Source organism: Lepeophtheirus salmonis, chromosome 6 (assembly GCF_016086655.4).
Source record: "Lepeophtheirus salmonis chromosome 6, UVic_Lsal_1.4, whole genome shotgun sequence".
NCBI lineage: Eukaryota > Metazoa > Arthropoda > Copepoda > Siphonostomatoida > Caligidae > Lepeophtheirus > Lepeophtheirus salmonis.
The window spans coordinates 23,097,769-23,154,744 of NC_052136.2; the positions used below are offsets into that span (position 1 = coordinate 23,097,769).

The 56,976-nt window shown below is 28.9% G+C and overlaps 1 long non-coding RNA gene across 1 annotated transcript; it reads left to right on the forward strand.

Moving 5' to 3' along the window:
- Positions 1-34,564: 34,564 nt before the first annotated feature.
- Positions 34,565-36,959, forward strand: LOC121121010 (uncharacterized). The gene is made up of 3 exons (XR_005865306.2): positions 34,565-34,765; positions 34,820-34,935; positions 35,730-36,959. It is a non-coding gene; the product is annotated as an uncharacterized lncRNA (long non-coding RNA).
- Positions 36,960-56,976: the final 20,017 nt, after the last annotated feature.

Here is a 56,976-nt window from a genome sequence, read left to right on the forward strand (position 1 = left end):
GAAAAAACAATTAAATATTAAAGTTTTTCGAAAAAAATTTCAAAAATCCACAACTATTTATAAAAATTATCAAAAATCCTTAGCTATTCCTAAAAAATTAAAAATTTCGAAAAAAAGTTCAAAATCCACTGCAGTCCATAAAAAGCTTAATTTTTAGAAAAAACTTCAAATATTCAATTTCTTAAAAAAGTTCTAGTAAAAACCAATAAATCCTTAATTGGGGGAGGGGGGATTGCAACTCCTCCAGCTTACCTCTTGCGGACACCTCTGGATATGCAGGACTGAACTGTACCGTACTGAGACTTAACTGAACAAGACTGAGACAGAGCTGGACTGGAGTGAGACTGATCAGGACTGGACTCCAATCTTCAGGTCTAAATAAGGAATGACACACCACTAAGTGTGCCCATGAATGACAAAAAGTAGCACTCAGGATTTGTCGGGGGGTTATAAGTCTAATATTTGTTGGACTTAAAGTAAAATTGTATCACTGATACTTTTCAGTATGCTCCTGAAACATTAATTTTGATCATATTCAATTTTTTATTTATCCTGATAATTTCTTGTTGAGGATTTATTCGTTTATTTAATCATTTTTAATCGAGATTTATTAAATTTAATAACAGTTTTGCCTAAAAGTATTTCCTTTTGATTTCTTGGAGTCTTCCCTTTTTTATATATAAGGACTGAAGCCATAAATATATTCAGTCTCTATGGAGTTCAGCTTTTTCTATTATTTAGTATAATACATCCACACTCACCAAAGCTTATGGGTACTAATTTGATTCCCAAAATTGCATAAAGTATTTGATTTGTAAAAAATAAAATAAAATAATATTTTTGCTTATGCCATATTTGCTATGTTCAGATTATTTTAAAAAAGTATTTATTTTTTCCCAATGTCTGATATTCATACAAGTATTTTTCGCATTTTAATTGATAGTTATGACAACGAAATGGATGGATTAATTTAAGAAAATGATACAAAATTAAAGTAATCGTTTAACTGTTTATCATTTAATTAAATATGTTTTATTTTTGGTGATTCTGTTTTACCAAGTTCACTAACTGTGTTAGTAAAAAGATGTTCACTAATGGATGCTTAAGGGATCGTTATGACAGCTAAACTCCTCTCCTCCTAGACATTCTACGAATAGTCAAGTTTACTACTAGAAATGGGTTGATAAGTGTGATCCATATCAGAAATAGAATATATCGGGCCAAATATCCAATATCTGAACGTATCAGTATCACAGAAAGTTCTTAGAAATTTCGATATTTCCTCCGATACAATCAGAAAAAAGAGGAAATGAAAACAAATTGTAGTTCTAATTTTTTGGGAGCCAGGGAATGCTTAATGCACAAAGTACACACACTTAGATGAATTAATGAATGTATTTGTTATGAATAGTGATGAAAATCCTGTGTACAATGGGTATGTTAAAAAAAGAGAAACCGAAAATTGACATGGCAACCATGAGAATTTGAAGAATATTATGGAGGAGAGAAATAATAATGCTCATAATAGATACGCTACAATCAGTTCTGACAAAGAAGGAAGGAGAAAATAAAATGAACAAGGACATTAGCTAGAATTACTCCGATTTTGATCACCAATACTCCTTTGAGTTCAACAAGGACTTAAAATAATAATTCTGGAACAAATCCTCAGGAGAGTATTTTATTAGCCCACATGAATGTTCAATCAGGTTTTGAATTTAATTGAATGTAGTCGAAAAGGATGTTCACTACTCAGGAATTAATATTAATTATTAATCCTTGGGAGGCCCTGCAAATTGCACTTAAAGTAGTCAAATTGGATTGTCACAATTAAATAATGATAAATAGATAGATTTCATTTAAAAAAGGGATGATGATATAAGTATCTTTTTAAGGTTTCAAACTATAGCTAAAGTTATTAGGTACTTTAAATCATCCCCCAAATTTGAAATTAAATCCTATAATTGACACAAATTGGTCTATAAAATTATAAGCTGTATGTATAAATAATTTAAAAGTAAAAAAATAAGTAAATGATATCGCCATGAACATTTTTGGCAAAACGAAGAATGCATTTTGGGGTAGGAGGGAAGGGATCTCGGCTCAATGAAGCACAGTTCCTCTAATAAGTTTCCACGTAGGATTTGACTAGTTTGTACTGTATGTATGTATGATAATAGTAATTTTTAGTTTCAGGAGCTTAAAGATTTGATGACATATAAGTTCCTCGCTATTCTATCTATTACGTTTATTTTGTAATTATAAGGTACTGATTTATAATAGATACAAGAAAAAACACATTATGTTTTACTAATATTGTAGGAAAAAATCCCCAAAAATTACTTTTATTTTTGAAAAATTGAGGTTTTTTGATCAATGAAAAGATAGCACATTGCCCTAAAAGTTTTTAAATTTCATAAAATTAAATAATTGATAATAAATAACTGCTTAAGTAGGATAAACAGTCTATCAAAAGTTTTGTTATAATCTCTTTCCCTTTACAAAAACGCTTTTCAAATGACTTTCAATCATACGTTTAAAATAAAGCACTAAAAAAACGCGCACTATACGCTTTGCAATATTACTTTATTGGTCTATTTTTGGATAAAAATTAATCCTTTAGGAAAAAATTCTTTTTATTCTTTTTATAAATTGTTTATTTATGCAAAATAAGTTTTTTTTTTTATAAATTGCTCTATTTTGAAATGTACAGATACTTTTATAAGAAATTGTGTTTTTTTTTCCAATAGAAATTAAAAAAGTTCAAGGGTTTTTCACAGCCTTTAGTCAGTTTGTTTCAAACTTTATATCTATTCATTTTTTACCCAAAAGTAAGATTTTTGTAATTACGTATTCTCAACATTTTTGAAAAATAAACCATTTTAAACCTAGTCTAGTGTTTAAGCCATCAACGTTCCAGACATTTAATAAAGAAACAAGTTTTGTAGAAAATTTGGTTGTTTATACAATATACCTTTTAAATTCTCAGTAATAGTTTTGGAGTATATCCCCCAACATTTCAAGGAATTTGACATATTTAAGAATAAGTCAAATATGAATACGCTTAAAATTTTCTTTTTTTACAACAATTAAATATGTTAATGTCCATTACAATTTCGTAAAAATTCCTCACTTTTGAATTATATTATATTTATAAGGATTTTTTTAGTAATTTTTAAATTTTCTTAAAATGCCAAATTACAATATATATATATCTAAGAAGAAGGAAGAAAAACCTTGATTTTATCATTGATTGATTTATTAAGTAAATTTTCTGACCAACCTTAAAATCTATTGAATGTTCCTAGTTTTTATGTTGCTATTTAATCATGAAATTAAAAGAATGTCTGGGTAAAGTATTGCCTTTAAATTTGATAAGTCAGGTCATATCTGATATATTCTATGCTTGATAATGATAATTATAAGTTAATTTCCATACGATTGTATCTCATTCAATGTGTCGTATTTTTCTTGTAAGTACAGTCAATCATAAACATTGGTTTTAATAGAAGATTTTACTGTCTACGGCAAGTTATTCAAGGAAGTATGTTGGATGAAATAGATAAGCAATGCGTCATAGAAAAGATAATTAATTTCATTTAGTCCTTATTAGGTCCTAAATATGTATTTCAGAATTATTTTGCTGATTTATGACGGGATCAATATAAAATGTACTCTTATAAGAGAAAAAAAGCCACTTGATTTATTTAATAAAATTAAATAAGTGTTTCTATATTCAACTAACGTATCCTGGGTAGTTTAAAAGGATTGTACTTGTATATACTGGTCGGGACACAAAGACTTTTTATGAGAAAACTCAACCATGAACATTATTAGATACATCAAAAGCCTTTTTGTTGTATCTGGTTCAAGTTTGACCACTGTCCAAGGCAATGACATCCTTTAAGGCGTTTTCCATTTTATAAGTGTTGACACATATTGTAATTCGTGAAGCGTCGGATCTTCGACTACTTGATGTATGGAGTACTCTTGGTGGAATGAGTCAAAGTAGCAAATTAATGTTAAATTGCTTTTTAAAAGCCCTTATGTAAAATATGACAGCCTAAACCAGGTCCGAATGAATACATTTATTAATTCAGTCGATTATACGAAGTATGAGAATAGTCAGGAACTAGCCAAAATTTGGTGATAATTACCGATATTTATAGTTTTCATTATTTGGTTTATTTATTATACAGAACATAAACCAGCGAACTTGCTAACAAGACCAAAGTACTCTTAATACTTGATATTAGGGGGGGGGGAGGTCCATTAAAATCTCATTGAATTTTAGCCATAATTTTCGCATGGAAGAGTATATTTTAAGCACATAAGAAAAAAAAAAAATTAATTTCCCGCCCGTTTGAATAACAGACGTAGTTTCCTATACTACAATTTGTGAAAAATATGGAATATATTCAAATGTATCACTTGAGAATAGGTACCTCAATGATAAAGTAGATGAACTTATTAATGGACACAATACTTAATTAAATCTATATATTTTGTTAAGTTAATATTTTGAAGTTTTTTAAAAATTATATGGAACGTTTAAGAAGTTGTATGATTCTAAAAGTATATTATAAAAACCAGCATGAATAAGTGAATTAATAAATGTTAAAACTAAGAACATTTATCTTTAATTATTTTTCTATGAAATGAAGGCAAAATTAATATTATTTATTTACTACAATTACAACAACAACGTAATTTAAAAAAATAGAAATTGGAAAAGTGTATTGCTCTTTCAAAAGTGACAATTTCTCCGTTAGTATCGTTTTTTTGTTTTTTGTTTTTTTTTGTGATATCCTTAAAAAACTGTAAGGGAAGTTCATATTGGGACAAAATTACAAACCTTCAATTAAATATTTTTGATTTCGAGTAATATAGTGAATAAATTACAAGCAAGGCAGATTATGGAGATTTGTGATCTCCAGAAACAAAGTTGTTTTTTAAGCATTTAAATATGAAGAGTTCATATAATTCACTTTGACCTTACACTTTTGTTCATAAAAAAAATATTCGTTTTTAATATTTCAATGCCTTATTTGGTCTTTAATATATGTAAGGGTTCATAAATTTGAAAGAATTGCATTAAGGGAATAGTTTAATTGATGTTGAGAACCTCATGGCGTTCATAAAAATAAAATACCTAATATCCATGTGGTACTAAACGAATGGTGATAACAAATTATAAATGAATGTTTTTTCAATTGCTTGATATATTGTTAAGATAACTTAAGTTCAAAATTCGAATAGAAGAATACTAGATAAGATTAATGGATTGACGAACAAGTATCATATTAGACAATATCATAATTATATTGGTATTCCTACATAAAACAAACATTTTATGGAAATACATGTTAAATTTTGTGATTTAAAAAACATAAGAGAATATGTATATTAAACTAAAGTAAAAAATAACGATGCTTATTTATATATTAAGGCAAATTATCCTTGAGGCAAAAAAGTGTAAGGCAAAATAATGGGCACCTAAAATTACAACTTGTAATATTGTGAAATTAAGTTTGTTTTTCATCTTTAAATAAATCAGTAGGAATTCTAGATTTCCTAAACGACGTAACTAGATAGTATGTTCAGACTCAGACACTCTTTATATCAACATTTATTACTTCCAAGTACATATTATAATTGATAAAAATATTTTCTGTATTTGTTTATCGTCGAGCCATACATCGGAACAAAAGTTTAAAAATACAAAAGGCATCAACTCCCAATTATAGTCGGTATGGTCAGTGGCCACATACAACTTAATAGACTCCTTTATTAAAATGGATAACACCCAGTGCCCGACTTTTCGATTTCGTGAAGAAGATGAGAAAGACCATTTGATATTATCCATGACTGTGACCGTACAATGCAGGACATGACTGAACTTGCTCTGGAGTCTGTAGAAAAGAAAATTTAAATGAAGGAGCAACTTTTGAGGATTTTTAATATGTTTTGTAATTATGATTTATTTTATTATAATGAATTTAGAAACTCATAGATGAACCTATACCGACTGATACCGATTTGAATACCAGTGTGGTGGCCTATATCTGGGAGAAAGAACAAAACAAACAAACAAACCTTTTTTTTTTTTAACAATCGTAAAAAATATAAATTAAATCTTTTAAGTTAGAAGAAGTACTAAAATATTTAAGTGTTCATCAGTACTAGTTTTTAATACAAGAATCAGTAATGGTGTCTCATGAATACTTAAGTACAGTTAAAAAATTATAGAAATTAAGTACCAGTACCTAAATATGTACCATTCCTGATACCAACCAATTTTGTAGTCTCTTGGAGAACCCTCATACTAAAACAAAGTCCCATTTTTAGGTCTGTAGGTAAATATGTCAATATTTTGCACCAAGGAAAATATACTGCATATTAAAATATATATGAAATGTTTCAGCCTTCAAAGGCCACTTTGCAACCTTTTATTCCTCAAAGTAATAAGCAATTTAATATATACGTATCATACACTCTTTGGGATCTTTTTATACTTTCATCACATAATACGGGTTCAATTACGATATATTTTCTTAGTAAAGACTAATCCATAATAAAGTTGAGTAAACACATATATAGACTGACCGATTAGAAAAAAAACTAAAAAATTGCGTAATAATACAATATTCATTCTATTCCTGTAGCCAATTTCTTATTGGAGAAGCTACATTGAAATAAGCTTTTGTAGCTTATTTATACTAAAGTTTTCATTGGTTAATCTTTACTCCTTGTAAGTACGGAAACTTCTATTACTCTACTTATTCTGATATAAGTTTTAAAGTTTAGTAAATAATTGAATAGGCTATTAACAGTATTATATCTAGTGATGAACATCAAATTTATTTGTTAGTTCATTTTTTTGGAATTGTTTATCTGAAGAATGAATTAAGTTTTCCTTGCCTGTTCTCAATATCATTAAACTACTGAGTAGTGAACTTCTATTCTACTATCTATATATTAAATGCGAATGTGTATGTGTGTGGAAATTACGGCAAAAACAGATGAATTAATTTTAATGAGTTTTTTTATGTAGGTTCTTAAGGCTTAAAAGGTGGTTCTGAAAACAATTTTTTGGACCATGGCTACCTTAAAATTGATTTTTTTAAACGATTTTTTTTTTTGACGAACAAACGACTTCTTCTTCTAAAACAAAAAATAAAGACTATAAAATTCTAAGATCTTTTCTTGCTATATGTTGGTATCTATCTTTGCACACTTTTTTAAAAAGGATATTATAAGTTGAGCGAACGACAGTTCAACGGTTGGCGCTTAAATATTTTTTCATCTCTAAAACCATATAATCTCCGTTAAACTTGGAGTGCGAATAATTCTTAAAGTTTTTCAGTCTTTATTTTTTGTTTTATATGAAGCAGAAGAGTGCATAATTCATTTCAATTTCTTAATGTCTGGGCAACGTCGGGTAAACCTACTCTAGAATTCAATTATATTCAAAACCTGATTGAAAATTCGTGTGTCCACATAAAAGGCGGAAAAGAATCACTACATATGTAAACTGTAAAATACATTTAAAATTAATAAATATTGTGCAACGTAGCTCAATAAATAATGCATTCGGGAGAAATTATTCTCTTGAACTCAGTCTGCGTGGTTCGATATTTGGTCACTCTTAGAAAGGGAAATGTATATTATTAATATGGACTTTAAAGACCATTTCTAGGTCAATTAAGTAATTTCAATATTTTATTATTCACTTATACTTAATCTGTGTAACTTTTTCGAACCAATTAAAGAAACATTAAAAAAATCGACAAGTGGTATATGGGAAAAAAAGTTTGTAAACATCGGATCTAGTGGTTAGTGGTTATGACCTTGGCGTTGATACCAAGACCAAGACAAGATTGATTTTGAGAACCACGTCACTAATACATAAATATATGCCGATGTAGATTCAATTAGTAAATTTAGTGTATTTCATACTCTGCTGTCATAAAAATAGTGTTGAATCAATTTCATTTGTACTAAGTCAATAAATTGTAAATTCCACACAATGCCTAACAATTTTGAATATGTTTTGGAGGAAAGCAGCTTAGCTATCATGAAAATGCATGCAATCAGCTGTGGGAAGGGAGGATAAGGGAAGAAACAAAGATATTGGCAAGAATTACTCAAATGTGGATCATCAATTCTATTTTTAGTCTAACAAGAACTTACTTATAACCCCGCAACAAATGCTCAGTTTTACTCTCTGTCTTTTATGTTCACACACGAATGTTTGATCAGGTTTTGAATATGATTGAATGTAGTATAAAGGGAAGCTCATTACTCAGGAGTTTAATAATAATGGCATAATATTTGGAACAGAAAAGTTAGTTTACTAATTTAAAAAAACAACAGAAAAAAACAAATAAAATGAATGTTACTAATCAAAATCATTGTTCATGAGTTTAATCTTTAAATTGCTGTATCAAATTGAGTAGATTAAGACAATATAATTTAATGGCCTATAACATTATGTGGCACTTATTTGAGATGTGGTGGTATACCTAGTAGATATTACCTACATACTTTTTATGCGATATTTCGCGAAATAATTTTTGTTTCCAGCACGCAAATTTGCTTATATTTTTTAATTACTACAATTTGTTAGAATACCATGTTTTATTCTATATTTTGTCTCCTTAGAGATTAGTAGAACCTAATTAGAAATTATTATTGATTATATAATCTCTTAGGGACAAAAGCCCCGCAGTACAGCATGGTATTACCTGCAAAAAATTTCAATTACAATAAAAATTGTGTTTTTCCAGGTAACAGATTTGTACCTATATTACAAAATATAACACGTTTTTAGAAATTTATTTTTAGATTTCCATAAAAAAAATTATTTATTTTATATTAAATTAACATAACTTTAACTTCTCTAATTATTGGATATTTATCGTTTTGTTTAAACCCGTCTTAAAATTCTTCTCATGGCGTTATCTTACTGAATAAAAATTTATAACCCTTTTTTTTTGTCAACTCTCGATGTGTTTGCTTCTTTCCCCTTAATTAGTGCACTGAATGTTTATTGATTGAATTATAACTAGCTAAACAATGTTAAAACTCTCAGTTGGATATTTATTGTATAGTTATGGATTGATGATCTTGGCGTAAGACGTATTTAAACTTCAAACCCTTGTTAATGATGAATCAATATGTGTTTTGTTTTTTTCTTTTTTTTAGTGATTTACAGTCCATAACAAATGACTTCATCAATTTCATAATATTGTACAAATCTATTTTCTAGATGAATCTTTATTATTAATAACGTCATATTGTCATTATAATATTTCAAACTACAATTTAATGAATAAATTTGTTTTACTTACATTTTCTCAAATTCATATATATAAGAACTACTAAATTAGGGTGATCATTATATTAAAAAAAACTAAAAGTTGATCCATAAATTGAATTGTTGGATTAGATTTGCTCAAAAAAAGATTTAAACTTTATAAACTATAAGATAATTGAGATTCTACATATACAAACATAATAAACGAAGCGAAAATGATACAAATGTTCATTTGACTCTGGTCGAAAATGTATGATGGTTAGTGCTGTGCCGGTTCTTATATAGAAACGAGATCTGCATTCCAGTCCGGGTCCATTCAGTTAAATCCAGTTCCCCTTGTCAGTCCTTAAAGAATGTATAATCGATCCAGTGTGGGGTCATTGACGATATTTTCCTTCTTTTAATTATTATCTTATATAATATAATAAATTATATAGCTTAGTAAAAATAAATTAAATTCGTGTAATATTGTATTAAAATGAAAATAGGATTTTTTTTTTACAAAGCATGTGAATTGATTTTAATACATATATCATATATCTTATTTTACTTAATAAACCATCGAAATTCTTATGAAAAGTTGCATGGACTGAAAGTAAAGGATAAGTCCTTCGGTCCAACAGTCCTAAGAACCGATAGGATAGGTCGTAAGACTGGACTGGACCGAGTAAATAAGGATCGACACAACACTAGTTACAATATAAAAGTATCTTTAACTTTTTTGACTAAATTATATGATGTTACTTTTTGAAGAAGAAGAACTGTTATAAATTTAGTGTTGTATTGAGATCTTTCACTAAAAACCATCAGATCTAGTAATCTGGAAGTGAAATGGGAAATTTTGTACGCATTTTTTAAAAGTAAGAACCACTAATCTTGAATTTGTAAAATATTAGCTTCCAAACAGGGTTACAAAAATCAAAAGATATCGTACCTCTAGGCTTAAAAAAAAAACCGTGCCTCACTAGTACTGTTTTATGAAAGTCTTAAGGCACTTAAGTTAGAGAATTCCTAGATAATGGCCTGCATTTTTTTTAAACATATTATTTTTTACAATCAATTGGAAATACAAGAGTATTGAGACTACATTTAGACTCTTTTGAACTCTAAAGATTCATTTTTTCTACTAAACTTAATTCATTTATCTATTATTTGAGCATTTGTATATGGTCCTATTGTTATTTGAATCCCCTTTTTTATTGCCCTGGTTTTATTCATCACAAAACCAATTGTGGAAAAAAAACTTAGTTTTTAATGCTCATATTAACCTCCCGGTTCACTCAAATGTAAATACACTTAACTGAGGGAAGTCAAAACAAAGTAATTAAGGAAATAAAACAAATCAAAATTCTAAAACCTCGTTCCATATATACCTATTTCTATTTATCTCTTTTTTCATGCAGTGACCTTCAGTTTGTTTATATGGTTGTTGATAAGTCCTGTCATATTTATTTCCAACATTCCTCATTTCTAATATGTGTGTAGATACTATAACGTATCAACTATCTTTTTTCCCCTCTAGGCTTTTTTCTAATTATATATTTATGGGTTATGTCTACATATATGTATAATATTGGAAACGGATTGACCCTCACATAATTACTAAACTTGTAAGATATTAAATGCATAAAATAAGAAATATATAAAAAAATATTTATTCAATATAAAGAACGCACCCACTTTTTTAAAGCTTTAGATCTAGGGTCAACTGACAATCAAGTTAGGAGGGAGAAGAGATAAAAAAATGACTTGTAACACCAATATTTTTGTAAATTAGTAGTTTGGTCAAAAAGAAAAAAAATAATATCATGGAATAAAATATATTGAAACATACCTTTAGTGATTGAAAACTTGTTGGGAATAACAATGTAATGTAATGAAAAAAAAACCCTACATAAATGCATTCATAAGCAATAACCATCATCTACTAATAGAATTACTATAAGGCCCTTCCTTCTTTTTTTATATAGTGGACAATATGGTAAAATATAATTTCCGTGTAAAGTGTTTAATTTGTTGCAAAGATTTATCCTCATAAATTCCTAAACTAGTAATGATGTAATGGAAATTCAAATGGAGATAAAAGTTCATGATGTTTAATGTTTACCTCTTAATCATAATTATGTATGAATGAATTAGACCAGTCGTTCACAACATAAGGGGATTTTCAAATTTATTTAAGGGGGTTTAAATAGTTTGAGCTTTGTTTGAATAGATCTTCATATAATAAGTCTTTAGAGTCAGGGGGCCAGACCCAACTGGCCTTCCTGCAGGCTCCTTTAATGGGTTTCAAACTATTGTATGCAAAGTCTAGGAGGAGGTAATTTTTAAAAGTAATAAAAAATTGATTTTAATTGAAAGAGATCTTGAAAGTATAAGGTCATTCCAAAATTTTAGTTTGGATACCGTTTTGCCAGGAATTGGCAACTTTTAAAAGGTATAAATAAAGGTAATACATATAACAAATAGGGTGAAAAGTCCCGGATAAACAAATAAAGCACGTTTTTTCCGCCCAAAATTGGTTTTTTTAAATTATTGTTAATATTTGTTTTTATTCCATTTATGGAGCGGAGTATACATAACACTTTACAAGCCATTGCTTAACTTGAATGTCATTTTTCCTATCAAGAATTAGTGTAAAATTAAAATACGAAATGGTTTCTGATCCATTGTTTTGGAAATAACAAAAATAGCGTCACACTCAGCAGAATATCTCAAAAACTAAACAATAGATTGTCATAAAATCTTAAAAACTGTCTTTTGATGATTAGTACTTACTGAAAATGAGGTCTATTAAGAAAATAGACCCATCTTTTTGTGAAGCACAAGACTTTTCAACTATGTGTTATATGTATATTTTCACAGGTGTTAGACACATTATGAGGTTTTAGATCCCTTATATTGGACTGTCTTGTCTTAGAAACTATCTTTTCTGGACTGTTCCTAAGCATTTTCTTTTTATTATTACTTTAAAAGGAGAAAACAATTTAAAGTTGTAATAATTCAATACTTATATTAATCATATTTTGGGTCCAAATTTACCTTTTTCAGACCATTGGAAAAATTTCATTTTTTAAAGTATATAAGACATTTTTTTTTTGTGATTGTTTATACTCTATTATTCCTTTTGAAAATCAACAGTACAAAGGCAATTACTATACATTTTTATTATGTCTGATGTTAATTTTAAAATTTATAAGAAGCATAAATTGATAATATATGTGTCTCTTTTTTCACAGAAATTTTACCTCTGCTCTATATGACGCCATGAAATACCGTCTTGGCATTTCATTCAGGTCTGTATAGTTTTAAGCTGGGCTCCTTCCCCAACGAGGAAAAATGTGGTTTTACCCTTAAGTCGACCCCCCTGCTCTTCAGGAGCATATGGTTAGTAAACATCTCCTGTGATCAAAAATACGTAGGTTGTCTGGATCATATTTGTGAATTCAATTCAAAGGCAAATAGCGATTTATTAACTTTTTTCTATACAAAATTTATTACCATATAATGGACTGACAAATTTGGTAGATCTTATGCATGTTCACCATTAAATTGGATGGTCTCATCGACATCCAATCTTGACCTTTCAACCTTTTCGTCTACAACATGTGTAATTTCGTAAATACCATAGAGAGTTGAATCATGAGGATTATGGGTTAATTAGTGAACTAAAATTGCAAGTCTGAGCGATAAAAGAAAAATATTTATGTTTGACTTATTTGGTGTAGGTATATATATAAATTTATGGGCAATTTTGCACTTCTTTAAGCATACTTTTTTTTGATAAGTGCATTAATTCCTCAAAGAATACCGTACGTTTTTTTTTGTTTTTTTAAGATTATTATGTTGTGGTGTTGTGTCTACTTAAGTCAATAAAATCTAGTCCTTTCGATAAAGTAAAAAAGGAAAGAAAGGAAGGTAAAAAAGTATGTAGCTTTGCATCCTTACTTCCATAAGCAATTTTTTTTTTGTCTCTTTGTCTACTAATTTTTTATTAACTATACAATTATGCAATTTGGAAACAAAATACAGAAAATGTCTAGTCTGTATTTTCAATGATGAAAAAAAAAAAAGAAAGTATTTTAAAGAATAAAATGAGTACAATGAAAAGTCTACTTAGGTTTTTTTTTCGAATTGGAGAATAAATAGAAATGTAAGCTTATTAGATTAAATTTACAAATTTAAATATAAAACCCATTTTATTAAAAATCATCTAAGCTGATTTGATGTACGGACCACATATATGCATTAACAGTACTAACTCACGTGGCTAGATTCCTTGTTAGGAAGTGTATTTGAAAATATTCGATTCTCTAATTTCAATTTCTTAATGAGTGAATTTGTTGACAAGTGGCAAGATTTCATTGCTTTATTTGCTCCAAAAGGACCCACCCATTTCATAAGGTCAGAAGACATTATTCCAATTAATTGGAATCGAAGAACCGGGCGCTTTTTCTATAATGGGCATCGACAAAATAAAGCGTAATTTTTGATTTTCCTATTCCTGTTATATGTAATGTAGGTTGCTACTTTTATTTCTTGCCTCAAAGAAATAGTGCGTTTTAAATAGACATCTGTTGTATCCTGTTGATACCTTGGTATTTTTAAGTAAGAATTTTATAATAACATTTTATTATTTGCACGTGATTCGAGCATTTCATAATGATTTGAAATATTATTTCCAATAAAAAATGGAATTGACTCATAAACACTTTCGTGCAATATCTTTTCATAACTTTCGACATAGATTATCAAGGCAACAGTGCATGGATGTACTTAATTCCTTTTATGGCGATCATGCACTATCCTACAGTACAATAAAAACTGGTATAACGAATTCAAGCGGGGCCGAGTTTGTTCGACAGTGTATATTGTGAAGGTAGTCCAAAATTGCTTGTTTTGTCAGAATATATCGATGCTATGCATGAGTTAATAAAACAATATCATCATGTGACTTACTAGGAAATTGTATGCCCAACATCCACAGGATATTAAATGAAAATTTATCTGTAAAGAAGATTTGTTCACGTTGGATCCCAACTATTTTGATAAATGATCAAAATAATGTTATATGGAAAGAATATATCAAATCACGTGAAAAAAAAATAAATAAAGTGTTATTAAATTGACACTTGCAAATCAGCTCAATACAACAAATCCACTTCTCCTACGCCATTTCTTATATTTTGAAACACAATTAGGAAATATTAGGCTTACATACTTCTTTTCTACAATATTTTACTCACTTGTATTAGAATAGGGATTCCCAAACTTTTTCGAGCTGGCACCCCTTGGCTTGAATATAAGTTTCAAGGGCCCCCCCCCTGGTAAAAGAATATAGGTTTTTCTTCCAAAATGAACATAACAGGATGAATAGTTCCTTCATATCAGGCTTAAGCTTACTAAAAGAAGACGTAGATCCCCAAGTTCGGTAGTTCTAAGCTTGTTTATTTGATTGAAAAAAGGAAGTACATTGAAGACCCGTTCTACAAAATATGATGTTTTAAAAGCAAATTATACTCGATAAAGATCAGATACTTTTTTATTTTGGTAGCATACAAAAGTCATCAATCTCATAATATTCATATTCGAAGAAAAGCTTGGATTTTTTTTTTGAGGGGGGGGGAGGCTAGAAATTTATACTGAAACCAAGGGGGGCCAGCCTGAAAAAGTTTGTGAAACCCTTTTGTAAAGTATAATCAATATTCTTGAGCATTTCAAGGCATACCTAAAATTTTAAAAACATATCCTATAGTTAACTGAAATATATCAATGAAACATTAGGTTGTACTTGAAAGGTAAATTATGTAAAAAAATAATGAGATATTTCTCTGTTCCTAAATTTTGTTCTGGATTGTTTTTGTTTTATTTCACTAAATATTTCCTTGTTTATCTTCCCGATAACTGATTTTCTTTATTAAGTATATTAACAGATACGTACGTGATTAGTTAGATGTTCAATTGTAAAAGTACAATATTTGAACATTTTACATAAGTAAATTAATTCCATGACTCACTCAAATTCTTGATTAGTGACTTTATTGTTTAGTCAAATTATTTAATTAGGCACACATACGAATATCTCAATTAATAAATATAAAACTAATATGGAAAAAAAAAAGAAATTGTGCGTTATTTTAAAAACATATCTTACAATAAAATATTTTTATGAACAAAAAAGATAAAGATACTTTAATTTACTTGATTTTAGAGAGCAATAAGTAATCAGGACTAGACCGTTTATTAAATATAATATAAATTATTAAACTTTGTTGAGAAAATAAAAAAAGGAAACCATTTTTTTCTTTTTTTCTTAATAATTATCTTTTTAACACAATATAAATTTAAATTTAGAATGTAAATATTGTATTTATATTCTAATATCATAATAACTACATTTTGAGTGTAGCAGTCTCCCCCCCAAATTATAAATCATCGTTAAAATCAGATGGCATTTTCTAGAGTACTGTAATAACGTCCGTTGAACACAGATACAGTTATTAATATATGTATATGTCAAATTTTACTGCGTACTGTATAATTTTCCATCTTTTTTTTCAAGTAGGTATTACTATTTGAGGAATTTGCATTCACAGGATATGCTTGGTTCACTAGTAGCTGTGGTCAATATTTTTTAATCTAAGTAATTATTCTGTTGTGATATCAAAGACCTCGATTATCTGTCTTCGGACGATAACCTTCAGCTTTGCAAAACGTTGTCCACTAAAAATTTTGTTAGAGGGGATGGTAAGGAACTCGTAATGCTGGTAATTATCTACATAAGAGAGGGAAAGAATAAAAGTTAATCTTTCCTGGTGCCTTACACAAAGCAAGGTAGATTTTTGAGTTTCTTTATGCTATAAAGATCGATCTGCTCAACAAAAATATAGTTCAAGAATTAACTGAGGAGAATGTATTTGTGACTGGATAGCAGCAGAAGCTAAATCATTTTGTATGTTTTTTTATTTTTGATGACCTGTCTATTATATTTTTCAAAAAAATAATTTTATGACCTTTTTTCCAAAAAATTCAACCTTTTCTCATGATAATTTTTTTTACCACATCAATAGTTTTTGGTTTTCGTATCCATTATTTTTCAAAGTTCCTTCATCGCCCTTTCGACGCCGCCCATGTCTCTATAGCAGAAATGCATTTTATCCCCCCTCCCCCTAAATAATATAATAGGCAGTTGATATTAACAAGGGTCTTAATTAAGTAATACTATATTTCTCACTCATGCCTTCTCCTTGGGCTCTTTTTTTCCTAACAAACTACTTAACTCTTGTATTATATAGTCCATCTGGATCAATTTCATTGTTTGTAAGGCGTATTTGTAAAATATCATCTCTTTTTATTTGACATTGTTCCAAACTACTACACTTTCAAGTTGTTCATAAAAAACCTTTAAAAAAATCCGAACGTGTCTCATTTGTTTTGATGGAGTTTTAAAGAGTATTGACAATGCAGTCTACTTTTTTATATAACTATTCGTAAATAAACCTACCTAACTTGTCTTTTATCACAAGCTACATAGACTTAATATTCAATTATATCTCCATTTTATGAACAAGGACATATGTGGTGAGTTAACACAAAAATCAAGAAAAGTAAAAATGTACAATTTATTTTTCGTGTTACCCAACTAGAGTTTAGAACTTTCATTTGATTTATGGGACTAAATTGTATTCCCAATTATATTTAAAAAATTGAAAATCTTCTATTTTTGGCCGATTTGGAATTTTTTTTTATAATTATAACTTCAAGAAACCAAAACTTTTTATCTCATATTAACTTTGTAAGCGTTGTAGTATTGAATTGTCATCGAATATTAATTTCTTGTTTTAATAGAAAATATTGGTTTAATTTAGATATTCGATTATTAGACGTTATTGACAATAATCATACTAATTTGTCCGTGATAAGTTTAGAAGCTCAAAATTATTTTCTAACTGTACTTGATGGTATGTTTCAATTTGGAAGATAATAAGTTATATCTGTGATAGGGAACAATATACTTTACTTTAGTACGTAAAAAACATATCCCACACACTTACAATCTCGAATAAACAATGATTGAGCTTTTATGACGGTGCACAAATGTTGTTGCTATAGAATGGGAGTCAATATAACAACTGAACTACAGGGTGCAGTATCATAACTTCTTTTTTATAATGTGTGATAATAAGGTTGTAGAAGAAGTAGCTGATTAGGCTTGGTTAAATAGTAGAGGTTTTATTCTAAATTTTCATGGAAATTTAGTAAGTCGCTATCATGCGTTGGAGTAGTATAGAATATGGGTTTGTTGTCATAAAATCGTGTGACAGAATATTTTAAAGAATTTAAGTAACTATAATTTAAATTACTTTAGTTTTTTAATATACAAAAAACGATCTTTTCAATACATTTTCATAATTTCAAATTTACAAAATTCTCTGAACGTCAATAACTCAGCAAATGATAATTTTAGAGAGCTACAATTAATGTTATCATATTTAATATCATGCAAGAATTTTAAATTAGTGGAGTTAGTTCAAGTCAAGTAATTGCAACCGGATTTTTCATGAATCTTTTAAAGACTTTTGTAGAATCGCTATAAGCTAATTATAATATAATCATCCCCAAATATGAAATAATATATAATCTTAATTAAATTTTGCGTCTTTTTGTATAAAACAACTGTTTCGTCTTAAACCTCTCTACAAAAAAATATTCATAGAGAAACAAAAAGATAAAAAAATCACCTGTTTTTGAAATACCGAAATTTGGTGTATGGGCAATGAGAGAGAGGACCCATCTGATATATTTTAAAAACTGTGCAAAACAAAACTTTAAGGATGCACTACCTAAAACAAAAATAAAACCTTTTTAATCTCTAAAACTTGTTTGATTGTCTTTTGTAATCAGAAAAAAAATTTGTTTTTACAACCTGTATAAAAAGTTCCAATACTTTTTACGAGGAAGAAAAATCATCATACTAGGCAGTAAACGAAGAGCTTTATGGATCTACTGGTAAAAAAAAAAAATGAAAACATAAAAAAATTCTCGGAATGGAAAGAAATCCCCTTAAATAAAAAATACCTACAGAGTATGAAAAATTTTCTTGATGGTAATGTCAAATATTTATAATAGTTTATTTCTTATATTATATCATAGTTACTTTTGTTTTTATTTCCATAGATTAATAATTTTTGTAATTAACCATTAAAATATATCCATATATTTTTCTTAAGTAAAGTTCTAGGTCAGTTTTGAAATTCTTAACAACCTAAAAATTAGAAACTAGTTATTTTTGGTATACCGATACTACACTAGAGTACCGGAAACTGACGCTTATAAAGCATTAATATAATAATTTTGTATTGGAACCGATACCTGCAGCATCATTCGTCATAAAAATCTGTGTCAAAAGAATCAGAAAGATGTGTAAGTGTTGTTTATTTATTATCAGTATGTTTACATACCCGAGTTTAGTGACACCACTATGTGTTTTTTATTATTTATTAGTAGTTTGTACACATATTGGTTTCATATGACAACATAATAGATCGATACACTTTTGGGAAAGTTGATGTTTTTTAATTTGTTTATGCCTACGTATTTTTATTTTTCTCAAAATTATGTCTACCAAATTTATTTGTGATTTACTATACAAATTTAACATTAATGTCATTTTTGTATTTTGTTTTTAGTTCATAAAGTATCAAAATACCTATACTAATTTTGGTACCAAAATCTGTAGGAAAATATTTTGGTATAATGACAACACTTCGAACCTTAATGTAACCTTGCTAAAACCAGCTTCCTTATTTATGTACCTGGGTAACAGAGTTGAGTATGTGTTCGATTTAACAGTAACATTTCGATAAATATGCGTTAAAAAGTTTAAATTTTAAAAATTATTAGTACTTCTAAGCAAATTACCTAGTTTAATTTTATAATAATGTTAAAATATCAGATTTAACTGCGTTTATAGACTATCAAAGGTTATTATCAAGATTCACAATTCCTAGTTTTTTTGTTGTCTTAGCTTTAGGATCAAGGACATCTTCCTAGATCTAGACCATCATGAATGAGTCATAATCTGTAGAATCGTGAGGAAGGTTCGGAAGGGAGAGGACCCGACTAATCGGGGGAATGCATTCTGTGCAAAAATCATTAATCCTAAGTTTATCGAATCTGCAAAACTCTGGAAAATTAAAAATGTCGTATAACATCTTGTACAGCCTTAAAACTAATCGAAGCACTATTTTCATTTGCCTTTATAAAGGTATGGGTCTCCCAAACAATGTGCAAGAGAGGTATGAATAATCTTTTCACAACAACAACAAAAAATGAGAGAATGGTATGAACAAATGAAACTATCTAAGCGATAGACGACCCTTCATACAGTTCAAACATCTAGTCAAAAAAAAAAGATCGACTAGTCCCTGTATCGGGTCTCTGCAGAAGGGCATAAAAATGTCTAAAACAAACGACCTTAAAAATGACTTAGCAAATGGGAAGCACAACAATTTCCTGGTTTAAGGTTTTTGAAAGAGAGGGTCATTATATCGTAAAAATAATATTAATTTATAAATTTGTTTTTCTTGTGAAGTCAATCTGCGTTTGTTCGATTCCCGGTGGCTCTTAGAAAAGGAATATTTCCTAGGTCAGATGGATTAAATGTAATATTATCATGTGTATTCTTACAAAATTAGTGCATATCTATCTGAGCAATAGGGGAGGGAGGAATAAGTGATCCACTCACACGCATATTTAATTTTGTTTTCCTCTTGTATATTTATTTTTTTCCCCTTTGTCATTGATGTAAAACATTTTTTATTTATATTTAAGCAAATTAAAGCAATATGCCAATAACTTTAAGTTAAATATATTTATAAATTTTTTTGCTTATAGATATAAGAAGCGTAACACTCCTTTTTCGAAGTAAACAATCAAAAAATATCCTTTTCTTTCAAAAAAATTACTAATATTTATTATCTCATCAGCTTCTATGCCATATATATATATAAAAATAGATCTCATTTTTTTACGTAAAATTTTCATTACAAATGTAATTGCATCATTTATTTCAGGGTTTTGTGTAAGTTAAGAAGAACTAGCCCAGTTTTTCTATCAAAATATCTAGTTTGTTACCTTTGGTAATTTAATATTCCGTTTGAATGCGCTGGTTCTTCTTCCACTACTTAAAATAGGATGGGCATATTTTGTGTTTATTTTTAATATGAGAAGAGGACTTCTTCCGCAAAATATGTTTGATTATATATATATAGTTATGACCCTTGTCATAACTATTCTTTCCACCAAACAACACTGATGTGAGTTAAAAGAAGATACTCATTAAATAAGAGAACTTATTCATAGTTCATTTAACCCCTTAACCCTCATCCTTAAAAGCTTCTAATTTTCTTATATTTATATATATATTTTTTTTTCTTAAAGATGTTCTTTATTTTTGTATTATTTTCAAAAAATGGCTTTTTATGGTTTCAATGAAGAAGAATGTTCCAATCCCTTATATACCTATAAAAACATATATGTACTTTTACCTACGTGCCCACCTTGAAGTAGATAAGAAAAATGACTTGGTCATTATGGGGCATTAGGAGAAGAAACTCATATAAAAATTTGTATTCTTTTGTGTATAAATAATTACTTTGATAAATTGGAAGACTTCTTCGATTTTTTTAGATCTAAATTAAAAAGTCTCTTTTTTACCATATTGGCCAGCCAAAAATTACTGATTACATCTATCTACAGAGTCGATTAGATAAAATGGAATATTTTAAACACTTACTTAAAACAATATATTATGAAAGAATACAAAAAATTATAAATAATACTATAGCTATGTTACATGCAATGTAGAAAATTGGACATTTTGTATAATTCCCGGCCAATCTACAAATTCCCCATTAGTGCGGGCAATGTGCAAAATGCCCTGGGCAATCTATAAAATTTCGAATAGAATGGTCATTTTACGTTTCTTTACAATGTCAGGTAAAATGGTTATGGGTAATTTGATTATTAAATAATTCATTGCAAGCAATTTGATTTAAGGATTTGATTAAGATATAATTTCAATGCAAGTAATTTGATAATATAGTGCAGAGATGCCCAACATATGAAAAATTAGATTTGGGCTTTTTTTAAATATATTTGATCTAAAGGCGAATTAAATTTGTATTTTATAGTTTTTTTTATGAAGCCATTTTTCAAAAAATTAAATTTAATTTGTTGTACGGTCCAATAAAATATTTCATGTGGCAATACGGCCTATTATATTAAAAGATTCGACATCCCTAATATAGTGCACTTTTATTAAAGTTTATATTGTATTCAGACAATCAAACGATAGTATGATAAGAAATTGTCACAAGAGACTCTATTTTATTTTACAAATATACCTCGGCGAACAGGCTGTCCAGGAAGTCAGCTGGTCCCTAAGGTGGATCCAAACCTACCACAACCACTATTCTCAGTATTAAATACCCCTTCAAATATATTATAATACACCCCAGCCCACAAGTTACGCTATTGAATCGCAAACCGCTGGTTATAAAGGTGGGTCTTAAGTCCCATGTTATACAGCAAGACACACTTCTCATTTCATTAACTGTTAAATATAAATAGTTCTCTAATAAATGAAAAAGTGGGGTGAATAATTTGACTATGAAACTTTCAAATCTATTCATAAAAGACGAATAGTAACACGGATGGTTTGTTCGGGAGTTATAAGTGGATATGCTTGTTTGTCATTAAATAATATTGAGGATCGACATCGGAGTTATTCCTCCATATGTCTTTGCTAGATTCAGAGGGGCGTGTGTGTTTATTTCCTTTCTATAATAGCTGTTATGAGTTTATTTAACAAAACGTCATGGCAGATAAGCTGCCCTCAGCTTTTAAATTTTTCAAATTTTCAGAATTCCGATGGCATTCTTTGATTTCATTTTTCATTTATAACTCAGTTTTTTTCGAGGGTACATGTAACTAATGTGTATTTGTATACTGTTTGTAGCTTTTATATTTTGAGTGTGTTGTTTTAATTACATAAAAAGGACCTTGTGAGTAAATTAAGAAGTCATTAAATTTAAAAAAATATTATTTATTATTTATTGGTTTAATTGTCAATTGGAACCATAAGTAAGTTTTTCTTCTTCGTGAATTGCTACCCTATAATTAAATGTATGTACAAAGTACGTTCATAGCAAATTAATGTCATTATAGCTCTTGTTGTTCTTTAAGTTATTTATTATTGCACTTAGGCATATTAAATACCTGCATTATATATAAGAGTTATATTGACTCTCCTATGCACTATATTTTGTTGATTAAGAGTAAGATTTGGAATGTAAAGTGTCCTGTAGTATTTTTACTGTTGCTGAAGAATAATGGAATTATTTCAAAGACGTTCCATAGCATCTCTTGAAAAAAATAATTTTGAATGATTAGTTGATCAAATGAGTTTTTTTTGTTATGTTTTTTTTCATAATGAAATGGTGACAAAGCATATATTGACTTGATATTAATTTAAGTAAGTGCAGTGTAGGGAACACCAAACTTGTATTTAATTGCGATTGTATTTCCCATAGTTTTGATTAAAAGGTTTCATTAGGCAACAAATCGACAGCTGAAACAAAAATTAACATAAAATGGATGTCTCTAAGTGTAAAAATGTTGGAACAACAACTAAAAAAGCAGCACGTATGTGACCTCCTCTGCACAGGTGTCACTGCGGAGAAGGCTACAGAGACCCTTAGGACCTCCATCCGGATAAAGCTTGAAATAGTGAAGAAAGCTCTTATTAATGTCAAGAAGAATCAAAACTTATTGAAGCAACAATATGACAGACTTCTAGCCCGTCTCCATGTAGCCCTCCTCCAGCCCTTACCACGACCCCTCGACTTTGGTGCTTAAGGTACCTTTTGAGTTTCCTTGCTGTTCGGTTGTGAAGGAGGATATACAAAATAGAAAAATAGCTAAATATAGTATTAAAACAAATCAAAAATTATTTTTAATTTGTGTTTTTTTCATAAAGTTTTTCGTAATTTAGTCATGCTATTGCATGTTTCAGACCCCACTATCTACATAGAAAGAGTATTTGTGTTGAAAAAAAAAAGGTAATGTGGTTGATATTAAATTAATATAGATTAACAGACAATAATTGATATTTTCACAATAACATATATGAATACACTGGTCTTGTTTGGTATACCGGTCCTGTAGAAAAGCTAAAATTTCAGGGCAAATATAAGCCTGACATCAGCTTCAATAACAAGACCCAAGTTCAAATCGGGGTCCCAAATCTGACAAGTAACACATCTATATACTTCTACGTATATTGCAATCTCACAATTTCAATAATTAAGTTTTAGAATGCTACCCAAAGTTTTTAATTATAATATAAATTTACTCAAGATAAAAAAAAGTTTGATAAATAGTGGTCCAGACCTGAGGTTTTTCAACTTTTTTCCATGATATTGTCACTTCAAATAAATATATTTAAGTAGTGGTATTTTTTGATAGCCTTATTTAATGTCTACTTTTTCATTTATGAACTTTAAAATCAAATTCAATATTAGCCCTACAATGCATTTGGATGCAAAAGCATATTTTCAGTACTCTCCAAAAATATTTTTTTTATTTCCGGCTGAAAAAGTATTGACACCCATGAATGATAAATTATATATTCGATTAATCAAGATATAATTTATACTACAAGGTCAACTCCACCAGATTTTTGTAAATGGCTAAAAATAATACAAAAAATTTTTTGGTCTTAGACATAGGCTCCTAAAATGTAAATAAATATATCGCGTTCCTGACAACTGCCATCAATCAACCCTATAGCAGACAAAAAAAGTTGTGGAAGTTTACCCTTGTGCTTTTATTATATTTAATCATTTTACTCAAAATATAGGCGTGGCCCGATAAGTTTTGCTTGCATTATCACTTGAGGGAGTCGATTTTCTCTAAATTTATCGAATACTGACATGTATTTTTAGAAATCTATTTAATATAATCTTTCCTACTTTAAATAATATCAAATGTGTAGCATAATAAATTAGTACTTAAAATGTAGAGAAACATAGACTGATTTGAAAACAATATATTTTTGAGATACCCTGAATATTTCCCAGCCACCCTTCAATTAATTCAAACTGAACTGTAAAATTAGTTGCTCTTCTAAAACTAACCAGATGATTCCATCGACAGAAAAAATATGTTGTTGGGTTTGAAAATGTTGATAGGATCAGAAGATTGATTATATGTAACCAAAATAAGTTCAGAAATGTAATAAATGATTTCTTAGACGAAGTTATGTGAACATCATTAAATACAATTTCAAAGATCCTCGAATGTGATTGTTGTATAAAGTTGAAACTATAATGAAATGGCAACTTTTGTTTGATACTATTAAAATCCTCCGGACATTAGTAGTTTAATATAAATCAACTGGAACCAATCAATCCTTCTGAATCATGCTGGAAGTATTATATTTTATAAAATTGTTATTATTAATCGATTTACTTCCAATTATAAAATTAATATTCTTTATAAAAAACGGATGACCTAAATAAGTCATAATTTATTGTGCTTTACTATATAATGGGGTATCTGACTGAATATGTATGTACATTGTACACCATAATTCACAATTAATCTGGATGTCATCTGAAAAACAAAAATATAAATACTTACATCAATCCAAAATATACATTAAGAATATTGAAACTACGTATATGTATAGGCATGTTTGATGGCCTTCAGAAATATTTTTCTACAAAATTTATATTTTATTTTTTAAACAGTTTCCTTTATATTATGTTGTACAACTATGTGTACATTTGATTTTGACACTCCATATAATTGTAATTTTTATTACTATGGACACTAGCAATAACATTTAGAACTGATACATAATTTGATTTGATTTGGAAGTCAGTACAGTGTTTCTGATCGTTTGAGTATCTGAAGTTGTTCATTGGGCTACAATTTATATTTTATTTTTTCCAAATGAAAAATACTGTTTATATGAAAATAAAATAAAGTCATTTTTGGAATGACTATAATGGTAAAAAAAACTCCTTTGTAGATGGAAACTTTACATACATAACTTTTTCATCAAAATAAAACAAAATATCGAACTAATAGGTCACCTTCAAACTATACATCATTAACTTAAAATTATCAATTCACGTAGTATTTAGAGCTCCGCTAAATAAATTTTAGGGTTATAAGCACCCTTAGGGCTGCAGGTTGATTACCCTTTGTCTAGAGACTTTACTTGATATAGAACACATATTTGGATCCAACATAACAGTTTAATTAGAATCCATCCTATTATTTTATTTTAAAATTATGGGGAAGTTTTTTTGTGACTCATCAATACCATTGGAGGCTATTCCCAATGGTGTAAAAAAAAAATTCGCTGAAAATTAAAAAAATATGAGTACAAATCCAGTGTTGTATTTGAAAAAAGTCATCCTAGTTTGTTTTTGTATCGACAGGCCTCCTTTTTTAAACAAATATTAGGAAAATGCACTTATATAAATTGAACAAAGGATGAACAGAGAATTCCAATAACTTTTCATTTGTTAAGAATAATTATTATTAAATTATAAATATATTTTGTTTACATAATTATTGAAGAGTAACAAAAAAATTTCAAGGGAGTTCTTAAATATTCATAAATCTGTTTGTTCCTGTAAACAATAATTGCTTAAAAAACTAATTATTATTATTTTGGTATTATAATTGTGAACAAGGTATTAACATCGACAATTAATTGATAAATCCTTTGCACTTACACTTTAATAAAATATTGTATGTACCATAAATACATTCATATACATGATTAAATTTTAGGGTATAGTTGACCTAGAAAAACCTTCAAATTTCATTATAAGTAAAACTAAATGATCAATGTTCCGTACATTATATATATTATAAAAAGAGTATGGAGTCTAATTAAACAAGGCATAAATGAGATACCCTCAAATGCTTTTTGAATAATAAATTAGACTCAACGTTTGTTGTTTTTAAAAATTATTTTTCACTTTAAAGATTAGTTAAGAAAAAGGTATTTTAGAAACACTTTTTATGTACTAGACCACCTATATAGCACTTATTCTGTATATTAGGATATTTTCTGAAATCGTTCCTATTGTATATTTCTATCGTTTTACTTACTTTTATGAATATGACATAGGGATTAATTTTTAGCCCCAGTCAGTCAATCTACCTTTTTAGCAGTAGTGTCTACTTGTATATTGATCTTATATCGTAGTTTTATGTACTTCCTTTAAATAGTAATCCCTGACAAGTATAAGTTAGTGTATGATTGTAACCACAATCCAATCGTCTACTCTATTAGATCTTCTTCGAGTCGGTTACTTCAATAGTAGGTCAAAATGTCGACAGACAAAACGTCGAACGACAATATGTCAAGTTCACAAAACGTCGACTGGAAAATATTACATTTTAAAATATGAAAAACAGTTTCTACGACATTTTATTCCAGACATTTCCCACATTGACACATCAGACCCATCGCTGTTAATTAAGTTATTTTTATGGGTCCCTCCCAACACCCCAATTTATTCCACCAAAATTAATAGTTCTATCGTTAATACATATTAAATATTCTTATTTATTCTATTCTCGTATTCTGAGGTAAATATTGGGTTGTTAGAAGGGGGGAATAAAATAAAAAATGGATGGTTCCGGTGGCACCCCAAAACAGCCCCAACATTTGGGGTATAAATGAGGGGATGTGAGGGGCTCTTAGTGGTTACTTAAATAGTGGTAGTGGGTTTCATCCCATGCTGGGACACGGAGGTACCTAAAAACGGCCCTAACATTCAGGTTGTATAAAGGGGTTGGGAGGGGCCCTTACTGGTAGTTTGTATAGGAGTGGTGGTTGTCGGGTTATGTTTAATAGAGAAAATGTCTGAATTGGATATATATGGCAACCCCATTTGGAGGAGACACTTATTTTATATTGCACGGTCGACATCTATTTGTCGTTTAGTTTACTCGACGTTTTGTCCACGCAATGATACTTCGATTCTTATATAGCGTTCCTGTAACACTTCACTTCTATATTTTTTATAAAATATCAGAGATGGGGACTTTAACCTGAGATTTGAAACTTGAATAGGACTTGAGTACACATTTTGAAGGCTTATCACTCGACTTAGTTTCAAAATTAAAGCTCACGACCTGATGTTGACTCGATAGTTACGACCAGCGACTGGAGTGGGATCTGAAAGTAAGCTTATAAAGAAAAGCCTTAACACGAATGAACATACATATATTATAATAATCAACTTGAAGTGAGCTTAAAAGAAGTCTGAGGATTCAATGATTTGAATTAGACTTGATGAAAATATTCAAGAACTTTGACTTGACTTGGAATTGCAGTATAATGCCTTTTGTGCACCTTTTAAATAATAGGTGGTCCATTTAAATCTGAACACTTACTAATTCAATAATTAATTAATGTCAACTGATAGAAATTAATTATATTTTAATCTATTAAAGCATAAGCTATTAGTTACGAAATAAAACAAACACGACCTTTTTAGCCTACGTGCAAGTCGAGGTAATGACACTTAAACCTGATCGACTTATTTCCGAAAAAGTTGGGCGGACCACCGTCTACCCTGCCAGCAAGTCCAAAACATTGGAGAGAAAGAAGACCTCTCTCAAAAAGGCCAAACAGCGGACGGAGGAAGGAAAAAAATCAGCCAATCCCCTGATGGACCATGCGAGAGATCTCGGGGTTTTACAGCAGACTGTCTTGAGCTATCAAAAAGTGTGTGGAAAGAGCCTTGTGAATGAACAAACCCCATCCCCTCCGTCGCGATACTTTTTCGGGTTCTTTTGAACTCTTTTAAAAAAATACTTTTGGGTCCCGTCACCCCTGAATCCAACCCTCAAGACTACACTTTTTGGGTGCATGTCGAGGGAAAGGACTGAAGTCTCCATCATCCAAATACTGAGTCACTCAAAAACAATTTAGCAATGGCAGAGAACTACATCTGTAGCTGGTGCATAGCTTTCTGCTGCAGTCTAGAAGCCATCCTTCACTCTATGAGTGGTTACATTAATGATTAAAAGAGCTCAGACACACATATATTTATAGTATTAGTATTTTTTTTAAATTCTAATGTTAATTATTAAGTAATATCTTATTGAAGTTTAAAACTTAAATTGTTTCGATTTTAATGAACCACACGGTATATATAAAGGTTTTTTAAAAATAATTGGGCTCTAATTAATATTGTTTTTCGACCTGGAAATGCTAGACTAGTTTGAAATGGTAATAGTTGTGGTTGGAATGAAATAAGTCGTGCCTTTAAAGAAGTTTGTGTCTGCGTTGGTCATATAGAATGATTCAGTCTGGATCGGTCTCACAAAAATAGTCGATGTCAATGGGTCTCATTGAAATTTTGACACTATTTGAGAACGATTAAATTTCGGTCTACAGTCTAAGACTGCATGCTCGACCAAATTATCGGTCAAGAAAAAATCACTTAATACACAACCGAACAAAACTGCTCTCGGACCGAGTCTCAACACTAGTTTGAACCTACTTCAGGAATTTGCACTAGATAGATATATCCCATTACATTAAAAGACTTCCTTAGTTACCAACATTATTACGCAATCTTATTGTGGCGTGATTCAATAAATACGTAATACCAAACAAGGTGAGAAACTTTATCAACATTTTTTGATCATCTTACAATATCAATATACTCGGGGCATGAACAAATAATTGTTTTGAGTACATTAATTTCATAAGCCAACATGAACAAAAAAAAATGAATACTAGGCCTTAAGAAATAGGACAGTAGTGTATGTGCGTCTTAATTTTTTATTTTTTTTCTGCGTTAAGTGTAAAATCCTACCCTCCGCTATTGTTTGATATTTTAAGAAGCAAATAACCTCTTCCAATTATTATAAGATTGTTTGTCTCCATCTTTTCCTTAATATTATTAGATCGAAATTGTATTGTATATAATATTTGTTTACTTCTCAATCATGATCGAATTCTTGGAATTACCTTACGTAATCTCTAGTTATACCCATTTTTAATGGTGGAATAGGTATTAGACGTCCGTACTCTTTTATCAAAAACACAACTAATAACACATGAGATATGAAAATATCAGTTGATTTTTCCTTTCAGCTGTATTATACTGATATAACAAGGAGTTACCTTGCTTATACAAAAATATACACTACATTTTGTTGTTAGATCTCAACTTTTATGTTTATTTTCGGAGGAAAGATTGACATCGACATGATAAACTTGAATGAAGTCAACCAAATCAACAACAGATATATTTATGCTTCACTTTTGTCTACAGGTAAAAAACATCTTGTTTTTCAATCCATCTACTTATAATTTTTGTTAATAATGTTCCACATTAAAAAGTGAATATATATATATTAATAATTTGTCTATGTAAATTTTAACTCATATGACACCAAATTGTAGTTACTCTTTAAGGTCCTCACAAAAAAAAATCCATCAATGTCGTTTTTTTAACAGCCCCCACAGGTTTTTTTATAGGTCTCTACCAAACGGTTCAGATTTTGATTCATGTTTGCAGTGTATTCTAAAGAACGTGCATAATCTTTTCTGCATTGAATTAAAAGAAAATATATTTCTATGCATATATCGAAGATATGGGACTCAAATTGTGCTCTACCAAACGGTTGAGCAGCGGGATTAAGTGTTAACAAATGAAACTTTGTTATAGACGTAATCCTAATTTCGAAAAATATAATGTAATATTTATTGGAAACTTTTGATATACTTTTGTATATACGAGTAGCTCTTCAAAAAGTAAAATGTTTTGTACTAAACAATATATGTCACACGTTTATGGAGGAAACCACACAATAAAAAAATGAAATATAGAAACGTTATGAACTGGAATAGTCAAGTTCCTAAGTTAGTAGAACAACGCTAAAAAAGAGTGTTGACATGTTTAAAGATATAATGATGAATAATTATAAGGTGACCATATTTTGACTACCTTACCCAAAAGAGGACACGTGCTTCCATCGTGACAGCTTAGCTACTCTCTTCCAAAATATTATTCAAATTGTCTGGGTGACCATGTTGATTTTCGATTTATTTTTATTAGACATTCCCAAAATGCTCCCAGTCAGAATCACTAGTTATTCTCTATATTATTATAGCAAATTTTGTATCTTCGTCTACATCTAATAACTCCAGGTAATGCCCGCCACTACTCCTATTATATAATAAATCAATCTTAACAAATGAATATTTGTTTTTATTAGTTATTTGCTATTTCAATTTTTTTGTTCTGCTACATAATTTGCCCGAATGACGAAAAAATTATTTTAAAAAAACAATCATTCCCTTATTTGGGGGAGGCTACAGCTCCCATAACCCACCTCCTCTGGACACCTCTGATAACTTATCCTTTTCTTTAAGGAAATAATGAAATTTTATTGATGGAAGCATAAGCTAATGACGATCATTCAAGGGGTCATTCCTTTACACATATATAATAATATGTAAATTATACAATATAAATTGATGTGCTTTTTTAAAAGATTTTAAAGATAGCCAAAAGAACAATATTTAATTGCCTTTGTCTTTATACCTATCTACCTTCGAGTAATTTATTTATATACCAACATTGAATGCCTGTAATTGTTAAACAATTCCATTATTTCAAAAAAAAAAAAAAACATATTCAAGGTCTTGACCTCTATAATATTATACATAATATGATATATTAAGGTCAAATTAAATCTTGATTCAACATATATATAGTAACTAGTATATTATATTTTTATCAGAGTGTGCATCTTCTTTGATATATGCATGCATAGTTAAATGTCATAAATGAAGCATTCATTACTAGAAAGAGTACATCATTCGTATTTAGTAGTAACGAAGAAGAATAAAAAAAAACGATAAAAATTACAACACTCGTTGCAACTGAAACATTTGTAATTTGCCAAGGACCTCATAGGAACTCCTGTCGAAAAAAAGGGATATATTTATTTCGACCAGCAGCGATAATCAAAGCCTATATTGGTCGAATTATATTTAGTTGCCATAAAATATAAAATTATCATTCTTAGTAAATGTGATGCATTTAGGATACGAATATTAAGAATTTGAAAATAATTTGACGGTGCAAAGAAAAAAATAACATAATTAAATGAACACAAAATGTAGATAATATATATATTTATATATGTTAATTCTTTTTTTGTTTGACAAACATATATATTTGTGTGTCACTTCCCTAGGAAAAGTATAAAGGTATAAAATTCCAAAGACTACTGGATCTGTAATAAAAACTTTGCTAAAAATGTATATATTTGGTATTGAGAGGTAGATGGTATTATGAGCAGAGAGTCTACTTTTGTGGAAGCCTTTATTTAGTATCCAGGCTGGGGGAGATAGGTTTATGTTTCTGTTTAAAATTCGGTGGAGCGTAATAGCATCAATAATAGGACGTTTATGATACAAAGTGATGTGGCGAAGTCTTTTGATTTTGTATTGATAATTTTTTTTATCTCCCAATGGAATAAAAACTACATAAATATAGCTTGCATCTTTTCTAAGAGCTTAATAGGTAGTTTCTGGAAGGATTTCAGTTCTCAGATCCGTACTTTATAATCGGGAGGACATATAGTTTATAAAGCTTCACTATGAACGAAATGTCACTAGTATTATTGAAACTCCTTTGAATAATTACCAAGTTTCAATTGGTAATTCTTATAATGTAATGTTTATGCCTCATAAAACTCAGAGCACGAAATATTTATCAGTGAGGAAATTGGATGTTTTTTAGAGCAGTATTATGTTGTAATATTATTGCAAAAGGCACTGGTTCTCATGAAAGAAGGAAATGCCACCAAAAATTTAAAATAACTATCTTCTATAAAAAGCCAGAAATTTTAAAAGTTTTTACCCAACCCCTTCATCTAAGAAAAGTCATAGTGCCGGAAATGATTGTGTCGTTGGTCCTTATTTAGGACCAAACACTCTAGTGCATCTCACTTTTTAGTCCTAAAGAAAGTTAGGTTGATCATTTGTGATGTCATGACAGGGATTCGTCAATATTATTATAACAAGATTATTCATCAGTGATGATTTTCAGTTATCATTGAAAATTTACAGGTATAACAGATCCCGTCATTGGGACACCAAATACAGGAATATTACCTTGTAAAATAATAGATTTACCTAAATATAGCAGAAATAAATTTGGAATAAATGGAAAAAACAAAATATATTTTTTTACATTTTTAGTCTAAATATTTATTACTTTTACACGTATAAATGCGCCCAATGACGTAACAAAAAATTGAAGGAGAGATAGGTACTTAATAAATCGGTTGTGTTTCTCCTGTAACAAAGGAGAAGGGGAAAATGAAATAAGAAAAGGATATTAGCAAGAATTACTCCGATGTCAATCTTCAATTATACTCTGAGTCCAACTTACATATTATAACTACGCAACAAATCTTCAAGATTACTCTCTGTCTTTTATGAGCATGGAAATATGTTCAATAAGGTTTTGTATATTTTTGAATTTAGTAGAAAAATAAGTTCATTAGTCATAAATGAAATAATAATGACAACAACTGAAAAAAAGAAAATTCATTCTCCAGATTACCTTTTCCAAAAAAAAAACGGAGGAGCTAAGAAAATATACACAATTTACATCCCTAGCTATAGCTTTTTCCCCCTTTATAAGGAAACCCTTTTATTACCTTGTAATAAAAGGGTTTCCCCCTCTCTTAAACCTAAACTCAATTAATATATGATGACTTTATAATTCTCGAGGTGCCTACGTAATTTACGGATATTTATTTAGATTTTTTTGTTTTGTTTATACATATAAAGTACATTTATACATTTAACAAAACATTTTGCCCTTTAATAATAATCCATGGATGACCTTCTAATATATTTAATATTTCATGTTAATGAATAAATTTATATTCAAAGTGTATAAAATACATATTTACATACAATAACAAAAAACTGTAATGAATCCTTAATGAAAATTGTAATCCAATGGAGAGAAATTGGTATGTAGAAAAAGTAATGTTTATTATATGTTTAGATTCATGGAGGTATCATTCGGCACATTCGCCTCCTTTGCGCAATAAGTTGCGAAATCATTCCAAGGAGTGTCTTTAGTTTTAATACGTAGGTACATATTGAACATTTTTATGTGAGGTCATGATTTTGAAGGTATATCAGAACAAAAGTTACAAGTCTGGGTGTATAATATTTGTTGTAAAGCAATTTTTTGTTTTTTATTATTCTTATTTGTAAGAACATTTATTCATGTCTCATAACTTTTAGTAATAGTTTTTTTGGTCATTTTTGAATTGTTTTTATATTTATGTAGTGTATTTGTAAATATATGAAGCTTTTTATTTATTAGTTTGTGAAATTTTCATTGTTTTGGTATTTAGGGTATTTTGAACGAAATTATAATGTTGAATGAGGGTTTTATAAGATCACAATTCTCCTTTAATGTATTAAATTTTATTTTTATAAATCTAATAAGTATAGAATAACGAACTTGGTGGTGTTGATAAATAAAAAGCTTAAATAAAGTTTCATATAAATTCTTTAGAAATTTGTTCATAGCGTTTACTAACTATATTTGACTATGACAATCAATCATCCAAAGTAAAAAAAAGTATTTATTTGAACATTCATATAAAGGAAAACAGTGAACTATTGGATATATAAATATTATCAATAAATAAAAGGAAATAAATCTTATTGTCATTCTAAACTCCATCCCTCTAATAACTAGTTGTATTATATATCATACCTTAATATGATCTTACATCGTTATACAATCTTAAATAGAATAAACTAACAATCAAATTGCCATTTCTTTGTCTGAAAATGCATTATTTAATTAAAAAATAGGTATTTTAATAACCAAAGCTATTAATTGATACTATCATTTCATTTTGATCTATTCCAATGACATGAATAATATGTATTTATTAGTTAAATAACTGTGAGCATTTGAAATTTATAAAATTTTACAAAATCCTAACATTTAGTTTGTATTAAAATATTCAAAAATTACAAACTGTTACATATTAATCAACTACGAAATATTCAAAATATTGTATGATCCTCCTCTCAAGCGCTGTAAATATTCTAGATGCAACTTGTACATTTTTCTATTACAGGTTGAAACTTGTACAAAATCGCAGGTATTGATGAAACTTCAGCAGCTAAAATGTAGAAAGAGTTCTAGTGTAATTAAGTGTTTCATAACTAAGACAACACTATTGACTATGATCTTTTTTTGTACCTTATATGCAATTGATGACTGAACAAACGAAGTAGTTCATAATTTTTGTGACGTTATCTTTTCTCTTGAAAACTAGGTAAGAAATGCTTATGTTTACTTAACATAGAATTATAAAATATTTGTTTTCTAGGGGCATAGGAGCTACTTCAAAGTGAAGTTGCTGTTTCATAAAAATGATATCATAAATCTTCTCTCCTCTCCCCTATTTTTTTTGCGCATCGGATCAAAACTTTAACAAAACATCGTGTAATTATCAATTTATAATAAAAGATTAAATAATTATCAATAAGTAACAAAAATGAATCAAGAGATAACGTTTACTTTTTTTTTGTTTGACTTTTTTAACTAAGACCTATCAAATCTTGTATATCCTAAAAAATACGTTTTTACAAGCAAAAGACAACAAATAAAGGAAAATTATTCACATTTCCTTGTATAGGTTTGTGCAAATATTTTGATTATACAAAACATATTGAAAATCAATTCCTAGCACGTAGTTTTCTATATTGTATCTTGCAACCTTTCTTCAAAAAAGAAAAAGGCACAGAATTAATCAATTAGTTAGCCAATTCTTTCAAACTGTGGAATTATTATCACAAAAACCAATTCAAATTTAGTAGATCGACTTTCAGAACACTGATTGTTAGATTGTTGGGGGAAAAGCAGAAACTTCTACAGCTAACTGCAAAATACACAGTATATTTTTGTGTTAGAGAGGTAACATCTTAATAAGGACCATTATTGTATCTTTCTATTTTTCTTTAACAGGACAAGAAATAATTGAGCCGAAATCTATTTTCAATTAAATGTATTTATCTGCATTGAAAATAATTTCCTTGATAATAATTTATTTTAAAAAAATAATTATTTTACTTTTAGAGTGTACAAAATTATAAATTATTTTAACAAACTTTTATTTAAGATTATAAATTCAATGGTATATAATTCAGGGTAGAACAATAAAACTGTCATCCTAGAAAAGATGACATTATTCTATTTCTGTTTAATGATAACCAGTTTTTTTTTTTGTTTTTTTGTAGCTAACCATCTTCTAGTTGGTCAGTCATTTGTGACTCCAAAGAGCAACCTGAACCTTCTATCAGTTCTTAAAGTGATACAATGTTCAACAAACAATATTGGAGATGCACTACTGTACGTTTTATGTTCTCTACCGATCCCAGTTATGACAACAGGACCATGACCATCACCTTCAAAATGAAAATCCGCAGAATTCGGCACTGGAGCCCATAAATCAAGGTGATGAAAACAAAGTTTCCGGCCAGGAGGTTTAGTCTTTCGTGTAGTTTGAAGTAAAAGGCACATCATACCAGTTTGGTGATCCTTTGGTACAATCAAGTTTGGCAGACCCTGAATGTGGTAGTAGGACTCGGCGCCTCCCCAAGTTACTTGAATTATTTGTCTTAATATAAGTTTAAAAATAAAGCTGTGTTGTTGCTTTCTTTAGGGCGATAGTTTTATAGTTTCACTCTGATTAATGATACAAAAGTGGTCAATTTGTTTACGGATGCTTATAGTAGGTATCATATCTAGCAGCAGCTTAGTCAAATAAAGCTCGTGTTGGGTAAGTAAGGGAAGGTTAACTTTATATTATATTGTCATGTTGATAATGAGAATAGCATTGCCCTAGGTCATAAATGATTAGAACCCCTTTCTCAGGACTGGATATCATTTTTTTTAGAAATAAGATTTAAAATTAAAAATCATAAAAGGCGGGCAATTCTATTTTCTACTGTTTTGCCTTCCAACAAAATAATACAACTGCCAGAATGATCATAGGTATTATTAACTATAAATCTTTGGTGCATTTTGAATTATGTAATTTAAACAACAAGCTACAGACTATCACATCACCTTGAAATATATAGTTTTTAAATTAGTTCATTCCCTATTTAGTACAGTATTGTTTTAAATGTGTCAGTTACTGGATATAACTATATTACCTGCGTTACGTACTGAACAATACTATAATCTACCGCTAATTGTATTTTTATTATAAATTACTTTAATGTATTGGGACTAATTTTATTTCAACAAATCTCCAATAAATTATTCAAATGATTTGAATACATATGAATATTCTTTATAAAAGGATTGAATAAAAAATTATCTTGGTAGGTATTGTGATTGAATCGTAAATGAAATCTGATGTATAAACTAATATGTTTTAAAACGTCCCGTTTTAAAACATTAAAAGTGTATAATATGTATTTATATTAAATGTGATATAAAATAAAGATTTTTGTTCGTAACCTTGCGATGTTCATTAACAAAAAAAGTTGCAAATTTTTTCCTCTGCATACAAAAAGAGAAATGCATTCACTTGTAATTCTTTGTATTACTTGGAACTTTTGTAGTTTTCTCATTAATCTTCAATTAATTGAATGTGTAGTATAGCAATAATGGATAAATGCAAAAATATATCCGATGGTAAATCATAAAAGGATAAATACAGACAACAGAGAGAAAAGAAGACATATTTTAAATTAATTTTATATCTACTGAGATCCCATGTAGTGTTATATCTTATATCTTTAGTTAATAAATTATATTTATACGACATAACATATTTCGCTTTTACCTCGGAGCGTGGGTTAAGAGAAGGGCTTGCTGAGATTAAATTAGAAGAATGTGGTTGAATCATCACTACCAAAATTGTTAAAGCCTTAAAGAGGAGAAAAGTACAATCAACTGAAGGGCAGTATATAAAAGTTTTTAGATTCGAATGTTAACTCCTTCTGAATAATGTTTTTTTAAACTTGTATCAACTTTTTAAAGTATGTACTTTGCTACATTTGTAAAGAAGAAAAATCATTGCACCAGTTATATGAATGTAAAATGCAACGACCACAGGCAGCAGAATTAGGGATAATTTTTGGGAGGTTTCTTTGTCTTCACATAAAAAAGTTAATGAATGTTTAGGGTAGCCAATTTGCAGTGGTCGCCAAGCTATAATACTCTTTGTATGCCATCAAGGCAAAGAATGAAGAAATTGGTGCATATTTTTAAACATAGCAACAAATTAATGAGAAATTTTTATAAACTAGGATTTACATTTGCTTAAGAATCATTTTATTGTTTGTTGATCATCTATTTGATTTATTAAATGTACTTTTAATGTTGATACAATGACTTGATTTGAGTACCAGAATAAATTAATTTTGGATAATAAAACAAGTTACTTTAATTCCTTAAGAAATTAATTACACGATTGTTTTCATACGATTCCCGCTTTCATTCAACAACTATTCTGCAAGAGGCTCCACGCTACCCTTTTTTAAAGTAAAGGACTAGGAGTAGAATAAATCATTTTTTTTGGAGTGCTATAGAAGTTTCTATATACTTTGTTTCAATATTTTATTTCCATGTAGTAGACAATAAATGAACTATTACAACTGCAAGAATAAGATTTTTTTATTCCAATCATTCTACTTTTCTCGTATTTCATATTGATTTTTACTTTGATTATATTCAAATATCACTGTTTATTTATGGCATCAGGTAGTTTTCAATACAGTTGCTCAGTCATTTTTCATCTTATTTGATGGATTTTATTCAAGATCTAAGGGAAATGTAATAGAAAAACACTCTATACGACAGTTGTAAATTCTTAAAAAGTGGAGGGGTATACCCCTTACCTGTTGCACGGCTCCTTTACTAATAGAAACAATGACCTTTATTTGGTAAAAAAAGAGAAATAAGAGTAAAATAGAGATAATGACCTATGTGTAGTGCATTCCTTGGTGTAGAATGTCTAACAGCCACCTGTTTTAAGCATGTCACCGCACAAAGCAGCCATTTACAGTTTTCAAATGTAGAATTTTTATAAATAAGAAACCTCCACTAAACGGACGCTTTTTCAGTTTCATGTGCATACCACTGAGTACAAGCTTGACTGTATATTTTAAACGTATGTAGCTACGTAAAGTTCTTTTCTGATAATTAATAACGAAAAGTATAGACAGTTTTGAAAAAGAAAAGATAAATGGTTTTATGATTTGCATTTCCATAAAATTTCATAGTCATCATGGTTGACTACTAGTTACTAAGTATAAATAAAGAGTAATTTGATTACATATACTAATTGATCGTCTTTAGTTAACTTTCTTAACCTTGTAAAGAAAAAAAACTTTTATAAATATATCAGAGTTGAGTATTTATCAGTGTCAATTTAAATAATGATTCTTTCCATATTTTAAAGATGATTTATATTTTATTATTATTACAGAAAATCATTATTTAAATACTGAATAAGTCGTCAAAACAAAGAATTTATTCACGATATCAAAATCATGGTTTGAGACTTGTTATTTTGTTATTCCTTGTCTTAAGCATTTAATATTAGATTGCATGGATAAATATATTATGGCACAGTTGCAGGTACATATCAAATTCCAAACAGATTTAAATGTTTGTGTGTTTGATCATTTAGATAACAACAACCTTTGATTGTCAATTAAAACTATGCAAATATAAAGTATAGTATAAATTCGATTAATAGATGCATTTGTTTTTGTTATTAATTACTAGATCATTAAAAGGTTATATTGATATAATATCCAGTTATTTTTCATCAAGAATTAATGAAAATCAATCAACTGTGTTATTGTTTCGAATGATTATTAGAATTCTATATGTAGGAACCGTCATTGCATCTCTTCACTTTTTTTTTAGAAATATGTAGAAAAAGGTCTGAAATCCATAGATAGCTTCCCGATTATTTAATACACTCCCTCACACTGTTGTACTATACCATATTTAAAAGTACAGAAAGCTTATAGGGACCACACAACTCCCAAACATGGTCATTACTCAACTCACTTTTTGAGAATTTATTATTATTATATAGCTAGGTTTTGCAATATACATATTCTGATTTACAGATAATTTAAGGTTAAATTTTGATCCATGTTTAATATCTTATAATTCTTTTTTCAATATATTTAGATTCTTTCCTTATTTTAAAGATGATTTATATTGTTTGTATTATTACAGAAAATCATTATTTTACAGGGGTTTACAGATATATTATTATAGAAAATGCTATATCTCGGCTCTTATCTCATTTTTCAATAAAATGTCAACTTTTTACATCCTAAAAATTAACTTAACCCATATCAAACTGGACATTTCAAAAATTTATAAAAATATTCCCCATACGCTCTGGACAGAATATAAAATGAACATATATTTTGTGAATTGAAGACATACTCCATACCCAAACAAAATTTTTTTACATAACTGTGATTGGCCCTCAACTTTTAGAAAACAATGCGCCGAGCTAGGCTTGACAAGATTTAATTTTAATAAATGATTAACTAATATAGGACAAGAACATTATATAAATTGATAGATGACAAAAATTTATAGAGCTTCTTGACGTTTTAACCTCACTGGAATACAAATTTATATAGTACATTATTATCAACTATTGATTTTTTTGTTTCTCTTACCCATATTAATGTGTTCTAGCTTTAATTGGTAGAAGAGTTTGCTAGATAAAACTGAAATGAATACATTTGTGAAGATAAAATTGCATGGAAAATTTCTAACTCATTAAAAATTTGCCATTACGTTGAGTGTTTTATGATTTGTGGGAAGCATACACCAAAAATATCAGACAAAAATCAAAAAGAATAGAAATAACTAATTTTTTTAAACACTACATATATATCATAGACTTATTTTGGTCAATAACAGGCTTCGAAGCTATAAAAATAGGTTTTAAAGCTTGGATAATATTTGTGAAACTTTACATCAAGAAAATATATATCAATACTTAATCTAAAAAAATCGTGTAATTTGTTTAGAAATTTTACTTATTATTTTTCTTGGTTGTTGCAGCCAATGCTGTTCGCCACAAATCAATAATTTTAGAGTTTTACGAGACATAGATTTCGTAGAAGAATTATAACAAGAAGTTAAACCAAACTTAGTTCTCTTCCAAGTGTCATTCATAACTACTGGATGATTCTGTTGTGTCGTTGTCATGGACAATGAAACCATTATCACTGCTACTCATTTATGTGATAGCTTTAACCCATAGGAAGTCCCAGTTGTTGCTGCTGAAGATGATCTCTTTTCCACTAGTTGAGGTATACAAAAGATTGCAGTAACTCAAGTCATCTACCATGAGTTATTTGGATAAAATATAAGCCATGACGTATGTCTATTAAAATTTAAGGCCTCGTTGGACCTCAACGAGTAAGAATTGGCTAACATCATTCCATTGTCAATGATCCATTATTTTTTAGAAGATTCAATGAATAAGTTATATTTTTGCCATTTGCGGGTTTGGGACTTCTAACTGTCACCTAATATTCAATATTAGAGAAACAATCATAACTCAGTAAAAAATCGATATTTTGTAAAAATTAGCAAAACGTTTGAAAAATACTAATTCGTTTTTATTTCGATGATATGGCCCGCAACCTAAAATATTTTCTCTAAAAAAATCTTTAAATGACTGCAAGCAACCTTTACGTTATCCTTTTCTAACCTACTGAACACCTCATTTATGACCTTGATAAATGGTACTTTTGTAGAATGAAAACATACATTGGATCTTAGTTCCATCATGGCGCCCCAAAAATAGTTTATAAGGGTCAAATATGATGAGCAGGGACGATATATTTTTTTCTTGATTAAGTCGTAAGAGTGATTTTACAACCATTCCCTACTCTTTTAAGCTGCATGGCAGGATATACATCCATCTTACTATCACATCAAGGGGTGCTAGTCAGCAATATCTTTGATGCAAAGTTGTACCATGGCCACCATAATACTCAGATATCTTATCCGAAGCCATGTTTGGAAGATGTTTAGATGTCATGTCATTTTCACTGTGGCTGAAAACTATGTGTCAATTACTTCTGGGACATTATGAGACACTTATGACCATCTGATGGTCAGTTGTATTTGCAAAAAAATCTCACTTTTGCAGATCTCCGTATTGGATACTTTGACCTTTTTCTTACGTAAGGTCATCCCTTCGCCACACTTTTCTTTCTCTTGGTTCAAATAAACCTCCCCAAATTTGTAGTGAATCCTTTAATTAATATTTGTATATGTTACAAAATTATCATTCTGTTATCCTGGTTTTATTTATTGGTTTTATTGGTATATATATACCGGGCCATCAGAAAGTCTTGGAACAAAATGAACGTTGAACAATTAATTACAACTTGCGTCATTAAAGAAATTTTTTGAGATTTTTCTTTTATTTGGAGCTTGTTTATTACTAATAAGGTAACATTATTTATAAATTTGAACATCTTTGGCCTCAATCAAGCGGTCCACGCGAACTTAGAACGCTTTTCTCCCATTGACAATGTAGTGCTTCAACATTGATCGCCACTAATTCTCAACCGATTGCTCTAGGGACTCAATACTACTGTGACGTGGTCTACAGGCCTTGCATTCAATTCTCCAACTGATGCTATAATCAAGGGGATTCAGGTTGGGCTCTGCGGTGGCCAGATGTCCTTCGACTAGAACTTTATACTTTTGCCCTCCAATCTGCAAGATTTTTTCCGTATGTGCAGGAGCCCTGTCTTGTTGAAAACAATAATCGGTTTTCTTTTATAGGTTTGTGATCTTGCGAACTTAGGGAGGCACTTTTGCTTTCCACTTCTATGATAATCACTTATGTATTAACCATTATTGAACTTAACCTTGACTCTCCAGAGGGTGGTTTTGCAGAAATTAAGGGTCTTTTAAATATCAGAATCAATAAATCTGGCGCGGACTAAGCGAGCCACTTCTTCCCTTTTTGCTACGTTTTCATTAATATTTACCCTAAAGACTAGACCGAGAGACCAGTATTATTGGCTCTATAAAGCGAAAGTTTGAAATCTGAGCCTTTATATTTCTAATTTGAGAGAGGAATTTGTTTCATAATACCCGTCAAACATGGATTAAAAATAAAGATAAAATCCTTTATATGTACAAAAATGTGAAAAAAAGAAATTTTCATATACAAAGCTTTAAATTGCATATAAAATTCGCCATTCAAATTATTTGTATCTAAGAAATTCGTTTAATCATAGAAACAACAGTAAAACTTGCATTAAGCAACCAAGTAAGGGAAGTTGAAAAACGTAACAACTTAGTGCAGGTAGCTTTTAAACAAGGCTTTTTATTTGGGAGCAGTTCAAAAGTAAAAAATAGTGGATAAAAAAATGCAATTAAGCATAAGATTTACATCTGAGCAGCCTTTTTATTTGGGAGCAGTTCAAAAGTAAAAAATAGTGGATAAAAAAATGCAATTAAGCATAAGATTTACATCTGAGCAGTAATGGGATAACAATCATTCTTAGATAGAAAAGGAAGAAATGAAAGAAATATGGGGAAAAAACCATTTGTTTATGTACAAGTCTACATATTTTATTTGCTAAGACGTGAGGGTCCTTAAGTCAATAATCTTTGTTATGTACTCTAAAGTCTATATAAGTTTTTAAAAAGTGACCGTAAAAAGCAAGTTCATCTATAAACCTATTTAATAATTTGTAATGTTATTAAATTCCTGTGTGGGTACAGGATATTTAAGCTTTGTGAGATGATATGCTTAAACCAAACAACTTTTAGACCAGGTTTGGCAGTATATTATCTTTATTCTGATAAAAAAGAGCCTTATTTTTGTTTTTTGCATCTTTTTCTATTCCAGTATTACGTTTTCATAAAATAAATTATTTTTACGTAAAACTTGATATGATCTTTGTAATCAAATATTAAGGAAAGATTCAATATCACGTGTATCAAATTAGTATTTAGCTTGAAATTTAATGCAAGATGAGATAATATGTAACATGTTATGTTAGCATACATTTGAACATATGATAAATTAGTCTGATACTATCAGCATAGGATTTGGTTTGGTAATTAGTGGATATACAAATCTTTTTAACGTATTTGTCTCTGTAATGCAAGATAAATTTTAATTATTTTTCATTCATAATTGTGTAAAAATTATTTTGAATCATGTTTAGTTTTCTAGTTTTAAATATGTGGGCGTCAACATTAGAACAAGCTAGATTATTTTATTTTTATAAAATTTAGTGTGGATTACTTTAGTACTCTTCTAGGAATTATTGTTTATTTTTCATCAACCCTTTGGAGGTGCTGCAATAAAAGAATAAAATATTGATATATTTTATTTGAAAGACCATATTCAAGTCTATATAAGTATTTATAATCCAATAAAAAATTAAAACTATAGCTAAAACTCATCGGTGTCTCAATTCATCCCAGAAATTTGAATGCAAACCCATTAATTGACTCCGATATTTGTTTATAAAGTATTGGGGTTGGGATTTTAAACCTGTAATAAGATTAGACCCAAATATCTTGGTAACTCTAAGATCTAGGTTTATAAAAGATTACTCACTCATCAGATGAAATTGACAAAACTGTTTAAGAAAAAATACAAAATACTTAGGATATCCTCCAAATACTAGTGCCATGTGGCAATTTATTTGTGCCTTTGTGATTATTTAGTTTACTAAACTACTAAAAACAACTTTTTGCAAAGGCCTTCAAGGAGGTTAATAGGTCAGGCACACTTCAATAAAAAAACTCATGATCGTTTTGAGCTAATAACGGACAATACATTGATGGAATACAGGATTAAAATCAATGCACTTTTAGTTTCCTAGCTACCGGATCTGAACCTCTTGGACTACAATGTATAGGGCGTCTTGGAGAGAGAGTTTGCAGATTTATATTCTCAAGATAGTGGCCAACATGGACGAGGAGTTTTTCATGAAGGACTGTGCCAAGTTAGAGGGTGGGATTGAAGATGTAGGTAGTTGGTTTGAGTTATTGACATCACTATGGACATTCAGATGTATTTGCAAAAGATTTGTAGATGGTGGAATTATTTTTGGGAAATAAATTGTAATATACATTATGCTTAAATTTTCTGGACTTAAGTTACCCAGTCTATAAGTTTTTCAATCAAATAAATATTCTAAATTAAAGTTACAATATCCTAATTCCTCCCAGAAATTTGAACACAAAGCCCATAATTGACTCAAATATGTCTATAAAAAATAAGGTTGTATGTGGATATGGTGTACAAAGATCAATGGGCCTTTTCTCCTTTTCTTGATTTTTGTTCTAGATTGTTTTTATCCTCACACATCAGATACTACATTTACCTTATAACAAATCCAGTCGGAAGTGTATTTCTTACAAAAGAAACACTTTAAGGTAATAAATAGGTAGGTTGAACAAAACTCCTCTTAAGTACGCCTACATCTCTTACTGTCAATGACTACTAAAGTAGGTTAATAAAACGATGCATAATTACTTATGTCATGATAAAAGTTATTTTATGATACATTTGATTCCACTTCCATAAAAAGATGTAATAAAGTTTTTTATCGTCAACATTGTTGATGTCAGCCATCTTGGGAGCCTAGGGAACCAAGTTTCATTAGAGCGAAACCCCTTTTTCTTTCTACGTCGCTACTTTTATTGTATCATGGATCATTTGCTATGAAAAGAAACAAAAAATGGCCCAAAATCACTTGGTAATTAGCTGTTTAATTTTTATTCAATAGTTGTTGGGAATTTTTCAGAGTTTTAAATCCTCTCTTACTGGACAGGGATTTTACAAATCCTAATATTTTTAAAAAAAATCTTCTTTTTTTCCTATGAATCTAAATTTTATGGCCAATACTTTTCATAATTTTCTTAAAGAATTAAATTTCGTAAATGAAAGTCTTTATTTTCCCTTGATAATGCTTAATTTAAGATTTATTGGTAGATTTAGTCATTTTAATCGAGGTTTAGTGAATTTAGTTAACTGATTAGCATAAGGTTTTTCCTTTTTTTATTTCATGGATTTATTTTTTCTTCATGGGTTAAATTCATTCACGTATTTTTTTTTTTCATTTTAATAGATATTTACGATTGCAAAATGGATGGAATATTTGGAAAAGTTATACACAACTGAAATGGTGTAGTTATCAACTGTGCTTATCATGTAATCCTATACGTTTAATTTTTTTTCTTCATATAACCAGTTCATTCAACGGGTTATAGAAATGATATTCACTAACGGAGTGTTAAAAAATGTAATTCAACTAATTAACGTTCCAAACATTGATTATCAGAGGAAAAGTAGAAACGTCGACAGTTTGCTATAAAATATAATTTATATTTTTGATATTAGCCAGATAACACCGGTTTTTACGATTAAAGAAAATGGTAAACTACAGTAAAGTATTCTTTTGTCAAAATAGGATCAACAAATTAAAGAGAAATTAACTAGGTTGACTATAAATTTTTACTCAAAAATCACGACAGGTGATAGTTTTAGTGGTTTTAAGAGAGAGATAATGTAATAGTGAGACATTAATAAAATTTAAGAACATCTAAAATTTGATTCTTGTCTTTTATTCTAAGTTGAATTTAAACCGACATAATAATATAAAAAAACGGAGTTATCATTTCTAGAAAAATTATCTTAAAAGTCCCAAGACACTCTGGCCAGTCTGTAAAAAAGGGAAATATCCTGGGAAAAGCAAACAAATAGTCATCATAGCTGAAACTTTTATTGTCCATCAAAAATGTAACTCTCTATCGTCCAGTCTTATTGCATAATATCAGATCCTAATTTGTATAATAAATATGCTGCCCGTCAACACAAAAGGAAACTAGATTGAGTTTCATCAAAATTGAGTTTGGATAACATTTGTATTCTTTGACGAATTATCATCAATTTTTATAAAAAAAAGTTATTTTTATGAATCCATTGGAAGCACCACAACAAAAGAATGATAAATTAATAGATTATAATATCGGGGCCATTATAAGCTTCATAAATTTAATAAAGGTTCTAAATTATAGTTCAGATTCTTAGGCATCTTAACAAATTTCCTTCAAACATCCTTCAAATTTGAATCCAATCTTGTAATTGACTTAATTATGTCTTTGAAACATTGAACTATATTTGAAGTAAAAGATGAAATAATGATTTTCTACTTTTCTTGATTTTTGTTCAAGATGGTTAATATGTTGACGGAAACATATGTCATTTTATCCTTATAAATTCTTATTCAATATTTTATATAATGTTTAACAATTATATTTGCTAGGATTAGATAAATTTCTACAATTATCCTACTTCTCTTCAGTATAAATGCATAATTAGAGTTAGGATTTCTGATTATTTTTTTAGCCAAAAGGAACAAAAAAGACTCCTAAAATTATAAAAAATGAGTACCCAAAATTTCTAAATGAATCAATTTATATTTAAATAAAAATACAGTTTAAAATAGATAATTTATAGCAATTAGTGTTTGTGTTATATTTGTCACAATTTATTTATAAATTTTGCTATGCTATATCGATAAAACAAGATTTTAGAAATATTTTCTGCAATAATTGTTGTCATTGATCAGTATTAGTAGTTTGAAGCATACCAAAAGACGTCCACATTAGTATTTGAATCAACTTAGAAATTTGTGAGATCTTCAGAAGTCCTGTAGAATGGAGGTATCTTATCCTTACCACCACTAATTAGACGTCCTTGTGCATAAATGGAAGATCAGAATTTAGCAAATTTGATAGACAAGTATTTCTCCTGTGTGCAAGATTTAAGGGGATTATTCAATAGTCTTTGAAACATTAAGTTGTATGTATATATGAAGTAACAAAATTAATATGGGTTAATTCACTTGTCCTGATTATTATTCAAGATATTTTCTATGTTGACGCATCATATATGTTAATACAATCTTATTTAAATATTGTATTATATATATTAACAATTGCATTTGCAAGAATAAAATACTATTTTCCTTTTATATTTTTTATTTATCTTTAATACATACGAAACATACTTAATACTGATAATCTAGCCATTTTGGAAGGATTTTCAATATATTTCAAATCATTTAATTCAAGTATCAATATTTATCAATTACCTCAAGTAGTATTTATTCAAGTTGTGAAGTATTTTAAGATATATTTTGAAGTTTAATATTACTTCGAAATTTATCAATTTTATTTCATAAAATTTTTTAATGATATAACAATTTGTGACGTTATTAAAAACACACAATCCATAGTATATGGAAATTATCTTTTAAATATAAGTAGTTCAGTTTTGAAATGTTGGACATATCAAATATTATAATATTATGTAATCTTTTTATGTCAATTCCATAGCTATACAGGAAACATAAATAAAATATAAGAATGACCTTAAGATGAATATCTTGAACTATTTTTGTGAGTGATAAAACCCATGGATTAATGCACACCTTTGAATTTGGTTAAGATATTTCTTGTACATACATAACTATCTTGATCTTTAATACGTGATTTTGACTTTTGTATATCATGTCGTACGAACCAAATCAGGTAAGAATTCGAGCGGAAAATTATAATATGTATAAGGGATCAAAAATTGACGAGTAATTAATTCTAAATTGTAAAGGCATTTCTATGTGAACCTAGTAGTCTTTTTACGAGAGCAATATTTTCGTATCTATTCCGTTAAAAAAATTGGAACCGTAATATGTTGTTTCGAACTGACTAATTATGGTTAATTAAACTGAGAAATTGGCTAGAACCGATTATTTTAATAACTGCATGTAATGTATTGCCTGCTTAATAGTCTTAATTACTGAAGTACACGATAATTTAAATTGTAACTTAGTAATCTTCTGAAGTTACTGATCAGTAAGCTTGTAAGTCCTGTTGGCGTGTGTAAGCACCCAAACAATTGCTATCAGTTCGTATGTTTGATTCTATGAGCTACTCAACTATAAATAATAAGCACCACTAATAGAACTGATACTTAGTGATGATCATTGCTTGTAGTTTTAAGCTCACTTTTTTTTTTAAGTAGGGAAACGGAAGAGTGCATTTTTTTCTAAGCTGTTATCATTATTATTCCATTCCTGAGTTGTGAACTTCCTTTTTTACAACATTCATTTCTGTTCTTAGGCCTGATTGAACATTTTTGTGTGGCCATAAAAGACGGAGAGTAATCTTGAAGATTTTTTGGAGAGTTAAAATTATAAGTCCTTGTTGGACTCAGAGTATAATTAAGGATCGACATCGGAGTAATTCTTGTCCATGTCCTGGTTTTTTTATTTTTCCTACTTCCACTTCTCTTGTTGCAGCTGTTTTGAGCTGATCTAATAAACGTCATGACAGCTAAGCTGCTCTCCTCCAAAAAATTCTTCAAATTTTCAGGGTTACCATGTAAATTTTCCGTTGCTTTTTTTAACATTTTTAGAATGTTCCCACTTAGGATCACTGTTGATACTTGTACTTGTGCCAAGTAATTTCTTTCTTTACATAAACTCAACTTTTTATCGCCCTACGGATGAGAGATAATTCAATTTACACAGCCTCAAGAACAAGTGGGAGAAACATGGGGCCATTGAGCTATTCGCTTTTTAAAGGAAACAATATTGACATGTTGTGATAAATATTTTACGACATTTTATGAAATTGCCTCCTACTATGAAACAGGTTACATGCTAATCATACATATATCACGCAACCTTTATTCCAAAAAGAAACCGGAAAAGACTTAAAATCATTTGGTAGAATGTTGGACAAGCATGGAACTAATTATTCAATAATTATGGGGATTTTTTTTTACAAAGAACAAAGAAAACATTATAATTTAACAAATCAACGTTCAGAACACTTATTTAAAAAAAAACAGAGGGGTGATAACAAAATACATTGTATACTTTTTTTAGTAAGATAACGCCGTGAAGTAATTGATTGGTGAGTGTGCAAGATAAGCAAAAATTATTATTCAAATGTCCCATAATTATAAGAATTTTCGTACAAATAGGAAAATAATCAAAATTAGTGATTGGTATAAACAGATATGTAACAAATATCTGCATACAAACGAGTATTTGCCGATACATATATATACAAATACTTTTTTCAAATGTCACCTGCCAATGAGAAATAACCCAAAGAGTAATATAATAATATATGTATATTCTTTAACATTGATATTCCGGCTACCAGTCCACAGGTAGGAGCATTACCCAGACCCAACACTAGAAAGACATTCGCTTTTCAAATTAACAATAAATAAAAAAATAACATCAATAGAATTGCAAACAATAACATTTTATAGCACTCAAAAATCAAAATAGATATTTAGTGTTAACTGTTAGTAAATAAAAGCAACTAATATATGCTGGTTAGTTTCTTTTCTAGTTTTTTTTAAATAAAATATAAAATCTAAGCAAAAAATTCATTGGTAAAAATATAAACATTGGTATTTTTAAATTCAAATAATTATAAGTTAAATTAAAAATTATATTTAAATTTAATTTCTAAGAATGTCACGAAAATTTTTAAAAAAAATCCAGGATTCATAATTTAGTTTCTAAAAAAACAAAATTGGAAATTCAATTCAAATTCTAAAAAGAAGAAGAAAAGGATCTAGCACGTTTATTCTAGCCCTGGGCCCTGCTCACCAATAACCGAATGCAATCAACTCTTGAAAAAAAAGTATTTTATTCCTTTTTGATTTTGTAAGTTTTCTCACGTAATCCTGGAAACCAACAGACAAAAAAATAGACAGAGGCAAAAATATAATCTCCGTTCAACTTTGTTTGTTTAAATAATGAAACTTTAACTAAAATACCAATTTTCATTATATTTTTATGAAATGATTTTATTAAGAATTTAACTTCATTCTAAAGGTTCCAATAAATAATAATCAAAAAATCTACTAGGAGGCTGTGAATCCAGGAAATGAATCATAGATCAGGATTGGATGTACCTACTACAATTTTTAAGTTAGATTTATTCTCAAATTTCACATTCTTTTTCTTTATCGTTATTCCTAATAGTGCTCAGGTTGTTTTTTAGAGCTGGTGAGTGAAAAAAACCCTTCAACTTTTTAAATAAATTGTTAAATAGTTTTATAAAATATTTTAAGACTGTGGGTGAATTAAGCAACCTTATCCAATCCCTCAAAAAAAATGTAAAATACCTTCTTTTTTTTTTTGGGGGGATGTCGGAAGTCAATATATCAAACCTACTACTCACAATTATAAAAGAGCCGTAGCTAATGTAGCACAAATACGTTGTTAGTCAACGAAAGTGCTGGAACACAGCTTTTAGAAGTTGAAGAAAGCCAACTTGCCAACTTTCCCTGGGCACCAACTACAGGAAAACAATATACACTGGGATAAATATCAACTTATCCAACGACAAAGAAATACACTAAATTAGTTTCAACCTTCAAGTTAAATAATTGTCCATTTAGTACTATCAAAACAAAAACTGAAATAAATCATAATTGTAAAATATATATATTCTACTTTAATTTAAATCCAATTAAAGATACCTGGAAAAGAAAGATCATTAAGTTCATGACTATTATTCTTTGCGGGATCGACACATAATTCAAACAATCTTTCAAGAGTTTTACTTCCTTTACTGTAAAGATCCATGACCTAAAAGCCTGTTATTACATAAATACAAAAACGAACTGTAGTTAGGTATCAGAATTAGTGATGTTACAGGTCACGGGTTCAAGCCCCTTTGCGAACTGAAAACTCAGTAATGCGAGCTACCCGTGAACCATTTTTCAAAATACGTAAAATAACCTTGAATTTCAACTCACCAACCTAAATTTAGAGAAACTTTACAAATTACTTTGTTAACAAAGATTCTTCGCCATCCTAGTAGACCAATTAACTTAGTAATAACATAAGAGACGGGTCAACCTCTTTCTCTTCGTACCGGGTGTTACACATAAAATAAAGTAAAATCCAGTCTAATAATGGAACCAGGTATCAATCACATCAAAATGAGATCAAAGCCACTTAAATTTAAATAATGATCAGTTTCGAACCTGTTATAACCCAGATCTGCAATTTAGAAGTCCGTTACATCCCTAGTGTGTATATATCAGTAATTATATAAAGATCATTAGTTATATGATCAAGCTAACATTTTAATTATTTGGTCATTGAATTGTTCCTGTTGATGATGTTTGATTGTCTTACTATGTATCTATGTAGTTTCGTAACACATGAGATGAGTATAAAGGAGCGGCCGATCAGGTTCTTTCATACCTATTTATATTGAAACACAAAATGGTATAGCATTATTTTGTTTCTACAAAAACTAAGTGAGTGAGTCACGTAAGGGGCCGACCTTTTATGTTCGTCCATATAGTCCTTTAATTAAAATAATAAATCACTCAAATAACAAACCAATAATATCCATTGATGTATGTCTATTTGTAGCCCAACTCGTCCACCTATTTAAGCCTATATCTAAACATTAAAGACTCAGTAAATTCACAAATAGTTCTTGAGATTATCCAATACAAAAACCACAAGCAATTCTAGGTTCTATTAGGGGCCAACGCAAAAATTTCCTGGAAATCATTAAACAATTATATACAGGTGTTTTATAAAAAATTTAATCGGGAGCCTAAGACAAGGGCTCTTAATCTCCCACAAAGAATTAGAAAGAAGGTGTACGTTGGTAACTAGTAAATTATATTTATTTTATATGCTAATCTTCCCTATTTTGAAGATTCAAATATCATGATTTAATATTTCAAAGAAAGATAAAGACGGTTCCTGCAAGTTTAGTTAAGAGACGACTGGTAAAGCTCGGTGATATATCACAAGAAATATATCTTCAAAACATTAATGGCAGCCCCTACACAGATTGGCTACAAAGATCGTTCCTATATAGACTTGCAACTTCCTTCTTATAAATGAAGAAAGCAAACATTCTCTTCTTCGTTTGTAAAATTTCAGAAGGAACCTTATTTTTCTCCAGTACTTTTGTCAAAATGTGAATCCAATTATAAAAATGGTTGATAATCTCATCTCAAAATGTATTGAAATAAACTCTCGCCAGTGACTGGCTCGTATCTCCCTCTATTGGATGAAAGGTCGAATGCAAAGTGGAGGCAACACTTGTTAAAATTATTTTGGCTAATCTGTAAATCTAAAGAAATCACCATTCTAGTTGGACGGGACTGTTTTGTTCACTTTGACAAAAACAAATTAACAATTGTAAAAACAATTTCCTACTTCATCTATTAAAATATGTGTGAACATTTGAAATTTATCAAGCTTCAAAATGATTTATATTTATTCTCCTAGTTCAAAAAAATCTATCTACATGAACGAATATCAAAACACAATATTAAAAAATAGTTATTCACTACAAATAACCAATTATCATTAATGGTAATGATTGCATAATCTCAAATACGATTTTGGGCTTGGAGCTGTTTTCCTTAAAAATGTGGATATGAATATCAATATTTATTTGGGAAATGTAAAACAAATCCTGTCGTGAATATACATTCATTAGGGCCAGACAGGAGAATACGTTTCTTTTTTACAAACAATCACTGGAGACATACACACATTTTTTGTTCGAGTGTACTCATATAGCTAGTATAATGGACCAAGTAATTAAGATTTTTTTTTTCAATCTTACATTAAGCATAGAGTTGAAGGATTTTCCATATTTTTAATCCAGTTCAAATTAAGAGGAAATTAGTTATGCTACTACAAAGGTACTATTTTTTATATATAAATTTAGTTGTACAAGAACACCGTTGCCTTTAGATTTTATTGTAATATTGGAAAAATGTTCTTCTATATTATGCCCAAAAATTAAAATTAATGTTTTTTTATAATAATAATTTTTGCACGAGACAAAAAAAAACTTTAGTTAGATAAAACTACTATCAAAAGTGTTTAGTAAAATTTTATGTGCACTCAGTATTTTTATGTCTAAAAAACGATAGTAGTATTTACATGAAATATTGCATTATGTCTATCAATCTGTTCGTTAGAGGATCACATACAAACGATTAGACTAATATATTCCTAAATTTGCAAGTACCTAGATTAACAATTTTTATGACATTAACCGTAATAATCTTTTAGAGAAAAAGTACTTAATAGGCAAATATGGTCACGAATTGTTTTTTTCATAGATTTAAGACCATAAAATAAAAACAAAAAATATTGAACAAACTGACAATTTAATATTGAACATAAGATCTTACAGATTAAATTATAATTACCACTATTAAAATTACACTATCCTACAAAATCACACTTTTTATGCACAAGAACAGCATATGCTCAACTTAGTAAAGTTTAATCCCTTGATTCCAAATATGCTCTTATTTTTTCTCTCATAGCCTCATGGCCTTCAGAAAAAGTCCATACATTTTTATTTTTTTTTGGTATTTTTAAGGTTCAAAGCTGATTAAAGTCCTCAGTGTTGATGATAGGGATAAATTATGTCAATATATTTTAAAGCCGAATACTTTGAACTCGAATTATCTTTGTTTAAAGTGGAAAATAGGTGATTTTTATTCAAAGGCACATAGCTTTAAGACAAATAGATCCAAAAAGTTTAAAAGTCTTTCATTGGATAGCTGAAAGTATGAACTTTGATTTAAAAAAATAAGCCTCTCCAAAAATGCTCTATATTGTTGTCAATTTAAGATCAGGGCCAAAACAATATTTTGAGGAAAAAACTCATTTTTGAATTAATCTCATAATAAAAGTCCATAAATATTCTTATGCTCCACTTCCAAGAGATAGAAACAAAGAGAGAGAAGAAAAAATTATATAGAAACAAGGAAAGAGTAATGATCTTTCAGAATGAATTGATAAATTCGTGCACGCCATACAAGAAGGACATTTGTGTTTATGGTCTAGGCATGTAGAAGTTATTGCTTACATTAAGTCTTACACATTTTTAGAATAATTTTTCAAAAATATTTAAACTCCAAAAAATGTACAGGAGCTCAGTGTAATATTTTTTGTCAAATTAAGGATGTTTTGATTCTTAAAATACTTAAATAATTAAAAAAAACTGCACTCATCTTATTTTTGATCGTCAAATGGCAGATGAGTAAAATAAAATATCAAAAACGTAATAAATATCCATAACATATGTTGTATAAAAATATTGACTAGAAATTTTTTATTTTATTACATTCTTGCACTGTTTTGACAGAAAAACCTTGTCCCAAAATATTTATGTACATTGAATATAAATTATATAAATAATTACATATAGAATGCTAGAGACATGATTTGTTAAAAAAAAATACCTCAAAGCTCAGATAAGAGTCTGATGATATATGATTTTTGTATTAATAAGTTTTTATATAAATAATAGGATTACGAGTGTATTGTAAAATGAATCAAAAAATTTAAAACCATGATGATGCTATCAGATTTAGTGTCATACAATAATTTTTCCAAATCTGGTTTTCAGAAACAGATTTATTCTGGAAACCCCAACATTTTAAGATCTTTGTGTAATCATCAATAGCTAGTTAGTCAAGCAAATAATTATCTCTATATTTATAGAATAAGATATGTAGCCAATCAAATTTTGCATTTTTTGTATCGTTTAGTTTTACCACTAAATCCTAAAAATGAAAAGTTAGTGTAAGAGAAACAAAAAAATGAAAAAAAAAAAACACACTGGTAATTAATTTACCAAAATTTAGTTTATGGAGAATGGGACCGTCATCCATTTAGTTCTACTTTTAAAATTATTTCAAAAAAAACTTTAAATGCGTACTATTATTATGAAACAAAAAATAAAACTTTTCTGATTTATAAAACTTGTTTTAATACAAAAAAGGTTGCCCCTCCACAACCTTATGACACTTAAGGCAAACGACTATTTTTCAAAAATCTAATATGTATTTATGTTGTACCTATATCCAAAATATTACATTCACTCTGGCACAGAAGATAAATATCTTGCAATTTTTTTTTGGAAAATAAGGAGTGTGTAATCCAAAATTGTAGTGTATATGGGAGCTATACCATGCGTATACATAACATAATAACCGACGTATGAATATAAGTGAATAATCTTTTTATGATTAAATTTAATATTTATTTGTACATAGATATCTACTTGCATTTTGTAAGAACATGATTGGGTTCTTGTAATAAAAAAAAGGATGGGTAAGTTGTAATTTCTAGATATGAAACGGATAGAATCTAAATGAAGGGAAAAAAAAAAAAAAAGAAGAAGTCCTTAAGGATAAAAATAATGCAAAATCAAACCTAAGTAACCAACGGGGTTAATTGCAAAACGCCCCCTAGACGAAAAAAGTTGCACTATTAATTCCTTTTGAATTCGACAAAACATGCAGAGGAAGTAAACTTCCTACACTTCATTATTTAAAAAAAACAGAAACGACAAGTACTCACCTGAAACACAAAAAAGTCAATAAAACCTCGTCATTCATGGGGGTTTTGGTTATGTTTTCATCTTCACATTAAGGAGTTAATCAGACGGAGTAGACTTTCTCTGCTTTTATACCCAAAGTATTTTTTTTTTCTGAATTTCTTTTTGACTGGGAAATACAATTCATACTTAAGGGTGTTTACTCTGGATCAAGTATTGTTAAATATTACTTAACATTGTGTTAATTTCAGTCAATTCAAATAGTTAAGCATCGACTCGAGTCAATAAATTAGAAAATGATAAATAAAGAAAGAAGATTAACCCATTACTAGTGATGCTGGGGTTGATTTTTATCCCAAGGATTAGGTAGGGCTGTTATTTAACTGACAATATAAAAAACTGTCAATTCATCATTTAGTCATTTAGTTTTTTTAACTTTTTTAAATGTTATACTTCTTACTAAATAAGTATCCTCATTACAGGACTCAAAAGATGAATTCAGCAGACTAGAAACTCCAGTAAATCCAGTAATAACTCTTTTAGACATACCACACTTTTTTTGAAAGTATACCTGAACTTGGTGTGATAACCTTTTTTTTTTGGTAACTAATATTGAGCGTAAGGTTGAAGGTGGTAGGTTCTTCCATTTCTGTGAAAAGTTGTTATATAAATTTAGCGATATGGAAGATTATATTTGAAAACATTACGTCACATTCAAAGAAATAATTTAGAAGGTAATTTCATTGTAAAGGAAAAGTGGAATCAGCAATTTTGGGATTAAATTTCTAAATTTAAATTATACAATGAATTAATATGAGTTGGATAAGTTAGAAGGGCAGGGAATAGTAATGTATTATATGTTTTTCAAATTTTCTAAAGTATTAAAATCAAATACAATATTGCGGACCGGTTTACATAATTCAGAAGACGTCGAGCCGTGATAAAGTCCAATCTGCGTATCAATAGTAGCTACGTATGGCCACTGCCTACATAGTAATTGCTAATAGTATTTACGTCTAAATCTACTCTTTTATTCTTTCAACCTTGTTGGAGTTA